This window comes from Amblyomma maculatum, chromosome 3 (genome assembly GCF_055883805.1).
Source record: "Amblyomma maculatum isolate TAMU_Amacu chromosome 3, ASM5588380v1, whole genome shotgun sequence".
Classification (NCBI taxonomy): Eukaryota; Metazoa; Arthropoda; class Arachnida; order Ixodida; family Ixodidae; genus Amblyomma; species Amblyomma maculatum.
The window spans coordinates 145,363,002-145,435,090 of NC_139346.1; the positions used below are offsets into that span (position 1 = coordinate 145,363,002).

General features: G+C 45.4%; 1 long non-coding RNA gene across 1 annotated transcript; it reads left to right on the top strand.

The window, feature by feature from the left end:
• The first annotated feature begins 20,531 nt into the window (after window positions 1–20,531).
• LOC146196251 (uncharacterized) lies at window positions 20,532–44,149 on the top strand. The gene is made up of 2 exons (XR_014705634.1): window positions 20,532–20,737; window positions 43,923–44,149. It is a non-coding gene; the product is annotated as an uncharacterized LOC146196251 (long non-coding RNA).
• Window positions 44,150–72,089: the final 27,940 nt, after the last annotated feature.

A 72,089-nucleotide genomic window follows, 5' to 3' on the forward strand; every position in this document is an offset into this window, starting at 1 on the left:
GCGTAAGTAATGAAAAGAAGCACGTCATCCCAGTTCTTGTGCCGCGAGTCAACATACATCACAAGCATGTTCGTCAGTGTCCGGTTTGTACGTTCGACGAGGCCATTTTTCTGAGGATGGTACGGCGTAGAGTGGCGCAGCTGGCAAGTACAATAGCGCAGAAGCTGCTCCACAACATCTGCCGTAAACTGGCGGTCTCGGTCACTGATAATTACACGAGGAGGCCCATGACGGAGGACGACAGCGTGAAGAAGAAAGAACGAGACGTCAGCGGCGGTGGCGGAAGGGATGGCGGCAGTTTCACAGTAACGCGTGAGATGATCAACGCACACGATGACCCAGCGTTTGCCTTTGGACGAGCGGGGAAACGGGCCTATGAGGTCAACACCCACTTGCTCATGTGGTGTGGTCGGTGGTGTCACCGGATGTAAGTGGCCCGGCGGAGAAGTCGTGGGGAGCTTGAACCGCTGGCACTGCACGCAGGAGTTCCCGTAACGCTGAGTCGTTCGACGCATATTTGGCCAGTAGAAACGTTCCTTAATGCGTGTAAGAGTCCTGGCAAACCCCAAGTGCTCAGCTCTAACGTCATCGTGCATAGAGTGTAGAACAGAGGAGTAAAGGGTAGCCGGAACGACTAGCAGAAAGCGTGCACCGCCAGACGAGTACTTTTTTCGACACAGCAAACCATCGCGAATGCAGAAAGGGTTCGCAGATGCCGGATCACGAGCTTTTTCAAAACGTGATACCAAATCTTGATCTTTTCGTTGTTCTCGCTGGAAAGTGGCAAGATCCGGAAATTGTACGGAAACGGCGTTAAGATATTCGTCAAAGTTGTCATCGCAAGGGTGGTTGCGAGAGGCAGCCGCGAGAGGCAGTCAGCGTCAGCGTGTTGGCGGCCACTTTTGTACGACACTGTAAAGTTGAACTCCTGAAGGCGTAATGCCCAGCGGGCCAACCGACCGCAGGGGTCGCGTAGATTCACCAGCCAGCAAAGCGAATGATGATCGGTGATGACTGCAAAGGAACGTCCATAAAAGTACGAGCGAAACCGCTGTACGCCAAAAACGACGGCAAGGCACTCTTGCTCCGTCGCGGTATAGTTGCGTTCAGACTTGTTAAGGGTGCGACTTGCGTAAGCGACAACGTGTTGGTTTCCGTCATGCCGTTGTATGAGCACAGTACCCACGCCGATGCCACTTGCGTCAGTGTGGAGTTCAGTGGGAGCTGTTGGGCTGAAATGACGCAGTATGGGCCGCGAGGTAAGAAGAAACTTGAGCTGGCGAAACGCAGAATCACATTCAGGAGTCCATTTGAAAGAAATATCTTTCTGCAAGAGGCATGTGAGGGGGTAGGCTATGTCAGCAAACTTAGGGATGAAGCGTCGAAAGTAAGAGCAAAGTCCCAGGAAGCTCCTGAGTTCTTTCACAACTTGGGCTCTTTGACGCAGCTGACAGCTTCAATCTTCTGTAGGTCAGGCCTAACACCGTCTTTGTCAACCAAATGCCCAAGCACAACGATCTGGCGTTCACCGAAGCGGCACTTCTTAGAGTTCAGCACGAGACCCGCTTTCTCCATGCAGTTAAGGACCACAGCTAAACGGCTGTTATGCTCGGCGAAGGTCCTCCCGAAAATCACTACGTCATCTAGGTAACACATGCAAATTTGCCGCTTCAGTCCATGCAAAAGAGTGTCCATAAATCTTTCAAAGGTAGCCGGAACATTGCATAGGCCGAAAGGCATCACGTTAAATTCATATAACCCATCGGGAGTCACGAATGCCGTCTTCTCCTTGTCTTTCGGATGCATCGGTATCTGCCAGTATCCGGACCGTAAATCAACAGATGAAAAGTAGGAAGCTGAATGGAGGCAGTCAATGGCATCATCAACACGCGGGAGCGGGTAAACATCCTTCTTGGTGACAGTATTGAGGCGGTGATAGTCGACACAAAATCGCCAGGTGCCGTCTTTTTTTTTCACGAGAATCACAGGGGCGGCCCATGGGCTAGATGATTCCTGAATGATTCCTCTTTGCATCATATCACGGACCTGTTCGTCAATTATCTTACGTTCTGAAGTTGAAACACGGTATGCTGTCTGTCTAATCGGGTGTGCAGATCCAGTGTCGATCATGTAATGGGTGCGGGAAGGCGGAATCGGTGGTGGCTGATCTCGAGCAAAGTCGAACACGTCCGCATGTTTCATAAGAACCTCCATCAATATTCGGCGGTCGTTTGTGGGTAGCGATTCATTTATCATAGACTGAAACTGGGAATCAGCATGATCGGGACGTCTAGTTGAACGAGCACTGCCGTCACTGAACGCGGCGATGTGCATAGAAAGGCGTTCTTCAAAGTCGGTGAGTTTCAAACCACGCGGCAATACGGCAGGTTCATTGGTATGGTTGACAGTCCAAAGCGTGGCACGGCCCTCGTTCACTCGAACAGCGCTGCGGGGCACCAACACACTCTTTTTGGCACCGGAAAGGGAAGCGGGTTCCATCAGAGCGTCGAAGGCATCGGGAACCGCACCCGAAGACACAACTGGGACGAAGATGGCGGACATCGCCGGAACGACGGTATCCTCGAAGACAGAAAACACTTGGACCGCCCGCGGCGATTCTTCTATGAGGGCCGAGCGAAGGCTGGGGCTTATTGATATCTCGCCACTGTTGAAGTCGAGAGTTGCGCCACACTGCTGCAAAAAGTCAACTCCTAGAATAACGTCGTGCGTAGAGCGAGGGAGCACCGTAAATTCAGTTCTAAACTCGTGTCCAGCCATCGCTACATTTACATAACAAATACCAAGCGGAAGCAACGATTCTCCCCCTACACCTCGAAATATGACAGTTATATCCCAGCCAAACATAATTTTGAGGCCGAGACGGTTCTTAAAACCTAAGCTCATCATGGAAACTGTAGCACCCGTATCCACTAAGGCCATAACACAAACACCATCCACTAACACTTCCAAGCGGTTCTTCAGCATAACGACCGGTAGAGGAATTGGCAATATCGATGACCTGGCGACCGCACCTTCATCGGCCGCACACGCTAGTTTCCCGGTGGCGGAGAAGAACGACGGGGAGAAGGCGATTGTCGGGAGCGGCGGACAGGAGGAGTCAGGCTGCGATCAGAAACTGGTGAGTCGTTGCGTGGTGGTACGTAGCGGTAGGAGCCTGAAGGAGGGAGATAGGTCGGGTCACGGACTTCTGGACTCACGGTAGAACGGCGATTCCACCATTGGCGCTGGTAGCGTGGTGCCGGGTTCCGGCGGCGGCAGAATCTGGATATGTGGCCAAGCATACCACAGCGGTAACAGACGGGTGGTTCACGAGCACGGCCCAAATAATAGTCCTCGGTAACAGAATCGAAGCGATCAGCAAAGTCCAGCTGCTGGGGTTGTTGCGGAGGAGGTGGCGCCCTGTAGTGGGTACGAGCTGGAGGAGCAGGGCCATATGAGTCGTTTCGGTGGTCACGGACGGGAGGAGGAGCGGTAGAACGCCAAGAAGAGCGCTGGATGGGAGCTGCCTGCAGGGAGCAGCTATCACAGGGGATTGCACTGCGGTTCACATCTTGATGGCGGGAGAGCTCATCACGGACAATTTGGAGAATCATGTCGGCCAAATGCGGAGGCTCATGTGAATGCTCGTGAGAATCTACGCTTGCAACAGTGGTCACGTTAGGCAGACGGCCGAATTTCGGGGTTATGCGACGCAGCTTTAAAGTTTCGAACGTACGGCAGTGCTTCATCACGGCCGTGGGAGAATCTAAGTTTTCTTTTGTAATTAAAAAGTTATATACGTCCACCGCGATGCCCTTTAAGAGGTGGCCAACTCTGTCCTCATCAGACATGCTCGGATTCACCGCTTTGCAGAGTTTTAGGACCTCTTCTATGTACATTGTGCATGTTTCACCAGGCCCTCGGGCTTGCTGGAATAAAGTCTGCTCAGCGCATTTCCGTTTTGCCGTGGTATCCCCGAAACAGTTTCGAATCTCTTCAAAACGATCCCAGCTCGTTAAGGACGCTTCATGGTTGTCAAACCCTGTCAGGGCTGTGGAGTCCAAGAAAAAAAACATTTGCCAGCATTACAGTGGCGTCCAGCGATTGCACTTGCTCACCCGCTGGTAATTGGTGAGCCAGTCGTCCACGTCTTCGCCAGTCTTGCCAGAAAAGGTCCGCGGGTCACGGTAATGCTGCCATGCGGGTGCCGCTGGACCTGGCTGCCGTGCATCGCCGTCTTGGATCATTGTGGGTGTCAAAGGGGGGAGCCCAGCGAGTCGTCAGCTCGAACGAGGTAGAGAGGAATCCGTGGTGATCTTTGCAGCACCTTCCACCACACTGTTAAGGTTTATTTACAAAGCGGTTCTGCCCTTAGCCTGACATGCTAACCAAGATATAGTGAGCTTCCTCTTCTTCCACTTCAATTCCGGAGAGCCTCTTTTTGCACTTCCTTGCTCTTTTCTGTTCGCATGCCTGACAATATATTACTAGAAAAAAATAATACTAAAATATAATAAAGCCAAAATATAATACTGCATGGTTCATTTTATTTTTATATTTTTGTTCGGATCTGCATAGGATCTGCACAGCTGGGATGACTGTTTTTTACTTTGCCCGAAAATTAGCTATTTTTCCCGCATATGCTAGCCAGTGTAGCTCTATTTACACCTATATAAATCTTTTGCTGATTCTCATTGTTGCTAAAATATTTTATTGCTTGTTTGTAACCGAAGTGTTTAAAGAGTGTGTCATTTTCATCGCTGAAGATTAGTGGGGAAATTTATATATTTCATTAAAATGTGGCAGTTAATTGTCAAATTTGTATATATTGCTGCTCATAAATTTTTGCTTACCTTTTCTTAACGCTTTATGCACTTCTGGACAAGATCTCTTTGCAATAATAAAGGGTTTTTGCTTTTTTAACTTTTCCCACAATGCCGTATAGCGAGATTATGAAGCGAAGGACACCAGTCGGTTTTAGGGGTCCGTAAAAACTCTCTTCCATGTCGGGCACAATACAAGCGCTCATTGTTCTTGAGGACAATTTCAAACAGCTGAAAGAATACTGTCAGCTGTTTGAAATTCCCGCACGTTTCCATGTGGCTGTGACAGCTGTGACGTCATAGCTGTGCCGACAAACAAGGATTTCTTCTTCACGGCCACCTACAGCGACGCCGATGAAAGCAACAACGGCTTTTCTGCCATACTGGAACCTTGCGATATTGCCTAATATAAAAAGCCGAGAACTGCAAATTGTTGCCGCCATGGCCAGCCGTGTTGCAAGAAAACTATTATATTGCACAACAATTCTCCGACTGAATCAATCTGTGCAAAATCATCATTATTTTCAAAACTGTGATAACATCTGCCTCTGGACCTTCACGTCACGAGTTTTAATCTAGTTGCACAACGGGAAAGAGCGGAGGAATTTCATAATCTGTTTTCTGCATCAAAGGCATATTTTACTGCATTGCGGAGAACGAAATAGGAAAGAATAATAAAAAGAATTTATTACGAGACGTATACTTGGAATCAATTTCAAATAATCTCCCTTTATCTTTCAATCCTTTAATTATCTAGACCGTCTGCACGCTGCAGATAACACCTTTATATAAGGAGCGTGAAACTTTCTTAGTAACGATACGGCTGCGCTCGGATGGATGATAATGGGTTATTACTAACTTAATACAAATATACCCAACCTCGAGGGATTCCCGTAAACATTCCACGAATATCGTTTCCACTTCGAGTTATGAATGAATACGCATTCCTCCTAATAATTGCATGCCCGTCATTCGAATTCAATTGGTAGAATGATTCCCTCGGACAGGACCTTGCGGTCCTCGGTTCGACCTCGATACATGGACGAATGTTTCATTAAGTACAAAGTTTCTGATGTGTGGCTACATTATAGCGGATGATAGTGAGTAATTATTCCCTTACTACAAGTCTACTGCAACCTGATTGATTCCTCTAAACATATGGACCAAAGACAATAGAAGAATTCTGATATCACATTTCTGATCGTCTAGTTATGTATCTACGACTAGCTGATATATGCAGGAATGGAGAAGGAGAATCCCGCATAAATGCGATGAAATTCTGAACTTTGCTGTGCACACTATAGAAAGAAGGTTTGAAGTGCAGGAAAACATATTGCTTTGAAAACAAAATGTCCGGCGGCACATAATGAAAGCTACAATGTAGGGCAGCGGAACACAATTTCCTTCTCTCAATACACAACTAGTGTCCGTAATTATCCGTTATGCAACACCGCTATTAGATAGATAAAACAATGAATCGTGTGCAGAGATTCTGCGAAGAGAGCATGCCCACAAGGCGGACTTCATTAGCCGTTTTACTCGTTCGATGATTGTGTAAAAGCTAATTGTTTTCGATTCATACAGCGGTCTAAAATAGCAGCCCTAAACAATATTGTTACGCTAATGACGACGATGAAGGATGGTGATGGTGGGACAGAAGAGGAAGAAGAAGCGTTGGTGCCTAGGGCTAGTAGGCTTCACCTTATCCCACTGCCATATCACTGTAAATAAACACCCCTCTGCTATTTCATCGTAACAACTTGGTGGAGGTGCTCCGTTCGATCCCCAAGTACGGCGCAACAAGAACAACTCGAGTTTCGACGTAGTCGCCGCCTTGCTGGACTGCCACCGCTTCCTAACATCATGGACCACACCGATTCTAACCGTGCCAGCCGCGACGCTTCAAGCCAAGCTGGTGACAGGCCTGCCCCTCCAGCTCTATTCCCTGCCAGCCTTACCGGGAACCACGGCCGTTTGCAGGAGAGGAAGGTGAGGACGTTGAGAAGTGGCTACTTCATTATGAACGAGTTAGTCGGTACAACCGGTGGGACCCTATCACCATGCTCACAAATGTCGTCTTCTTTCTAACTCACACGGCGATGACATGGTTCGAGAATAACAAGGACAATTTGACAACTTGGGAACGGTTTGCCACCGAGATCAAACAGCGTTTTGGTGACTCTGTACCGAGCAAAAAGCGGGCTGAGCAGACCCTTGCCCAAAGAGCTCAATTGCCGGATAAAACTTGTACCACTTATACAGAAGAGATCCTCAGATTGTGCAGATGTGTCAATTCCAACATGCCCGAAGAAGACAGAGTCGGCCACATTTTGAAGGGTATCGCGGCTGATGTGTACAACTTTTTAATCGCCAAAGACAGCCTTGAAACCGTCTCCGATGTCATTAAACACATCCGCGCTTTTCAAGCTCTGAAAACGCGTCGTATTGTGCCAAAATTTGGGCGGCTGGCCAACGTGCCTACTGTGGCCAGCCTTGATGACCACGCCCAACTAGATCTTCCGTCGACGATCCGGCAAATCGCGCAGGAAGAACTACTGCGGCTCAACCCACTTCCCCTGCACGAATCTGCTGAGGTCTTTGTCCAAAGGGTATCTAGACGGCCGGCTTCACCACCACAAGCGATTACCGTTCAGCCTTTCCCACAAGCTCCTGAAGTTGCAGCTTCCATTGACTATCCTCCTATGCATTTCGCCAACCGGAATGCGTCGGTGCCTGACGCCCCAAGGTATGACGTCGCCTCAAGTGCACATAGATCTTCCATTCGATCTACCAGGATTCCTGAGCAGTATGAGCATTCAGCCAGACCTACGATGCAACCACCTGTTCCCTGCTCTTATTCGCAACAGCATTTTCTACCTTCCCCGCCGATATGCTACCGCTGCGGCGTCGAAGGTCACATCGCCAGATACTGCCGCAGTAGGTTCCCACCTCGCTGTAACCGTCCTGCGCTTCCAACAGTACCCAACAATCGGCAATACAATCCCGTTTTTCAACAATCAAATACTCAGCGTGGGTATTACCGCAACATCCATAACCAGAATATCCGCGACCACTCCCCTGCATCTGATAGAAGTGTTACTCCACCACCCGCCTTCCGTGCGCGTCGTTCTCCATCACCACGACGGCGCCCCATGTCGCCTCAGCATCCTCAGCAGGAAAACTGACCAGCGCGACCAATGGGGGTGAGGCCGCTGGAAATGTGCTGTGTGCCAACATCCCTCCAACTATAATGCTCAAAAACAAAATTCGTGTGTTTATTGATGGTGTGCATACATTAGCTTTGGTGGATACGGGTGCGACTGTGTCTGTGATGAGTAATCAGTTTAGGCGCTTGTTGGAACGCAAAGTGATGTTTGAATATGACCGTGCTTCAACGTTTTGTGGTGTGAGTGGAGAGGCGTTGCGGCCACTGGGTGTGTGTAGTGCGCAAGTGTCTGTGGGTGGTGCAATTTTTCAAGCCGAATTCGTAGTCTTACCCCACTCTACGCATGACATCATTTTAGGAATGGACTTCTTGAAGTTTTCTGGCGCTACCGTAGACTGCCGAAGTCAAGAGGTTCAGTTTGACGGCTCGCATCTGCAGATTCTTTTTGAAAGTGGCCGTGATGACGAAACAGTTTTTAGTATAACCGAAGACACAGTAGTTCCACCCTTGTCTGCCATGTTCGTCCCCGTGTCCGTTCCACTTCTTGAGAAGGTTTCATTCCAGGCCATGGTGCACCCAGTTCACTCAGCATGCCTGAAGAAAAATGTAATTATCCCTCACTGTATGATATCCGTGCATCACGGTAGTGCCTCGTTATGGACCATCAATCCATCGTCCGAGCCCGCAGTTTTACCAACGGGATTGAAGCTTGCCTCCTGTGGACCCGATGCGCCCCACGTCATTGCTTTGGTCACAGATGCTACGAGTGCCACCGTACCTCTGCCTGCTGATGAAACTTCGATCATCCGCATGAGCAGCGCCGATCTCAGCTCACCTCAACGCCGTACTCTTGTGGAAATTCTTCTACCTTTTTCGCCTATTATTGATTTTGCTGAAACAGATGGACCAACCTCTCGCCCTGCACATCGGGCCTATCATAGCATCGACACTGGTTCGGCTCGTCCCATTCGTCAAAAGCCATATCGCGTGTCCCCATCTGAGCGCAAAGTCATTCATGAGCAAGTAGAGGACATGCTACAGAAGAAGGTGATACAGGAGTCATCTAGCCCCTGGGCTGCCCCTGTTAATCTTGTACGCAAGAAAGACGGTTCGTGGCGATTCTGCGTCGATTATCGGCGTCTAAATTCTGTTACGAAAAAGGACGTCTATCCTCTTCCTCGCATAGACGATGCCCTCGACTGCCTCTCTGGTGCGTCCTATTTTTCTTGTCTTGATCTCAGATCTGGCTACTGGCAAATTCCAATGGACCCTGCGGATAAGAAAAAAACAGCCTTCGTAACGCCAGATGGCCTTTATGAGTTTAATGTTATGCCATTCGGGCTGTGTAATGCGCCAGCTACATTTGAACGCTTTATGGACACAGTTTTGCGCGGCTTAAAATGGGACATTTGTCTTTGCTATCTGGACGATGTCGTCATATTTGGGAAATCCTTCCAAGAACACAATGACCGTCTAGTACGTGTCTTGAGTTGTCTGCAAAACGCCGCCCTAATTTTGAACTCCAAAAAGTGCCGCTTTGGAGAGCGCCAAGCGCTGGTGCTAGGACACCTTGTCAATGGTGATGGTGTAATGCCGGATCCCCAGAAAACTGCCGGTGTTGAGTCTTTTAAACCCCCGCAGACAGTGAAGGAGTTGCGCAGTTTTCTAGGGTTGTGCTCGTATTTTAGACGCTTTATACATCGCTTTGCTGACGTTGCTTACCCACTGACGTGCCTTCTCCACAAAAACTCTACTTTTAACTGGACACCAGACTGCGACGCGTCATTTCGTCAACTGAAGTTTCTTTTAATATCGAAACCCATCCTACGTCACTTCGATCCTGCTGCAATGACAGAAGTACGCACGGACGCTAGTGGAATTGGTCTCGGTGCAGTCCTTGTCCAACGGCACGATGAACGAGAGCATGTTATCGCGTACGCAAGTCGTACCCTGAGCAAGCCGGAGCGAAACTACACAGTCACCGAACAGGAATGCCTAGCTGTAGTTTTCGCTGTGCAGCGTTTCCGTTCATATTTGTACGGACGTTCGTTTACTATCGTAACTGACCATCATTCACTCTGTTGGTTGCGGAACCTTCGAGACCCATGTGGTCGCCTCGCACGCTGGGCCCTCTGGTTACAGGAATATGACTTTGCCGTGGTTTACAAAAGCGGGGGGCATCATGCAGACGCAGATTGTCTTTCTAGGATGCCAATGGCCACGACTGGACCTGAAAGCGACGATTTCGACAATTATATATCGACCCTCGAGCCAGCGTTCCCCGACACGAATGTTTTCAAAACGGAACAGCAAAATGATACCAGTCTGCAGCCTCTCTTTGCCCAAGCAAACGTATCTACAAGCCGTTTTTGTGTGCATGATGGCCTCTTATGGAAAAAGAGTTATTCGCCTGTCAGCCAGCGATACCTACTCGTAGTTCCCAAGACGTTGTGCACGGACGTATTGCGTGTTATGCATGATGATCCAACTTCTGGGCATTTGGGATCGGTTCGAGCACTCCACCGTGCTCAAGAACGATTTTACTGGCCCAGAATGCGCTCGACGGTTGAACAATACGTTGCCAGTTGCAAGCAATGTCAACGCCACAAACGTCCAACTGCAACTCCGTCTGGCTTGCTGCACCCTGTGAAGACCCCGACAGCACCGTTTGATCAAGTAGGAGTTGACCTCGTAGGTCCGTTTCCGAAGTCCGTGGATGGCAATCGCTGGATTGTAATCTGCGTGGACTATCTCACACGTTACTGTGAAACCGCCGCTCTTCCATCTGCTACGGCGCATCAGGTGTCGCTTTTCTTGCTGCACTCAGTCATCTTACGACACGGGCCGCCACGAATTGTCATCACTGACCGGGGCCGACAATTCACTGCTGATGTTGTTGAAGAGCTCATGCGTTTATGCGCCGTAACTTTCCGACACTCGACGCCATACCATCCCCAGACAAATGGCTTGACTGAGCGCGTCAACAGAACGCTTATCAACATGCTAGCCATGTATGTGGACGCAGGGCATAAGAACTGGGACACCATACTGCCCTTCATCACGTATGCGTTTAATACCGCCACGCATGAGACGACTGGGTACAGTCCATTTTTTCTGCTCTATGCCAGACCGCCACGCTACTCTCTGGATACTATCCTGCCCTTCACAAGCTGTGAAGTCCCCTGCCTGGCTGAGACCCTCTGTCTCGCCGAAGGAGCTCGGAGAATCGCCCGATTACGGCCTGGTGCTTCACAAGTACGTTCTAAAGTGCGATATGATGCCAGTCACCGACGGGTCACGTACTCTGTAGGGGATTTAGTCTGGCTATGGCGTCCAATTCGGCGCCGTGGCCTACATCAAAAACTATTGGCCCATTATGACGGCCCATATGTGGTTATCAAACGCCTTAGTGATTTAACTTATGGAATAGCCCGCCTGACAGCATCGGGTCGCCGGTCTGCCAAAACCGAACTGTGTCATGTTGCCCGCTTGAAGCCGTGTCAGCCTCGCACGACTCACGAACACGCCCAGAGGGCTTCGTCTGAGTAGGGGGGAAATGTTACGCTAATGACGACGATGAAGGATGGTGATGGTGGGACAGAAGAGGAAGAAGAAGCGTTGGTGCCTAGGGCTAGTAGGCTTCACCTTATCCCACTGCCATATCACTGTAAATAAACACCCCTCTGCTATTTCATCGTAACAATATTTTGAAGCGAAAGCTTCACTACTCCAGGTAGTTTGAGCCGTCGGGTATGCACGCTTTTCGCCGCTTTTCACAACACTGCCCGAGATAGAGGAGGACGAACGCCTTGCACGTCGGAACGCGAAGAAGGCACGTCGGAATGAGGTCCTGAAAATTGGCGTGCCGAACAGACCAATGAAGAACTAACTTTATGTTTGAAGATACACACCATGTGTTCATTCCAAGCTTGGCAATGAGCGGTTCCACGTACATGAAGCTTCCGCTTCCCTCCATTGTTAACCAAAGTAAACCAAACCAAACCAAACCAAACCAATGTTAAGTATGCTAGTGCGTTTACAGTACAATACAGCGCAGTAGTAATAAGGACAAGAGACACGGACTCAAACATAGGTGCTTTGTTTGCATTCGTCTCTATTTTCCTTGTTACTACTGTCCTGTATTCCTCAATTATGAAACAACAAGCCAGCTAGTACATAAAAAGAGAGAGAACACTTTAATGAAAAACAGATAATTTAGCCGGTGTTTAGAATTTCCTGACATGATTTGCTCTATAGGAAGGAAAATAATAGACAAAAAAGCGGAACGAGAAGGGTATGGAAAATAAAAGAATCGAAATTTTGAAGAAATATATAATGCAATGCGGCAAATCAAAACAATTGTGTGCATACGATTCAGGCTTTAGCCGGAATATACCTCTGAACTCTCTCCAAAGCACCACACATAAAAGCTCAGCTAACGTATAACAGCTATGTCCTCCCTTCACCCCCTTCACCTAACGCATGCTCTCACCTGAGCTAATACAGCTCAGATGGTTACATGGAGTTATAAAACCATTATTTTTAAATAGGTAGATTCTTTGTCAATACCTGCTCAAGATATATTACACATCGGGAAAAGCGCCGTTTTCGTAGTAGTTTGCAGCTAGAGGAAGTGCTTTTAAGTGCAGAATTTTGCCGCGAAAGCGGATTTTGCGGCTATTATTGGATGAACGCTTTAGAGATGCGTGTAAACGCTGGTAACTTATTTGCTCTGCATTTTGTATTTCGATTTTTATGCAGTTGTAATCCAACCAGCGGCTTCTGAACTGGGTGCGGTGACCGGCTTCATCGCAGACATTTTCAATGGTATTATAGGCATTGTCGACGGTGCCATCAAGGCAGGGCTCAGTTTGTTTCACATATGAAAGCCAACTCCTGTGACTCCCACTCAAGAAATTGCTGCTGCTTTAAGAAGCAAGAAACACCATGCGAAGACAGTACTGCCTTCCGTATGCGTCATACGTGGCCTCCATCGCCACGTGCTGTTGTTAAGCTTCACTGATGAAACTTCTTCAGTCTTCAGAATGTCGCCCCAAAGCCAATATGATTGTAATAGGCAAAATGTTGTTTTCACCACATGCTGAGATTTCAACAAACGACAAAATTATGAAATCAGCGGCCTACGTGGACTGTAAACAGTACGGTAGAGCACGCTTTTAAATACAGGTGTCCTCCCCCCGTTCCGTGGGCATTAAACACACGGATGTAAATTTGTGCGTTATGTCTGCGCGCTTGTCCATCGTTTCGTTCCTCCCACACTCTGGCCTTCATTGTTACTGCACTGTCCACCTCTCTGGTATTTTGAAAGGCCTTTTGCAAAAACTGTATAAACGTCCTGAAAAGGCAGTTAAAGCGGCAAGTGTAAACTGGCCCCAGAGCCCACCTGCCACTTATCCACCATGCCGCCGCCTGACCTCTACGGAAGCGGGCACAACATGATATGCCACAACAGGGGAACAATAGAGCACTCGCCTTTTTTCATTTCTTTTAACGCTACGCACTGCTTTAGGCACAACCAGCCACTCTCTTTTGCATGCCACTCAGCGCACTCGTACATCCACAACGCCTCCTTGCGTTACGACGTTTACCTTTTTCCTTGCATCTTCGGCCAGTGCCCTCTTGCGGATCCAAAGCAATGCTGAGCGGCATACAAGAGGCGGGAAAACGCGAACTGCTTCTGCCAATGTTGGAAAATAAAAGAATATGGCTCCTCACTGATTTCCGGCTCACGTTCTTGTAGAGAAACATTCGCTGCGGTTAATCCATCTTTGATGGGTACGCCCGTAGACAACACGCTCACCACCCCGTCCACGCTCACAACGGTAAATTTTCAAAGCGTTTAGAACAACCTTGTCGCGTCACGTTCACCCGTCATTCGCATGCGCATATGTCGAACATAACCAAGCATTAAGTGTTGCCATCCTCTGTTTAACTAACGTGCCTTTTAGTAAATACTCGTACCAGAAATAAATGATAGCGCCGAGGATTTAGGAAACCAATCCACATAGCCAATCGAAGTTCACCGCCAACCCAACCTGAAAGATTCAATCAGGAGACGACTTGGAAACCTCATTGGATCCGGCTCGCTTCTCCTAGCTCATCTTTCAACGTATGCTGCTCACATCGCACAAGATGCACCTCATGCAATGCACCTGCGGTTGCTAGCTCTCTGGGAGATTTGAAAAGTCGCGTGGATGAAACTCCCCGCCACTTTACCGCCATCTTTACATGTTATCTCTTTATCGACGAAAGGCTGCAGGTAAACAGCCCAACTCTGAAGTTGTCTCTTGATGTCCTCACACAAACGCTCCACAGAGCAGAGGCTTTACGGCGACGGCAAGAAACCTCATCGCTGCCACTGAGCTCAGTAGTTAAAAGAAACTATCACACATACCCAGGTGCCAATTTACCAGTTGTGTACTTGAAGCAACAATTGTTACTTTCCGCTTATTGCACTTTTGTATCGAACGAAAAGAGTGCTCAAACTCCACCTACCCTGAACTTGCGAAAGCGCTCCAAAGCTCATTCCTTTGGCTACATGCACAGTGATTCATTCGTTCTATACTGGCCAGCCGGCTATTAATGCGGGTTATGCACCCTACACAGCCTGATACCTACCGACTAAAGTGTTGTGTTAATGCTAATGGCCAGTCTACCATGTGCCAATTACAAGGTTATATTTTGTGTTTAGTGAAGACAACTATGATTATTCTAAGCGAAACTAAAAGGCGTCCGTGTGGCACGCGATATGATCGTATGTTAAAGTACAGGTTATCGGGATTATTCCGCAGCCCTTCACTATGCTTCTTTTATCTCTCTTTTTTTTCTTTAAGTCCCACTTTCAAGGGCGAAAGTTTGCTCCATGTGCTTCATTCTGCTTTAAACTGCTTTCCCTACCCCCAAAAGTGCTCCTAACTGGCGGTCGATGTTTCGCCAACAGATGTGGCAAAACTTGGTGTTTGCCTCATTTTAACTCTATTGAGCCATTAGTTGTACTTGTTACAAAAATTCGAATCGATGAAATACGAATAAGCAATGGTGAGAAACACAGCAGGCCACTCCAACCTGGTATAAGGGTTTCAATAGTTAAGACGACCGCAACGCACGTACTTCAGATTCATATTGCGTCTCGGTCTGGGCCCAGCTAATACACATAAAATTTTCGTAAAGTAGAAAATCATGAAGAACAATAAATGTTTGATCACAAGTTATTGTAAAATTAGCCACAAGTGACTGGAGGAATGTAATTGCGAGAACCATGCTCTGTGCACATGATGCTGGTAAGGGTATTGGGACTAGCGAGCGAAACGGACCCCACAAACTACTACCAACTGTTGAGAACATTGTTCGGTCACAAAGAATTACACAAGTTCTAGCGGTTATTCTGCGAAAACAAGCATGCACTTATCAATCATGTCTGTCAATAACACGCCTGTCAAGCCTACAGCAGAAAAAAGCATACTTAGAATATCTCCTTGGACTGTGCGCGTAGTATCGGCGATTTTTCGAGCCCTTCCCGCGCATCGCCGAACTGTTGACGCAGCTTACAAAGGGTGACGTAATTCTAATATAGGAAGCGCCGTAAGTAGAAGCCTTCGACGTACTTAAGAGCTGGCTACAGTTCTTCCTGTCCTAGGCAACACTGATAAAATTGCCGTGACAGACATATACACCAACGCAAGCAGTACGAGCCGGGCACTGTACTTATTCAGAAGAGTGTGGACAGGAGGAAGTTATTGCGTACGCTAGCAGGTCCTTCTCAATCCTTTTCACAACCGAGAAGGAGTGCTTTGCAATCATCTGGTCCACTTACATGTTCCGCCCAAACCTCTACGGTCGTGCTACAAGATGGTAAGCTATCACCACGCGCTCCGCTGGCTGGGCAGCTTGAAAAACTTCTTCCGGCTGCATGTTCAGTGGAGCCTTCGTCTTCAAGAATTTGATATCTTTATAGTCTGCAAGTCTGGCCGCAAGCATTCCGACGCAAGACTGCCTATTCCGAGCCCCCGTCGATGCTCCCTAAAAGAAGACTATGACGGCGCCTTCTTGGGACCAGTTAGCGCCAGCAAATTCGCACAACAGCAGCTATCAGACCTTGATTTGAAAACCCTAGCCAATTACTTGGAAGCCAAGACAGGTTTCCCTCCTGCTGTGTTCAGGCGTCATTTGGCACCACTCGCCTTCGCTCCCACAGGACCGTGTGGCTTCTTGTTGTGCCTAAATGACTCAGGCTGCAAATTATTCATACGCTGCACAAGGAGCCGACAACATGATGTCTCGGGTTCATGTGCAGACTACAGCGAATCCAGAAGTACCACTGGCCGCGATTGCCTGCCGACGTGGTGGTGGTGGTGAAAAACTTTATATTTGGGAGCCTTAAGGGATTACATGCTAATGACGGGTCGGCTCTTGGCTGCGTGTTGTGGCCGGAAGCTGGTGCTTCCCAGCGACACCCAAAGCCCAGTCCGTCAGCCGCTTTTGAACGGCCGGGTCAGAGCTGGACACCGCAGCCTCCCATCGCTCGAGGTCGGAGAGTTGCCAAGTGGCTGGAGGGTGGAATTCCGAGCATTTGATCATAATATGCTCAAAATCAGCTTTAGGTGCCCCACACAGGGTGCACTGCGGCGAGAACAGTCCTGGATGGATCAAAGATAAGAAAGCAGGGGATGGGAATGTACGGGACTGAAGCTGGCGCCACGTCACTTGTTGTAGCTTAGTCATAGATTTATGAGGAGGAGGGTAGATGGTTCGTTGATCACGGTAATGGAGAGATATTTCGTGATAGGATACCATGCGCTCGCGAGCATCTCCCCAGGCAGTGGCAGTCCCTGCTCGGCTGACGTATCCTCGAGCAAAAGAGTGAGCTGCTTCGTTGCCTGGGTGACCCGTGTGAGCGGGCACCCATATTAGTTGAATAGGGTGTTCGGGTGGGGAGAGGGAGGCGAGGAACCGGAAGGCTGGGGTAGAGATCCGACCGCAGGCGAAGTTCCATACGGCGGATTTAGAATCACTAAAGATGGTTGTGGCTCGGGTGGTAGCTATGGCGAGGGCAACCGCCGCCTCCTCCGCCTCCAGGGAAGTGGAGGCAAAAGTTGTACCGGCCGCGACCAGTTGCAAGGAGTTGGAAACAGCGCTGATGGCGAACGCTGGGCGGGAGGGGTATGAGGCAGCGTCTACGTAAACGGTCTCTGGCTGGAAGCCATAGTGCTTGCGAAGAGCTTCTGCGCGTGCCTTGCGGCGAGTGACATTGCTCATTGCGTGAAAATGCGGCATGAAGCGTCAGCGATGCAAGACGCCGCTAATAAGTCCAGCTTCGCTATTGAGCCCGATACCTTCTTCCACCATGCCCTTCCAACAAATTCTGGATGGATCTCATGGGTACCTTATTACCTTCATCTAAGAATGGCAAGTTGATCTTCGTGACCGCTGACTACCTTACCTGCTACACCGAAACGAGCGCGCATACTAATCGTCCTGCCGCAGAAGCCGCCAAGTGTTTTTGCCCAATCCATTTTCTTGCAGCACGGTGTCCCAGCAGTGACAATAACGGACAGCGGAAGAGCATTTACAGCGTAGTTCATACAAGCCGTCTTGGACTACATGCCTTGCGAGTCAGCGACGAAAAACAAGGTACAATCCGCTGGCTAACGGGCTCACTTAGCATTTGGACAAAACTATCGTTGACGTGCTTAACATGTGCAGCCTAAGTTAAAAGTGTAGAATCCAAGGGATATGCTTCTGAGCCATGTATACATAGGGGCGCTTATTTAGTATTACTCGAGGTCCTTCCCATTGGAGAGGGTAGGACAAACGATCTTACCATCAAAAGATTGTGAACACTGGAAATGCGTTAGAAGACACACGGAGTGGCTCAGAAGCAGGCCCTCTGGAACGCCGAATATGACATGGGATGAAATCCTGCAAACAATTGATATTCGCCTATAAAACCGCCGTCCAGGAGACAAGGTCGACACCGTTTCAACTTGTGTATGACAGGGAGCCTACCGATGCTACCGCTCGTGAGGGTAACATCGACGCGGCCGCCTACCTTCCCGTGCAGAGGAGGCCCAACAACTCGCCAGGCTGCGCATTGAAGATCTGCAAAAAACAGACGACCGATGTTACAATTAGCGTCGACGCGACGCTGAGTACAAGCTGGAAAACCAAGTCTAGGAAGGCCAAGTCTGGAAGACCTTCGACGCTTTGGGCAACTGGCATACGAAGTCATCCCCGACGGCACGACAACATCACAGCGGCGTAGGGCGCGCCCTGTAATTGTGCATGTTGCGCGCCTTACGCCTTACTACGCGTACTAAAGGCACTTGGTGTTTTATTTCTAATGTTCACATTTACCTTCTTCTGTTCTTTTAGAAAGCGTCGAGGCGATGCTTTTTGAGGGGGAAGTAATGCCGCGAACTTCCGAAATCTTCATGCTGCTGTTTTCAACAGTTTCCAGCATGCGGAATGATTTTCTCTGTTTTTTTTTTCATTCTTGATGTCGCGAAATGCGGCTTCATCATTTTCTTGGTAGCGTGAGATGCCCCGAGATTAACCAGATTAGCCTCGCAGGATTGCAGGTAAGCACAACTGTTTCTGTATTATACAAGAGTTCTACAGTATCACTTATCTGCTTTAGCTCGACGTTCTGAGCCGAATTCACATTGATAAATGCCAAATGGAATGGTCATTCTCTGTTCGATGTCCTGCGAAGAATTGTTGCGGCTACCACCACCGCCGAGATGCTTTGTTCTTTTCCAGGCGCACGTCAGCTCAATAAAAATTCTTGTGCTACACTTATGGGTTCGTTTGTCCTCTACCGCACAGCCACCACCCCATCACGCATTCGTCTAAACAAAATCACCAAATGTTGAATAAAAGTAATCAATTTGAAGTTTTTGTATGTTGGCGAGAGAAAATGATAAATATTTAAAGCGCTTGACCATATAAACATGATCTAAAATATAATCTGGACGCTCTAAAGTTATCGTTTTATTGCTCCAATGTTTCTCGAAATTCTTATTACCACTGCCTCCAGAGCTGCTTCTATCCCTGCTCTTTGGGCCCATCCTTCACGGTGCGACTGAAATGGGCACCAAGAAATGTGACAGATACTAAAATATGTCTAAATTGTTTTACAAGGAAAGAAAGGTGCAGTGTTTTTCACTCTTCTCAATGGACAGAGGGAAGGGATGACATTGGGAGTGAAAGACGAAAGTGTGAAATAGGTGCGCATATTAGGGCAAGTGGTCGCAGCAGATCCGCCCCACGGAAAGAAATTTATGGGGGAATCAGGCTGGGAAGAAGTGCATTTGACATTACTCCCAGAGAATGAGGTCGAGAACCTGTTCTCAAGAAGAAAAGTGTAAAACAGCTGGGCCCTACCGGGGCACACCAATGAAGCTAACGAAAAAGTTTGTATTTAAGTGCAGGACAACGCAGAGAGGCATACTGGAGCATTAACGTACAGGAAGCATGCGGAGCGGCGTTTGCAAACAAATGTGATTTAATGAAATCCTATCGAAAGTGAACAAGAAATGTGCATAGACAGGACCTATAATGCGAAGTCAGGCAAACCAATGGTCGCTAACGGTGACAAACCGGATTCCAAGGAAAGACCTGCATTATAGGGGACAACAGAATATTAAATGTCCAGGTGGGATAATGAAGTTTGAGAGGTGAAGTGAATGCAGCTCGTACAGGACCGGGTTAATTGGGGGGAAATTGGAGAGGCCTTTACCCTGCAATGGGTGAAGGCCTCTGACGATCATGACGATCATGATGTAGTTTCGAGTGGCGCTCTAATAGAACTAGCCTAATTTGTTGCTTTCTAAGCGATAAACTACCATGGCTGTTACGCAGCATCGGCGTCTTCAACATGCCATTTGGTATCTTGCAATTATGATACCGGCCGTTATTGCCCAAGCGAAGCCATGCCGAGCAATGGAAAGAGGAGCTGCGTAGGAAGTAACCAATACATCTAAGTCCAGAGAGGCGTAATTCGCAATTAGCGGCAGTCTATATCGGGTAATTCATGCGATGGCGTCTATATCAGGCTGTCTTAAACACTGCCCATCGGTTTCTCATTTTTTAAAGGCCAAGCGATGTCAGGTTGCCTAAGTTTTCTGCTAGGTAAATCTGTAATTTTTAGCTGAAATTGGCTGATCATAATGTCGAATCATCCTGGGTAGGTAGAGGATTTACCGCCTCCGTGCCTGTGCGATACTCCATTCGTGGAAAGCGGGCGAGAGGAGACCAGCTTCATATATTATGCACATGTACTCATGCGTACGTTTAACGATGACGTTTATAATCTGAACCAAGGCAACGAGCACTTTGTCTTGCACACGCTGGTATTTTTATTTTTTATAGGGAACAAAATAAACAATATGCCATGCAGCGTGCACAGCGACCGAGAAAGGCGACTGCCCTATCTTCTCCTGCAGCTGGTGGGCTTGTCTACGCACTTGTGGGCAATGTCTGCGTAGCCGAGTTTGTGGACTGATTTCCACCGAGCGCTGCAAGGAATTAGTCATCGGCATATGTTTCGTTCACTGGCAGACCTGCTGCAACGCTCGACGAAATCTGCGCCTGTTTAGCATTCTGCGGCTGCTCGTGGAAACTGGTGTGGCGACTACCACGTACAATTTGGGCGCCAATTTTCTCACATTCCTTCCAGAAATGTCTTCCTGCAGAATCCAGCTCTTCCTTTTCTGTGTTCTTTTATCTGGTGAGTTAAAATTACTGCTCATAATTGATAACATTGCGAGGACTTGGCATAGTTGGCAGTTTGTAATATCATAATTTATCTTTCAGGACGCTTTATATCTGAGTGTATACTCTCTTCTGGGAAGGGTCGTGAGCCGTACAATTAGCCAGCAAAATACCACACAATCTGTTTCCTGTTGAAAATATTAGTGTATTACAGTTTATTTAACGATCACAGCGAGTTCGGGCTAATACAAAATTTGAATGAAATGGGAGAAACGTTTCCACCTAATTCATGTTCACTTTTGACATTGCTTAGACGTTATACATGGGAATAACGTACTTGTTTTTCACGCACATATAAAAGTTGCACCACGTTTATTCTTTTTTGCTGCTTCCTATGACTGAGGCGGAAAGAACTTTACTGTGAATCAAGGTGGAGGCTTGAGGCGGATGATCTAGCGTTCGGTAGACCATTTAGGTCATTGCTCTAGCTTGTCCCAATATCTTTCCGGTAGTTAGGCAAAAGTTCTGCTTCCTCTTATCCCTGCTTCCCGACCAGGAGTAAAGATTATCTAAAATGCACAAATGCATTTTACTCTGTGATAAATCAATTTTCAGTTTTGAGGCTTACTGTGAAAATAAGAAAATGTAGTAAGTATGGAGGATGTGGTAGCCTCTTTCAATGAAACTGCACTCAAATAACAAACTTACTGAAATAGAGATACGCGTCCACATCGAATGCATAGAGTTGATATGGGAATCATCTCGGTTGAGAAAGAGGTTGTGTCCCGGTAACACTGCTTCTCCACTGGCACTGATTCCAGCACAAGTGACAAGGAAGCGCATACTGCATGTGACGCGGCATGGTGCCCCCGCGTTATTAGACAATGTTTGTATTTGAAATGCGCATGAACCAAACATCAAACCCCTGCATTTTCTGTGGAGCCATTGAGATAAATTCTTGATGCTATGAAAAAAAAAACACATATATATATATATATATATATATATATATAAACAAAGCCAATTGACAGCAATTATTTCTGTGCAAAGCGCTATTGTTATAACTGCCACAAGAATTTATGCGCAGATAACACGCTCCTGATTTCACCTAATTTCGATTTTGCATCCGCACTTCGAGAGCTTGAGCAGAATACCCTTAAACTGTAATATTGGTTCCTGATCTAACCTAATGAAACCAGCCCCCCAGAATACTTAGCTAGTTTACTTTAGAACCCTGCACGAAGTGTGGCTCAATATTCGAGCCTCTCTTATTTTGCCCAGTTCCAGATGCAGCTTGCTTCTTTACCTATGTTGAGATTGTAAGGTATCTTGGTACATACATACAAAGAGACCGATTTATTTTGGAATACACACATGTCGTAACTGAGCAAGAAGCGTATAGGTGTCGCATGCATGTCGTATTCTCTGAACGCTTACCTGCCTTTTGCCGTCAGAACGTCTGATAGCGCAGTATTCGGGATATGCCACGCTTAGGTATGACATGTGTTGTTCCGTTATTAATTTGTTTTTAATGCAATACTAAATACATTTTTATATTCCGCATCTAACCATTCACAGAACTTATTACTGTCCACGAATTTGTCTTCCTTTGATACATTATTTTGTTTTAATCATTGTAGAACGATATTTCTCCAGGAGTGATTTTTAGCTGGCTAATGGTGAAGCAGTTGCATTACAAAGATCCTTCGATACATTTCTTTTTTTTACGTGTGAACTCATTTTGGGAGCATAAGGTCACACTATGGCGCAACATATATCTAATAAGCTACCTGACGGTGTTTGTATTGAAACGCTCGAAGTAAACTGCGCGATGGCATGGCTAAGCTGCAAAACTATCATGCTTAGTTTTGCGCGCGAACTACTACCACCAATTCTGAAAGAAGGAGGGGTTATTACTTCTGCCAACCGATGCCCTATACGCCCAGCCGTATCTTTAGCGTCCGCAGTCTATATCACGTGTCCTGATGTGAGGAAGTACTGTTATTATTATTATTATTTTACGTTCGCAAAGGTCACGCACAGTAGCATACTGATGACACTTCTACGTATGTCGCAGCTATCAGCATACAGGTTTTTAAAAGAACGCAGAGAATTAGGCAGCACCAGGCTTCCAGAAGTAAGTATGGTACGGCATAATTTGTATGGTACTGGTGTGATGGTATAGTATAGTATAGTATAATATAGTATAGTATAGTATAGCATAGCATAGCATAGCATAGCATAGCATAGCATAGCATAGTATAGTATAGTATAGTATAGTATAGTATAGATAGTATAGTATAGTATAGTATAGTATAGTATAGTATAGTATAGTATAGTATAGTACAGTTTAGCATAGCATAGTATAGTATAGTATAGCATGGCATGGCATGACATGTTATGGCACGATATAAGCATGTCGTTGCCGCGAGGTGGATGGCATGATGTGGCATGCGTTTGTACGGAACAGCGTGGATATCATACATTGAATTGTATGGCATGGTACTATAGGACATTGTTTGGAATGGTTTAGTAATATATGTATATATATATATATATATATATATATATATATATATATATATATATATATATATATATATATATATATATATATATACATATATATATATATGCTGTGGAAGAAGGCCAGGACGAGACGACAAGGTCGAGAGGGCAAGGCAAAGGATGCCGGTGACACGGGATAATGACAATGGTATGTACACGCGAAAGAAGAACATCCTTGGAGGGCTCACACAATTTTCCCAGGGGGTCGGAAGCGGCCAGCATGGCCGCTCCTAAGCAACTGCTGCATCGCGGCGCACAAGTGGCTCCAAACGACACACATGAACTATCTCATTGCTACGGTGACGTCGATCGGCTAGTGGAGGAATAGGGGTTACTTTGTAGTTCACTGGGGAAGTTTAGGCGATTACCGTGTATGAACCAAGGTAGCGGTGGTGAAATTTATCACTAATTCCAGAGGTGCGGAGAGGTGTGTAAAGTAGTACTTCGTCACCATAAAGGAAAGAGACCCCACCACGAGTAGAATCGTAGCGACTCTTGCGATCTTCCTGGCAGGCTTCTGTGTTGAGGCGAGCAAGGTGATGGCATCTGGCCACACGGGATACGAACTGGGCGGTACTGATGTGGAGGAAAAGTTGGACGTAGAGAAGAAAGAACTGCCGAGAATAGTGGTGGGAGGGCGACCATAAACGAGGAAACATGGAGAGTAACCGGTAGTCTGCTGTACTGCTGTATTATAGGCGAATGTGACGAATGGTAAAATAGTGTCCCAATTTCGATTATCCGGTGTGATGTACATGGATATCATATCCGATAAAGCGCGATGAAATCGTTCAGTCAGATCGTTAGTCTGAGGATGGTAGCTTGAAGTGTGCTTATGAAGGGTGGATGATGCCTGGAGAATTGCGGCAACGACTGTCGATAAGAAGGTCGTCCCGCGGTCACTGTGGAGCACCCGGCGAGCGCCATACCGCAATACAATATATCGCAAAAAGAAATTTGCAACCTCTTAAGCCGAGCCAGTGGGCACGGGTGCTGTCACCGCGTAGCGCGTAAGGTGATCCGCAGCCGCGATGATCCAATAGTTGCCCCGATCAGAGAGATGCAGGGGACCATATAAGTCGATGCCGACTACTTAGATTGATGTGGCGGGACAGGGAAGGGGTTGTAGGAGGCCAGCAGGTGGTGAAGTCAGTCATTTGCGACGTTGGCACAGAGGGCAGGAAGCGACGTATTTAGCGGCACTGGAGGACAGCCCAGGTCAGAAGAACCGTCTCTTCACGCGGTCGTAGGTTTTGTGAAAACCTAGGTGAACTGCCGTAGCGTCATCGTGTGGAGCCGCTAGGATACTTGGGCGAAGCACACGCGGGACGACTGGGATCCAGCGGGTTCCCTCAGAGCAATACACGTAGCGGAGTAAGATGTTGTATTCGATCTTGAAGTTGCGTTACTGTCGACGGAGCCTTGTATTGGGTGGATTCAAAGCGCCATTAAGGCGGTCGATCATGGGACGGTGATAGGCGTCGGCTAGTTGCTGCGAGCGGAGAGCGTGTTTGTTGTCAGGGGCGTCAAACAAAACTGCTGTGATATGCGTCGGAGGCAGAGAGAGTCGGCTCTGGTCAGAGGAGGAAATAGATTGCGTATAAAAACTTCAGGTTGATGGCGAAAGTGGGCAGCGAGAAAGCGCTCCGGCATCTTGGTGGTGGCGACCCGATTTATAAACGATGTCGAACTGGTACTCTTGTAGGCGTAGAATGCAACGACTAAGTCGACCTGCAAAATTGTTCGACCAAGACAGCCAGCAAAGAGCATGGTGATCGGTCATAACTGTGAATTAGCGACCATATAGATAAGGACGAAATTTCTGAACCGTCCTGACGACGGCAAGACATTCCTGCTCGTGCTCGGTAAAGCTATAATTTTGCTCAGCTGGAGTCATGGTCCGGTTGGCAAAGGCAATCACTTTCTCACGGGAAGTTGCGTCGCGCTGTAAAAGTACAGCGTCGAGACTTGGACCACTTGCATCAGTGTACAGGATGGTTGGAGCGGTTTCGCTGAAGTGATGTGATGTCAGGCCGTGCTTGAGGTTCTTGAATGCATTTTCGCACTGGGCAGTCAACACGAAAGCGCTGCGCGCTTCAAGTAGTTCATGAAGGCGATCAGCAATAGTTGCTAAATGTCTAATAAAACGGCGGAAGTAGGAGGCCAGGCCGAGAAAACTTCGCAAATCTGCAGTCAATCTGCAGTCCGTTGAGGACGAGCAAAATGCAGGACCGCCATAATTTTTTCAGGGTCTGGACGAATGCCGTGATGACTAACCAGATGTCCCAATATTTTAATTTCATTCTCTGCAATGTGGCACTTCTTGGTGTTGAGTTGAAGACCTGCTTAAGCGAGACAGGCGAGAACTTCATTCAGGCGCGTATGATGGTCGCTAAAAGTTGACAAAAAGATAACAATGTCGTCCAAGTAACATTTTAGGCCACGAAGTACAGTATCGATCAATCTTTCAAATGTCGCCGGTGCGTTAAAAAGGCCGAAAAGCATAGCATTAAATACGTAAATTCCATCGGGAGTTGCGAAAGCAGCTTTTTCTTTGTCATTTTCGTGCATATGTATTTGCCAATAACCAGAACGGAGGTCCAAGGTCGTAAAATATTCACCGCCTTGGAGAGAGTCAAGGGCGCCATTAATACGCGGCGTCAGGTATACATCTTTGCGGGTAATTTTGTTGAGTACACGGTAGTCAACACAAAACCGTACCGACCCATCCTTTTGTTTAACTAATACTACTCGAGAAGAGCATGGGCTTGTTGAAGGACGAATAATATTGCGACGAAGCATGTCATTTACATTTTCCTAAATAACTTTTCTTTCAGAAAGAGAAACCCAATAAGGTCGTCGGCAGGCAATAAAGTTACCTTCAGTAAAGATGCTGTGGTGTGCAACACTAGTCCGTCCCAGTGGTGGGGAAGTGGCATTAAAAATGGCTTGGTGGTGTCGAAGCAATGTCAGCAGTTCTTGGCGTTGGTTAGGCGTGAGGTTCGGATTAATAGTCTTTGAGAGAACAGGAAGAGAGACGTATGTCGATACAGAGGCAGAGGGGCGGTGAGCACCATCAGAGACAAAGTTTGAACATCCATCATGCAAGGCACAGAAGTTTCTTTTGGGAACGCGAGGAATCCACGTGAAGTGTAAGTGACCGCTACTGTCGATGAGCCGTTGCGGAACCGGACAAGACTTGACGGGAAGGCGATTCCCCGTGCAAGGTGACGATGAGAAGGTGCGATGAGTACGTCCCCGTCAGGGATGTGGTCAGAAACAACGGTAAGTAGTGTTTCGCACTGAGGCAGCAAAACAGTATCAACTGCGGTAGTGAGAGGATAATGTTGTGCAGAGAAGTAATATGAATGACACGGTCGCCGTACGAAATTAACGCTGACGCAGTTGACAAAAAAAATCCCATCCAAAAATCATCAGATGCGCGCAAGGTAAGAGCACAGCAAATTGCACATGGTGGCGGACGCCATAAATTACAACTCGCACAGTGCACGTCATTGGCTCCACGCAGTTCAGGTCCATCATATGGTGCCATCACTTTTCGTAAGCGGTAACACAAATGACCGTAAATTACAAAAATTGGAGCCCCTGTAATAATCAAAGTTTCGACCAATAATCCTTCAGCGAAAACAGAAATCATAATGTACGGGCGATCAGGAGGACTTTTAGTAAGTTCGCAGAGTGCAGTTTGACCTCCGACAACTGCAGAGTTGTTGCGGGACGGAGAGGGGAAACTGAGCAGCGGTATGGGGTGGGGAGCGGAGTCGAGATACATGGGCTCCACTAGGCTCAGACGAGGACATTGGAGGCGGAGAGGACCGACGAGGTGGGCTGGGAATAGACCGGCGTTGATAATATGAAGTTGAAGGCAGATCATGTTTCGAAGGTGTCGTAACCACGGCGCTCGTTGTGAAGGCAGCGGCGACAGAAGCGGGATATATGTCCTCTAATGCCACAGTAGTAGCGGACTGGTCGGGAGGATTGCCAAGGGGCGTAATAGGGTGATGCAGGTTGAGCCGTATATATATATATATATATATATATATATATATATATATATATATATATATATATATATATATATATATATATATATATATATATATATATATATATATATATATGGTACAAATGGCACGGTATGCTACGTGCTTTATGACACGATGTGTTTTATTACTGTACGTTGGGCCCCAAAGCTGCACTTTGGCAATGGGAGACGCCATGCTAGAGCAATCCAAAATAACTTCTAATACCTTAGGTTGATTAGTGTGTACAGCGGACATCTCACAAAATGCGAGGCTTGTTTCGCCTACGTCCCGATCCAGCCGCAACCGCCCACAGCTAAAATATTGGGTCAATGTTTGCTCAGGCGTTGAACGCCTCAAACGCTAGTCCCCCGTGCTGATTAAATCAGTTTGCCAACACTGCATTCTGTCTCCACAGTGGTGAGGTGTGACTATTTCATAGAAAATATGCGCTAAAAGACACCTTAAATGACAATGAACATATTAAAGTGGTTATATTATTGATAACACTGCGCAATTAAGAAATTCGACAGAGAATTGTACAGTGTCAAGGGAGTGCACATCGGGTCAATCACTGAAGGGTAAATAAAGAAAGGCTCGCAGGCAATGCAAGTAAAGGCAGCTGCGGAACCCTTCAAGAGCACTGGGACGTTGTGCTATAAGAACTTGCCTGCCCGTATATGCACTGCCGCCGGCCATGCAGCCTACCGGAAGTTTGAATGAAAGGTAAAAGAAACTTTTTCTCAGAGCAAGAAGACGTCATTTACTCAAAAATTTACATTCTAATCAGATGATTTTCAGTCAGCTCCAAAATTGCTACTAAGTCATCGCTCCCTTGAAGAAACGTTAAGCCAGTCAATTAAACGACCATGGAGGCCTTCAGAAAGGACCTTGCACGCTCTGGTAAGCTGGAGAACAGAAGTGCTACGTGGAGGGCAAAGCGTTGGCGCCATAACTCATTTCCGCTCGAGCCCCCGCGTGGGCATGTCTTCCAGCTTGCTTGTGGTGACGTAAGAACGTGCACAGTGCGCTGTGATACTTAGATTGTAGACCATGTTGATAGCATGGTCAAGCGATATAAATAGAAATAAACAATGCCTATCCTTACCTGCCTTCACAGATTACGCGAGAGCATATGCCTCTGTCGAAACTTTTACTGCTAAATAGACATCGTGTATGTAGGCCATATATACTGCATATATGCAAACAAATCATGTGTGGGCATTATATACTGACACATATGTATAGGAAATGCAAAGGACCATATTACTTGAATGAAAAGAGAAAAACAAACTAAATTATGAAGTGTGAAACTATTCAAGGCACGTGCGCAAAAGGTATTCACTGAGTGTTTTGAAACGACAGTGCGCAAATTCAGCAGACAATACTCTAAGCACCTTTGATTTGCTGACTTCATTGCCCTGCGATGTAACTCAGAGGACGAACTGGACACGTGGACTGGGGAAGTAAAATAGAACGGCATGTCTGGAGAATATTAAAAAATAAAAGAAGAAATGTTCAGTAGTCTTATGAGAAGAATAATGGAAGAACTTAGAAGAAGGCAGTTTGGAACGCGTGGCAGAGCATCGATCGGGAGCGTGCAGGAAAACGTCTAAGCATGACAGGTAGGGGCTGCAGATCTGGTCAACAAATGTAATATAACGAGAATAAGAGTGTATGCCAGGCACTTTCATATCATTAACATGAAATAACGAGTACTCGTTAAAATTAAAGTGTACTATACTTGTAGCTTGTCAGTACTCACTACGGGGTACACCTTTGGATGTAAATGATAGTGCAAGAAATCAGATCGATTGTAGACGGCTACCTATAAGACATGAATGTGTGTAACTTTAAGATACCGGAGAGCCTAGCAGCTGAAGGAAAAGACTCGGGCAATTATATCCGTGCTGAAATCAGTAGCAATTGGTCATAAGCAAGGTGTGAAATGTGATGGCGAGATATTTTTGGTGGTCCGTAGGATAAGGGAGTGTATTTCAAGCTTAAGCGAAGGTCCCAGATGTCAGAATTTCAGATGGCTAGGTAAGATTCAGTAGATAGCAGAGACAAATATACGGTGGCCCGAGCACTTTTAAACTTGGGTTAACGAAGATGAGTTGGCAATTCCTTTGACCTGAAGTGTATGAAGTTAAGCTGATATTGCTGATATAGGACAGGACGACAATTTGATTAGGAATGGCAACGTTTTTTTATTATTTAAGGTGATATCCCCGGTTCACGTGTTTACACCTCAATTCTTACTAGAAAGCAGTACGACGGGCAAAGACTTTTCCTCTCTCCTGGTTTTGTTGTTGTGGTGGCTGTAGGAAGAAGGAAAAGAAAATGCACGGGCCTGCTACTGGCTCCGTAGCTGAGCCACCTCCGCTGCCTCGTGCGGACAGAGGAGAAAATAGAGAAGAAAGGGAAAACAAGAGTGAGAGAGAGAGACGCGCGCCGCAACAGCCGTCGTCCACCACCGAAGGGAAGCGGGTGCAATGACGGCCTGCAACAGATAAAATTCGGCGGCTGGCTAGCCCCCGCCGCAAGCGGCGTTGACCTACCGTCCCAGCCCCGTAGGACCAGGAGCTGCCACCCTTCACCACCTCCTGTCCCCTCCTGGTTTTCCCCTTTTCATGGTAGAAGTCTTGCGGTGAGACTTGAGCATCAAGAAGGATCAGTTCGAAAAGGCCGTTTCGCCCTTTTCTGTGGAGACAAAAGAGAGCAGCATTTTCAGATATCGCAGGGTGGCACAATGGGAAAAAAACAGTTTGCGCGCGGCCATAGCACTATTAGCATGGGGGTGATCGAGTAAAACTCGAATAGCAATGCTTTAAAGTGAAATATATGATGCGCTATAGAGATATATAGAAGCGCTCTTATACAGCGAAGTGCCACTAAGTAAACATCCGGCTCTGATTAGGTTTAGGTTGTATAATAATTAAGATTGAATCACAAATATAGCGGCGGTTATTTCACTTCGGGGGGGGGGGGGGGCGAATACGTGATATAAAACAGGTACAAGCAAAGGTAGTGAGACTGTGCTGCCTGTAATGCATATTTTTTCGATAACAAGGAAACTATCATGCAGTGTTGAGAGCGTAATTTTTTTAATGAGCTGCCATTAATACTGTGACCATACAGGTTTCATGGAAGATAAGCTTCACATCTGTGTCAACATGTCGGACAGAGCACTTCTACGCGGAGAGGAAAGTGCTGAGAACATGTGTAATTTCCGCTCAAGCCACCTGCGTGGGCATGGTTTCCGGCGTGGTTATGGTGTTGCGAGTACGAGCAGAGGAAACTGTCATAAAATTCAGTGTCACAAACGCACCGTAAACCAGGTTCTGCACACCTGTCGTAATTCTGTGGCCCTAGCATCAGCTTTAGGTAATGCTTTTAGAGGTTTCAGACGTAGTGTATATTCAGCCCATAGCAAACATGTCAAGTAATAATATGGAACAACCGCCTGCACATCGCTATACTGCGTGTTTCTTAGAAGTCACAAATTGTCGTAAAAAGCTTACTCGAATTTATTTCAGCCTTGCGGCTGTATTGGAGTCTATGGCTGACACCAGATCGGATAAAAAATGCTTGAGTTAGCGAATTAACTGAATTAGTTAACTGACTCTCTTTATTTACGGGGTATGTTGTATTTGCATAATTTTAGGTTTTCCTCCAAATAATAAACGCAAGAAAAAGTTTATTGAGAAAAACTTTAGCTTTGATTACAGACTCCGCAGATATCAGTCTGATAGGTGGTTCCACACCGTAACGCAGCGCCTCAGCGCGTCCGTGTAGGTCGTTCCGCATCGGCTTTTTGAGGCGGGAATGCGAGCGACATGACTCAGCGCATTCGCTACCCACGTGACGGCTATTAGGAGCGGCCATGGTTGATGCAGAATTGACAACGTACCGCCACCCATCCGTATGGCTCTCATGTGATGCCAGCGAAGTGGTGAAATCTACACCACACACGCTGGCTGCCGCTGTATCAATGTAATGCCGCCTATCCGACTGATATCTGAGTGTGTGGTAACACGCGCTAGAGCTTATTGTATGAAACTTTTACTTGCCATGCAATTAAAGGACATGGTCCAATTCAGCGAAAACAACACGCCTCTAAAATAAATAATAAATGTTTTGCAGCATCCAAACCAGGAGGGCAGGCTTCCACCACATGCCTGTCCGCGCAGCGCGAAGCGTATAATGCAGTCAGTTCTGCAGCTGTGCAGAATCGAACACCTAGAGGTCTGTTAGACGTGACTACATAGTGGAATCAGCTACATATGGGTGCGCGCTTCAGATGACGGCGAGACAGAATGTGACAGGTGCAACCTTCAAGTCTAGATAATTCGAGGAATGAGGAGATATAAGCCTAAAATACTTAAAACGAATCATGGCGTAGCTAAAGATGTCTATTTACCTGTTACATATCCGAGAAATCTACGCGCATTGAGAGTGCCTTCAGTGCCAGGACCACCTGTAATACGTGCCCACTAATGGGGATACCTGAAAGTGCTCAGTCCACAACCATGTGGCATTCTTCATCTCAATAACTTTTCGCAGTTCAAAGGCGTATATGCTCAACGTTAGTAATTGTAGTAAAAATTTGACTTAAGACGAAACTGCGTTTTCTCAAGGCTCTGCAGGGCTTTCATGTTTTGCGCTTTAGAAACCAACGACCCTGTTTGAAAAGATTTGCTACATTGAAAACTTGGAATTAATGTGCTAACTCTAAATTTTAAACGCTACGTTAGACCTCATTTCTGAAGGTCTTCAATTTCCCAATGTAATCATGCATTGTAAAACGACAGGTAGAAAGATAATTCAATTGCGCTAAGTATTCTTTCTTTCATTAGACTCTATCACGCCTAGAACGTGCACCTCGCAGTAAAATCAACCAGTGCATCCTATACTGATGTATGTACAGAAGAGTTTACAAGATCTCCGCAGAAGAAATTGAATCGTGCTGTAAGTTGACATCTTTAACTGAAAATGGAAGAATCGTGTAAGGGATACCTTCAGAAATTAAAGCGAACATAACATTTAAAATCGTGGGGTTAGCATACCAATTCCACGCTTCGAATGTCGAAAAGCAATTTTTGAAAAATCGTCATTGGCTTTTAAGACGGAAATCATATGCCTCTATGAGCAGCGGAACCCGGATTAGGTGTTTAACAGCAGAATTGGTTTACAATTGCTATATTGGTCAAGCAGGTCTCTGAAGTCATTACAAGCCAATCAGCCATATAAGCTAGATTGGAAAGGCCTCTTGGCCCAAGTGATGTCTCATGTGGTCGCAGTGGTTCAGCAGATAGCTTATGAGTTTGTGAGGTCTATAGGAAAATCATGACTATTTAGAAAGATTGCGTCAGTTTGAGGGTGCATAATGTTGAAATTGTGGTTTCTTTGAACTCAGATAAATTATTTTGGGTTGTAGTGATTTAGTCGTAGGCGTGATGGTGAAAATACATTCGGCCATCTTTAACAGCACGCTGGTTAGGGTATGGTCAAGGATAAGGGGGCTGGTACATTCTGCTAGACTGTGGTGCAATAAAAAAGGATTATGTTAGATTATGTTGAAATATGGTGGAGTTGCGTGCATTTAAGTGGATACAGCTTGATAATGATGGATTATGGTTTAATAAGGGTGAAGTTTGATAGATAATGTTGAATGAGCCATCTGACTCACTAATCAACCTGCAACAACCGCATTCATATGTCTTTCACTACTCTGAAAGCAAAACTTTGCATTATAATAATAGAAACGTTTAGTATAAGCCACCAAGAGAGACGAGTGTGTGTTCCCTAAAGTTTATTGCTTTCAGTTTCGCAAAGAAGTGTTAAAGAAAACACGCACTTTTTCACCGAGACGCGCTTATTATCGAGGTTTCGGTAGAAGGCCTCAAAGGGTCAGCTACCTCCCGATGCCTCAGTGCACATACATAGTGTGTGTGCGTGTGTATTGGTGATGCCTCGAACGCAGCAATCACTATCGCTGCCTCGCCGTCCTTGTAAATAAAGAATAAAAACATCGCCCTCTGCATCTGGGGTATTTCCGATGCTTACCTTTAAAGCCCTGAACGCTCGGCCACACCGAACGCCACGAATTCGAAATGCACGAACAGACCAGCTGGAGCTAAATTATTCTCAGTAGTCCTGTCGGAGTACTTTCCTAACCTTCCGTTTCAAACAACACACAATGCACTCATTCCATTCAGCTGCAGAGGGGTGCATGCTGGATGGTAATAATGCAATAATAGCAGCTGGCAGCTGTCCTCATCTAGCCGCTCCCAGGCTTCGTGTCGAGCTAAACAATTTATAAATAAAAGTGAAATGTAGTTTCTGCGAGCGCATTTTCATAGAGCTACGTTTGAGGAAGCTGTCTGTGAAAGTGCGCAGATTTGTCATGTATGGAGTGGGCTATTTCGACCAGTAGGCATAGCGCTCGACGGACTGAACAGTCTCGCAGGCAGGCTGAAGAGGAGAAAAAAGGCATCCCCCTAAAACTATACTATACTAGTTGCGGCAGTCTTCTCCACACAAACTTCGTAATCTCAGCTATCAGCTGACCCTCTGATAGCACCTACTGCACCTGCCTTTTTTTAGAGAATCAGCCAGAAGGCCATCGGTTTCCTTCTTTTCATTTGCATGTCCGTTAAAAACTCATTTCTCTTTTTTTATTTTCACTTCAGTATCGATTAAAAACGTCCCTTCCCTAATTCACAGTCTTACCTTCCTAGATTTTAACGTTACGCCTTTTATGCTTCTTTAGATAGCCGGATTTACCTAACTGAAGCTCAAATCTTGTTACCGTCCAAGGTTGTGCCATGCATCGTTCAGTGGCAGTAATATGCAGATAATTTATAACTTCCTATGAAATTATAGTGGCAAACTGCTTTTTTTACCTGAATTTCCTGCCAAATGCACTCCACCCTTTTCCTTAATTGTCCTACCTATTGCACTGCTTCAACCTGAGCTGCAGTTGGCACATGCCTAAAACAGATGCATTTTCACACCGATTTCATCCCGTTGCCTTTCCTGAGACCTTTACTGACAGGTATTTGGTCTCATTTTCTGTCAAGGACAAAGTTCGATGCGCACATTATGTATGTATTTGCGGAACACTTACATACACTTCCTGTACGTTCTCATAACTCAATGCTTTGTTGTTTGCTGAGCTTTCAACTTAGTCAGATGCTTTCTCGTAATTTGTGAAGGCTACATATAAAGTCCAGTTCCGCCACTTCTTCTGTCGCCTTATTCACCGTGTGGATATGGCCCATTACATGGTAACCTTCCGGAAGCCAGCCTTCTACTCAAGTTGACTAAAGGCTAAGTTCACTGAACTGAATTATTCATTTTTAAAGTGTGTACTGTTGAGTTCTTCGCAAAGCTTCGGAAACGAAGTAGGCCGAGCAGCAGTCCGAGATAAACGAGCTCAGCCAAGAGCGTGCGCTAGGTGATAGCCATGCGGCTAGAGCTTAGGCTGGACTTCTTACAGCGGTCTTCTTTAGTGGCTCCCGGCCAGAAGTAGAGTCATCCGGACGATGTATGGGGCAGAGAAGTCCTCGCGGTCATCGTAAGGCTTGAGGCATTGGACATATTATGCTCTTGCGGTTGTGGCAATGGAGATCGGGCGAAAGCATGTGTGGCAAAATAAAATAATTCACAGCAGATGCGGACTTCAATATAAAAAAACACCTTGGTATCTGCTGAGAAATTTCCTAGAGAAGCCCGATGTTCTGAAATGTACTCATAGCCAGACTAGAGAGCCAGGGGCGTAATTCGTGGCATATTAACTTTCTTCGTGGCAGGTTTTGCGGAGTCTGGTTAGTTGTCGTGAGGTGCCAGACAATCTAGCGGCAATCTTCGGCGTGCTTAGCAGCTTTTGAAACAGTGGTGCACTAGGATATTTCAGGTTTTAGTGCAGAGGGATGTATGCCGGACGTAAAGAAGGAAGAAAGTACAAAACTTTGTAGTAGATTGTGATCAGTATTGTACGCGAACATATATACATAGGCGATATTCAGGCCCCCATTCTTGTGGTTTGAGCCAAAGTAGTACGTACCCAGTATGTTACCCTAGGTGCGGATAAAGCTTTCAGTTAGCCCCTTGTTCTGGGGGTGGTAAGCAGTGCAAATTCGATGAATCAAGTTGCACAGATAAGAAAACGCGGCCTCGGTCACTGAGCAGCTCACAATGCGTACTGTGTCTAAGGACGAACCGCCGCAGAAGAAAGGGTGCCAAGGCCTGGGCTGTAGAAGCAGGGAATGCGGCGGTTTCAGTACATCGCGTCAGGAATCAACGGCAACAATAACCCATTATTTGCCGGACACAGTGTAAGGTAGGGGCCGGAAAAAATCATTGCCAATATGGTCGAAAAGGTGAAGCGGACAATGTCGGTTCAGTTTCTCTTCAGGTGTATAGTGAGCGGGTGTCTTACAGCGTTGGCGGTCCAGAGACGTGCGCACTTACTTGAAAACAAATTTCTGCATGCCAAACCAGTAGCATCGGATACGACAGGACATATACGTCGTAAAAGGATTCGCGTGATCGCAGTGCTAGTCAGCGGAAAAACATGAGCAGACGAAGGCCGTAGATGTCGGAGAATGACGAAGGACCACTTTTGTGCTTCAGATTGCGCCCATACGTGTCTCCACCACCAAACGACAAGTCAATGAGAAAATGATGGACCGAAAGCTTGAAAGCGGAGTTATTCAGTCCCGCAATAGCCCATGGATCTCACCTGTTGACTTTGTGAAAAATAAGCATGACTCTGCATGATTTTGCATTGATTACCGCGCAATAATAAAATCACGATACAAAGACGAGCAACCTTCATCGCGCACCTTCACCAAATGGAAGGTGGAGGGGGATTAATTGCAAAACTTTGGGTACTGAAGCTGGCCAAATAACAAATCTAGATCAGCGAGCCCAGCCAGGAGCGTGCGCTAGGTGATACCAATATGGCACGAGCGTAAACCTGTATTCTTTACAATTTATCTACTCTTTACTCACACCTGCAATTTGAAATTAGGGGGGGGGGGGGGGGGGGTGCGGAGGGTAGGTAAATATATAACATGACATAGGTGCAGGTAAATCGCAAAAAAAAAAAGAGCACGATGATCGACAAAATAACAGTAATTATAAAAATCTCCAAATCAGTGCATGTGTTCATGGGTACGCAATGATACATAAAATTTCAAATATGTATCTCACGCAAGTATATACTGCGCACAGAGGAGAACAAAGCGGGATGCCAAAAACACATGAAACACGATGGATTGCAGGCACACACAGATAACAGCCCCTAATCTAACGGTGAAATGACGTGACCCGGTTCAAAGCAAAATAGAACGCTTCGTTTGATGAGATAGCCCGAACAGCTGGCAAATGGTTCTATTGACAGGTGGTTTTTAGAAAAAAAAAAACACGTTTTCTCTTTTTTAGTCTTGCATTTATATTCACATACGTTTTGGTCATGGATAAGGCATGCGGATACTTAATATGGTCTAAAGATGTGTATTTCTGCGCTGAATAGCAATGTGACAGGGACATATGAACTGGAAACGTTTGATCCTTAGCTTGGGTTTGCGGTGGTCAAACAATTCCTAGGTTAGAGCCTTAGCTATTAGAGAGTCAGCTATTGTTGCACTGACGTTATTATGTTTAGGTGCCTTCCAAGTACTCATCGAGCTGCCATGGACTGCATTTTCTCAATTTTATCTTTGTGAGCTGAAGTAGGTGGATCCCACACCATGCTAGCAAACTCTAGTACTGACCGTACATATACTTTGTAAATATATTCGCGGTTGACACCAGGAAAACTGTATAATTGGCATGTATTTTGCGGTTACCTTATTAATATCGTGTTAACAACTACCGAAAATGATATATCTGCAATTTTTAAACTCCTTAACGTCGCCTTGTTGGGCAGAAGGTGATAAAGCTCTTCTAATATTCCGGCATGCCGAAGGTCATGATTGGTTTGGTTTAGTGCACGAGGTTTAAAGGTCTCAAATCTCTCAGGTTATGAAAGACGCCCTAGTGGAGGGCTTCAAAAATTTAGTCCGTCTGGGATTCTTTTTTGTGCGCTGCCATTGCGCAATACATGAGAACCATGCTTTTTGCCTCCACCGAGAAGCCGTTGCACCGGCCGCGATTCCAACCCGCGCCCTTGTATGCAGCAGTCGAGCGCGCTATCCACTGCGTCACCGCGGCGGGCCGCCAGAGGTAATGAGGTTGACTGAATGCAGGGCAGCGAGTTCCATTAGCAACAGTCCCCGTCCCCCTCTACAGATGTCTTGTTAGCCAAAACAAAAATCGAACCACGAACTTGAGTAATCTTAAATGTTCATTAACTTCCTAAGATATCTATTACCTCAATCTTAACATAAAATTTTATTTTGCCGCAGATAAGTTAGCGAGAACAGATTTACTTTGCTTATTCCAAAATAAATATATTGCTGATTCCCACTGTTGCCAAAAAGCTTTTACTGCTTGTTTCAAACCATTCCGTTTCAATATATGGGCATTTCAATCTTTGAACATTGGTCGAGTACTTTTACATTCCATTAAAATGCGTCAGTCAATTGTCCAATTTCGCATACCTTTCAGCTCATAATTTTTCATTCGCGTCCGGTATTTGACGCACAGTCCTACTTAAAAAATAGCTCTCAATCCTTGTGCCTTAGCCATCATCGTTATCGTTTTCTTCCCATCGCAAGAAGTGTACCTCAAGCACGTATTCTCGGTCCTCTATTGTTCAGCGTTTATATCAATGATATTGAGGATACTGATACATGGTGATGATAGTTCTGTGTTGCTATCAACTGCTTTTCTACAAAATGACGCAGCGTGCTGTGAAAGTTATCTTCCCAGTATCAAGCCAATCAAATTGCCATATATGCAAAAAATATGCAGATAATAATTTTAGACATAAACATAAACATCTTAATCTACAAACTAGTCTTGCATTTGAAGGCTCGACTACTACTGTACCCAAGGATGCGGGGTCGAATCCCGTCAGCGACGGCCGCTTTTCGATGGAGGCGAAAAGCAAGCCACCCGACGGCTGCGCGACGCCAGTGCACGTTAAAAAATCCCAAGTGGTTGAAATTTTCAAAGCTCTCCACTTCGGCGTCTCTCATATCCAGAGTAGCTTTGAGATGTTAAACCCCACACACCGACCCAGACGTTCACATCTCAGAATAAAATGAACTATTAGGCGTAACCTTTTCGTCAAACTTTACTTAGAAGCGCCGCATCAGTCTGGTATGTAACAAAACTTTCCTTTGTCATTAGAGCATGATCAAGATCTACATCCTTTCTTGCCGTGCAAATTAAGCTTCAAATTTACCTTGCATTGTTTTCGTCATGCCTCAGTTATTGTATCCTGTTCTGGATTACAACAACTAAACATATTTTTCCTAGATAAACTCCTTCGCAAAAAAAAATAGTCGGCATAGTTGCGAGCATTCCATATCTTGCGTCGACACGTGGCTAATTTAAAAAAAAAGCAGTGAAACGGTAAAAGTCGAATACCAATGCAAATATCGCACTATATCATTTTTTAGTTCTTCCTCTATAGCCCGGAGAGAGTTTTCAATGTTAAGGTGATCTCTCAAAGACACCAACAATGATGCACGTACACGCAGTACACACCAATGAATTGTTTCTCATATCCGCACTAATTTCAAGTTATAAACCTTCCCCATACTCTCTTTGCCATTCTTAAAAGGCATATATATAGAACAATCTTTTAAAACAGTACGGCAGTCTTTTGTAAATATTCAAGGCACAATATCTCTAATATTTTCTGCCGTTTCTTAACTATGTAATGTCGGGCTGACTGCCATATAAGTCATTTTATTTCTTTGTACCAGATGAATCTTGCCTTGTTAGACAATTCTTTTCCTCGTACATTTTAGTGTAATATATAGTATCGTCATTTATGCTGCGTTTTACATACGTTTTGCATCGAGTCTGTATTTTACTTCTCTTTTTTGTTCATCCAAAATTATGCACCCAATTGTAATATATATAAAATTACCACAAGATGTGCTCAGTTTGTTTTTATTTGTTTGTGTCATGCCTATATTATTTTATCCATATTGGTTTGCCATCTGTTTAATAGGTTTAGCTCAGACAGCTTTCCACATTTACTGTCAATAAACTAAATTGAATTGATTTGAATGGAAATACTCGCTGCCTGGTGGGTTGTACAATTTCTCCTATTAGATTTATTTTGTTTTCGGGAAAGTTAGACTATTAGTTGCTGCCTTTCATTTCTGTCCGTTCGTTCTCGCGTATCTGCTATTTTACATTGTTTTTCATAATCTTAAGAATTCGCTTTTGTCCTTATAGCGCCACATATACTTCAGTGTGATCCTCATTGTTCTTTTTTACTATGAAATATATGTCCACGGATTGCACGTATATATAACTGAGCATTGCGTTCGTGCGACTTATTTCCTCGATACTTTTGAACCTTTTTGCAAAACCTACTACTATGCGTTATGCTTTTGTGACTTCAAGGCCCACAGAAACCAAGTCTTCCTATGGAATTTCACTTATAGATTTGCCGTGGTACCCTAGCGCAGGACGGCTCACTGGTTTCTTTCTAGACTCAAGTGGATAATTTTTCACTCACACTCGTGTATTACCGAACGTATAGCCCCGCGATTATCATACCGCGCTCTCCATATTCGGTGATGTCACATTTTCCAGATCTCGCCATTGATAGTTTGTTCCTTTATGGCTACATTCATGATGTCTTTATTAAAGAAATTATGCAGGAGTGCCTAGACAGTTCTTAGCATCATTCACCAGATGTTCAGAGTACCATCAGTGCATCAAAATACGGGTTTTCATGGAAGCGAAACGAAAGGCACTTGAACGTTGAGCTATATGAGCGCGCACGTTAAACAACCCCGTGTAGTCTAAATTATCCTGACGCTTCCAGTATGGCTTCCCTAAAAGTCTTAGTCGCTTTAACACGCTAAACACCATAAACTGAAACATGCCTACACTACGGTTGCACCCTTCGTAGAAATAGCTCAAAACTTTACAGCGGCATGGTCTTCAACCTCATCGCTTCCTTTGGTTCCAGCGTTTTGCGCGCATGGAGTGAATGCTCTTTTCCTTTTTAACCGCAGTCGTGGACGGGGGTAGTTGGGTCCCACCAGCATCAATTTATTCGTGGACACTGGCGGCAAAGCTGCGGATAATGTCCGTTGAGAGAGATGGTGCAGAGAGAACTCGTTCATGTGAATAGCAGTGATGGGTTATAATTGTCGCGCCTTCCGCTGCCCGCTCCCTACCGGCAATCGCCTTCGTTGTATCCAACAACTATAATACCCATCGTAAAAGTGAAGACTGCACTCTTCGTTCAAGCGAATGAGCAGTGAATCATGGCTGCTCAATTACAACCGTATTTCAACTTATTTTTTACTTAACCACATTGACAAAACAGAGATGCCGCCTGAATTTGCGAACATCGTCAGGACAAAAGCTATATGATTATAAAGAAACAAATGACAAAGAAACCTAATCCTCCGAAGAGCGTCAGCCTAACGTATATGTGCGTAATCACTTTGCTTGTGGGACATCATATGTCAGTTTCATAACATTTTTTTTTCTTTTTGCGCAGCCATTTTACAACTTTTAAGCTGGAGGAAAATTATGTTGCCTAAAGAACCAATCGTCTTTTAGGCAACAGTAAACTCCACCCACGTTCTGCTCATTCAACGTAGTCACCGCAGAATCCTCTCTCTTCATTGCGGCTTTTTATGCAGAAAAAAAGGTCTTTTTTTTGTGTGTGTGTAAATGTTGGCACTGAATTCACGCTTTGAAGTTTTACAAAAAATCAAAGATTCCCATATTAAAAGTGGCAAATATAAACTCGATGAACAGACACTATTCTGTAAAAGTTCGCAGTTAAATGACCGCTGATGACTTATTTAGAGCTTGATAAAGGACGATGTTTTTCCTTAAACAAAGGGTACTGCGCCCATACAGACAATGACGTGAAAGGTATACAACTGCGCTTGTCCCTTCTCGAAATTGTTTGTATCTGTGCAATCCAGAGTTTCACCTTTATTTACCGACTCGTGTAACAATGAACACTCCTAAACTACATTTTCTCTTTGTCCGAAATTGTCTAGAAAAAGTCAGGGGTGCTCAATAGAAGTTTCCAGAGTGGTCCAATAAAACTTCGGGGCGGAAGAGATCCAAAGAAGCCCTCAGAAACAAATATTTTCCCTTCCTCGAGATACAGGGCTGCATAACACGAACAGCACCAAGCTTCTGCTTCTTGGCTGTTTTTGTCTAACTTCCCGTAGCATATAATGTTCTTGCGGCCAGGGCCAGTTTAGGAAAATTGGGCGTTTCTGCTTTCCAGCTCTTTCCAGACTGCGAGATAAAAAGATTAGGAAGCAAAGGCGGGCACTAGTGTCAGTTTTTACGGGCTCGTGCTGTTTGCCTTTCCATGTAATGCATAATACAAGCACTCATTATACGTGATCAAACCCGATTCATGAAGCCCTGTCGCGCGTTTCAAATTTCCACGCCTGTTCATGCGGTTGTGACAACTGTGACGTCTTAGCTCTGCAGGCCAGGTAGGATTTATCGCTCATGGCCAACTAATGCGATGTAGACAACGGCAAGAACAACTGCTTTTCTGATATACGGAACCCTTACGCCATCGTTTATTACAATAAAACGACCGAAAACGGGAAATTGGCCTCGCCATGAATGGTGTTTTCGCAAGAAAACTATTGTGCGTAATGACAGTTATTCTTGTGAATCACTCTGAAATGGCTAAATAGTCACTATCTTCCAACATTTGATTACGCATCCTGCTGGGCCTTCATGACAAAAGTTTTAATGAAGTTTAAGCATGGGAAAGGGACGGGGGGTGGGGGCTGAAATTTTATAATTTCTATCAACGGCATCTTTTACTGCCGGAAAAGACCTAAATAGCAAAAAAAAAAACAGAATACATCATTAGGAAGGCCAAAACTTCAATGTAGTTGTCACCACTCTTCCTTCAGCGTCGCATTCATATATATGTACATTATGCAGACCATCCGAAGCTCTGCTTTATAAGACGTATGAAGCTTTCTTTTCTAGACATACGCCTGTGTTCGGGTGGATGTAAATGAGTAATTGGTTGCTTGTTACAAATCTACCCCTCCTTGGCGGATTCACCTAAATATTCGATCAATACCGCGCCCACTCCGAGTTATAGATCAATTCGCTCACGCCCAACCGTCTGACCTGCTGACCATCCTGGTTAGGTCAGCTGGTAAAGTGACCGTCCCGGAAACGCGATGGTCCCGGATTCGATCCTTGGACCACGACAAACTGATCGTTTACTACGACGTTTCTGAGCAAGCTGTACAGCTTTCCTTCGTAGCCGTTTGGCTGCACCGTGTGGATGCCAATGAGTAATTACTCCCTAATAACAAATCTACTCCACCTTGAGGGATTCTCCTGAATATTCGACCAGCACAATGCCCACTTCGAGTTATTTCTAGATTTGCTCTCACCGTACTATCTGAGTTCTCGCCGTTTTTATTAGCTCGGTAGGTGAGACAACTGCCGAGAGAGGTGGTGGTTCAGGATTCGAACGCTGAGCCAGGACCAATCCGTTAAAAACGAAGTTTTTGTACAAGCTGCCCAACGTTTTTTTTTTCTTTTTTTTTTTGAGCCGCATGGCTGCGCTCGCGATTGGACTAATGACCGTCCCAGAATTCCCACATCAAAAGTTTGATCATGTCGTAGTTTTTTTACACACTTGGATTTCTGCATTAAATTGATAGGTGTAGGAATGTAGAAGTGGAGTCTGTCAAATATACGATGAAATTCTGAACACCGTCGTGAGCACTTCAGAAGTGTGGCTTGAAGAGCGAGAGAAATGCTGCTTTGAAAACAACAATTTCTGGAGCATAGGATGCAAGCGAAAGGTGCGGCTCGGGACAGAAGTTTTTCTAAATACACTATTGCACCCACTATTCTGTATATAAAGAAATCAATTTCAGAGATTTCAAGAAGAAAGCAACTCCCAAAGGCGGGCTTTATTAACCGTGCTACTTGATAAAAATTAAGTAAATGCCCATTTTTCAAATTTATGCCGTTTCTAAACTCGCAACCTTAAAAGAAATTCGTTCATATCGTTATGTGTTTCAGCCGAAAAAGCCTTCTGAACTCTGTCCCATAGCTCCACACACGGAAGACCAGCTAACCGATAACAGCCTTGCCCCCACCCTCCCCGCGTACCGTATGAGTTCATCTGAGCTAATTCAACTCAGACCATTACTTGGAATTGTAAATTTATGTGCATTGCCTTTAAAGAGGTGAGATATTAGTGAATAACTGCTCAGTACATATTAAACATGAGAAAGGAGCGAAGCAAGCAGAGTTACCGTTCTCCAGAAGTGACGGTTGATTAAAAAGTTAGATGGGTGTTTTTAAGCCGCAGGTGTTTGGCTCGAAAGTTGATTTTGTTCTACTTTTACACCAAAACCTTCAAAGCTGCATGCAAAACTGGTAACTTATTTGCTCTTCTTTTTGCTTTTTGCGCAGTTGCCATCCAAACAGCTGCCTCGGAACTGGGCGCGGTGACCGGTTTCATCTCAAAGACTTTCAACGATATTATAGGCGTTGTTGATGATGCCATCAAAGAAGGTGGCAATTTGTTTCGCATAAGCAAGCCATCTCCTACAACTGCCGATGAATAAATTTCTGCTGTTTGAATAAGCAAGCAGCACCATTCGGTAGATACCACTGCCATCAGCGTACTTCACATGTGGCATCCATCCCCACATGCTGTTTCCAAGTTTCATTGATTTAAACATTTCCTAATTTGAAATTTCCTACCGTAGCTCCTTTGCTTATGGTAAGCCGAAATGTTGATTATGTCACAAGCTGGGATCACACTACACACCAAGATCATAAACTCGGCACCTGAGATCAATTGAAATGCAGGTGCGTCCCTAGGGCAATAACAGAAGGAAATTTATGCTTTATAAGAGTATGCTCTTACTCAATTATTTTGCTCCTCCCAACGGACAACCTGCCTGCCAGACGACCGCATGGCCACAGCTAGCTTCAGTAAGGTGTGTGTGGACGTTACGCCGAGTCATGCAGCCTCAATAAGCCATTTTTAACCTAATAAATATCACATTGCCTGTAATAACATATTATATTATAGTGAACAGACCTTCATAAGAAACATTGTCAAATGCTTTCCCAAGGTCCAACTGTAACATTGCAACTTCGCCCCCGAAAGTATCACAGCATTCTATTACGCTTCTAGCAGTGCTACCATTCCAGCAGATGTTGCGACGTTGAATGCCACATGTTTTATGTGGTCCTACGGATCCTTTATTGCACCTTTTAAAGTCTTTGCCATGACATTCATAAAGACCTTTGAGTCAAAGTTGGTAAGGTTTATTTGTTTAATAAGGCCCCATAGGCTGTAATTTGACAGGGTCCCAACTTTTTGGAATCAGTACAACATGGGCACTGGAAACGAAAGGGGGGAGGGGGGCAATACCTTTTCTTCATACGCTTCTATCCAAACTGTATGCAAACCTTGGCTAATATCTGGTTTGAATACCTCGTAGCATGTAGCACCTAATCCGTTGGGCCCAGGAGACTTGCCTGCGCTCAGCTTACTGACTGCGTTTTCTATTTCTAGCACGCTATTTGTGTTGTAAGTCTAGCTTTTTTGTGTTCTAACTTACGCATATGCTGCGAGAAATTAGTATGAAAACCCTTTTCTTTTAGTTTGTTGTGCTCCAGTAGTTCGCGATAGCGATTCGTGAAGGTTTCTTCCAGGTATGATGTAAATTCATTATCGCAATGTATATTTCCTATGGCGGTTTTTTCGCGTAGCTCTTTTCGCCGCTCAGCGCCCGTTTCTTTGGCGCTTCGCTCATCCGTAGTTTCTCTGCACGCGCAAGTACTATAGCCCCCTATATCTTTCTTCATCGCTAAGTTACAGCTCCTTCTTGACGTCCCTTGTCTGTTCCGTAAGTGAACCAGGCTTTTCACTTCCTATGCTCAGCAGTGGTTCGAGTTCACGTTTAAGCGATGATTGCGTAAGTAATACTACGCCAGGTTTCAGCCCATCGCGTAAACCCGGCCGGTAGCCACGCCGCGCCGCAGATGGCACGTCGTTTCCATAGCAACAAGAGCAACCGCAAATGATTCCCCTCTTCAATCCGTCGAGCAGACCCGGTCGGTAGCCACGCCACGCCGCAGCTTTGCGTCGGCTTTGTTTATGCAACCTACCGGGTTTAACTAAAGCTAAACTCCTGCTAATTATTTTTTTCGTTCTAGTTTTCTGCAGATGCGACACAGACTCTTTTTCTAGTGCCTTCATCTTACGCTCAGCCTTGGAATAGTCCCAACCCTCTGCCCAGCGATCGCAAAGCGACCGTTTACCCGACCCTCTTCAAGCTGTCGTTTAAACGCGGCGGGTAGCAACGCCGCGCTGCAGATGGTACGTCGTTTCCATAGCAACAAGAGCAACCGCAAATGATTCCCCTCTTCAATCCGTCGAGCAGACCCGGTCGGTAGCCACGCCACGTTGCAGAAGAAGAAGAAATAACAGAAAGAGGAAGCTACGTCGGCTTTGTTTACGCAACCAACCGGGTTTAACTAAACCTAAACTCCTGCTAATTTTTTTCGTTCTAGTTTTCTGCAGATGCATCACAGACTCTTTTTCTAGTGCCTTAATGTTACGCTCAGCCTTGGAATAGTCCCAGCCCTCTGCCCAGTTTCCTGGGCTAGTCTCAATTAGTTTCTTCAAGAAGTCATTTACTTTGCTAACATAAGCGTTGCTATCTAGTAGTTTTACACTGAACTTTCAAACTTCCCAGTTAAACTTTACCTTCTTTTTCATCCTGCCAAAACAGATAATCACTTAAATGTGGTTCGTTGAAGATACATGTGGCAAAAGCAAAAGTGGCAAAAACTCCAGAAAAATTTATGCGCAGTCAAGTTTTAAATGGTTTACTCTTTTGAAGTGGGTGTACTGCACTTGTTTACCAGATGTTAAAGTGCCCTATATGTCCCAAATTGTATTCTGCAGCCAATGTGCTCAGTACCTATGTGCTCTGATTTATTACACTTTGCCTCATGGCGCGATCTTCAGACATGCACACGCCATTGAAATTGCTAAAAAATAATGATTTCCTCACAATTATATACAGCTCTATATGACGAAAATATCCTGAGGTCCCTTTCCTTGTTGGGCGCATAGACACATACGATCACCACTTCACGTTTTAAACGAAAACTCCACTGCCACCAATTTTCCAGATGGAAGCACCATGACTCTCTTCACTATGCCTAGGTTATTTCTTGTTAACACAGTACAACCCGCCGAGGTACCAACAGTATGGCAAACACATATACTGTACAGCGATCGAAATGACTGTCTATGCTTTCCGTGTTGTCCATTCATTCTAGCATTCCTAGTTTTGTTTCCTGTATCTTATAGCTACCACACGTAACTTGTTTTTAAGCAAACGACGGCTAGATTGCTATTGTCTTCATCTATCTGCCAATCCCCGGACGTTTAATGTGCTACCCTTAGCTCTGATTGTAGGTTTAACGCCACTGAAAAAGCAAAACAAGCGGACCACACGGGGCTCATCTCGGCGGTTGAAAACCTGGTTTCTATGCACCCATGCAGCATCTGGCGCCCGTGAAGTGACCGTTTATTTTATACGAAGCCATATTGAGTTGCTAGTTATTTTCTTTTCCGCGCGGAGGCGGTTCTTTGGCCGCTTTCCGGCTGGTGGAGTCATTGGGCTTCGGTTTGAAGCTGGAAGGGCGTGGTATCAGTGTGTTCGAAGGAGCCCCGTCGCTGACCTCCATGCTCAGACTGTCTTGTGTTCTTGCACTGTCGCCGTGCGTCTTAACCATTGCATACCCATTATTTCCATCAGCTCCGGCTAAGATCCGTCGCTTCGTGCTTCTGCGACGGTTTCGTCCCTGCCTTTGGCTGTTTTTAAAACCGAAAGCTTTTACTACTTTCATTCGTAGCTCTTTCGTCATGTGCGTCGTGTGCGCGTGTTTGTCCTTGAACCGAGGAGAAACCACGGGGGAGCTAGGATGTAACTCAGAGCCGCCGCCAAAACCGAGCTAAAAGCGCGCTCCCCTCTGCCTAGTCATGCGACAACTATGACGTTACCAAACTACAGCTACGCTGGAGCCATGGCGCTAGCTATTTCTAGATAGCCTTCGCTGTCTTTTAGCTGGTACCAATAGATCGCAACAGCTCTCGGCAATTCACCGGCAGTAATCATCATGGTGGATCCAGGCGGCACGCCTCATGAACTGTCTGCGTCTCAAGACTGCGAAGACGACAGGCCGAATACGATCATCTCGTAGACGTCGCTCGCCGAGAGGCTGCCCCATACAAACAAAAAAAGGCGGACCGAGAGAAACGTGCCCCCTCCCCCCTCCCTTTCGCTGTGGTTACCAATAGGTTTAGCAGTGTCAAATATTTGCGTAATTTATGCACTCGCCTAGTTAAATTAACGTGATCTTAGAGGGCGTCGGTCGAAGAGCGCAGAGCTTTTTTACCCACTCATACGGCAACACGTTGCTGTAAGCAGATTTCTTGACTAAGGCGGTTTATTGAAGGTTGACATGGACCTAGCGAAGTTGGAAAGAAGGCAGACCAGAGGCGGCCGACTCGCTCCTCTTTCCCCTTTTTCGCGACAAAACCTCCGGTCTAATGCATGTGCACCGGATTCTGAGTCACATTCTAAAGAGAATTCAGAAGACGGCTTCTTATATACAATAAGAGCATTTTAGCAGAAATCAAACTAAAATAAATAAAAATACTCAAGAAAACAATGCCAGCGCGCAGCTGAACCCGCACGTGCCGTGGTGCCATTCCCCTTGTTTTTGAGCATTTGTCCGAGCGGCGCATCTAAGAACGGCCCTTAACCACACCATTTCTCAGAATCTGAAGTGGTCGTGAGACTGAGTCGGAGTAAGGCTTCGACTCAGTCAAAGCCTTGCTCCGACTGAGCCGCACATATGGACAAAAAACAAACAAAAATTAATACTCTGCCATTGCAGTATGTCCCGCCGGACGTGAACAAAAAGCGGACACAGGCACCACGCTATGTCGGAGGGAAGGAGGGGGGGTGGGGACTAGCCGGCATCGTGGCCTCCTAACCTAACACGCCTTGTCGGTGACGTCTTGCTTTATTTCTTCCCCTCGTCTATCCTGAGAGTTGGTCTCACCTGAATTTTCAGATGCGGTCTCTGGGGAAGCGAGGGCAACTTTTCGCCTTTTTTAATTGATTGCTTCCTCGGCGTCGGCTTCGTGCATGATGGCATCTGAAGCATTCTGCAACCTTCATGGCTCTATGATGCTTGCGTATGTCTTGACGCAAACTGATTCATCGTGTTCAAAGCGTTTACAATTTCCAGAGCGAGACACACGACGCTCGCGCCAGATGTGGCCCGTAGACAACAGCAAATGCATAACGGTGCTCTTCATGGCGCGACAAGCAGACCCATATCACCGGCAATGCGCAGTTGGTGTGCCCAATCGTCGATACAACTCACCGCCTTCAGCTTGAGTATAATGGGCCTTCTCGTCTATGCCTTATCCAACACTCCGTGCACGCGCCACATGTACTTCTTACTGCCCGTCACTTTTAAATCGAAAGCTGTAGTGTCCTATCGGGAGCAAAGGTTATCGGAGGGCCAGATTTGAACTTCAAGCGGAGTGGAGGTTCAGGTGTTCACTGAGGAAATGCAGAGACACTGCGCCTTTATGTTCATGCAAATGACATTGCAATGTCTGCGCAGGCTAGCAATTCACCTTTAAGGACCTACAAAAGAAAATGCGACCATAATATATTACGCCTTTCATTCCTCAAAACACCTGGCCATTTGACCTTCAAGACGCTAGTCTGACATAGACTTGATTAAGTGTAAGCGTCCACCATTTCATGGTGCGCGCCCAAAACCATATTGCTCTTTCATTTCCCCAAAACCTAAACAAAAATATGAAAACGTGATCTTGAACTGATTAGGTGTTAACTTCCCAAAATGTGATGTGACCTTCACCTGATAAAGTGTAGGTGTCCACAATATCCTGCTGTTCACTCAATAGTATGATGCGTCTTCCTTTTCCTAGCAGCTAACTTGACGGAAAAGTTAAAAATAGTTTATTGAAATGACGGTATTACCGGGATTGCAGTGGCTACTTCCACAACTTTCACTCGTAATATTAGGTTTAACCCCTGCTTAAACAAAGAGGTTTAAGCAATGCTTAAACCCACAAAATTTTTTTCATAAGGCACTAAGGCCGTACAGATGCATTCGTAAAGCATGCTGTAGAGTAGCCAATGCATATTTAGCCTTAGGTCGCGATTAGATGGGTGGATAATCAGGCATCGTCTCGTTTTTGCGGTCTGTTCACACGCGGCCAGCATTTTCTGCCTTTCTTCTCTGTCCTTGAAGATGAGCCCCTTTCGTGATTCAGCTCATCATCGTCATCATCATCATCATCCTCAGCCTCACTATACCCACTGCAGGGCGAACGCCTTTCCCATATTCCTCCAATTAACCCAGTCCTGTGCTAGCTGCATCCACTTGACCCCTGCGAACTTCTTTACCTCATCCGCCCACCTAACTTTCTGCCGCCCCCTGCTACGCTTTCCTTTCCTTGGAATCCAGCTTTTTGCCTTAAGCGACCATCGGTTATCCTTTCTTCGCGCTACATGTCCTGCCCATGCCCGTTTCTTCTTGATTTTCATTAGAATGTCAGTGACTTGAGTTATTTCTCTGACCCACTCTGCACGTTTCTTATCTCTTAACGTTATCCCTACCATTTTTCTTTCCATAGCCCTCTGCTTTGTCCTCAACTTAAGTAGAACCCTCTTTGTTAGCTTCCACGTTCAAACCCTCTAGTTCCTTTAACAGTACAGCTAAACTAGCTTCACTAGCTATTGTTATAGCGTTAAAAGTTGCCAGAGTCAGTTTCCAATGGCGGCCTGTTCAGCGGAGCCAGAGATTCTAAGCACCCCCCGCTGCGTCACAGGTATGACCGCCGTTGGTGACTGAGGGCCGGGGTTTTGTAGGACTAATCATGGGAGGTTGTGGCCAATTACTGCACCAGGGTGGCCAATTCCTGTTGTGGTGAGGGAGTGCGTTGCCGGAGGTGTCCACTGGTATCAGGTCGCACCCCAAACCCTTCAGCTCAAACCCTCATCATGATTCGAAAGGCCTAGGCAAGGCCGCCGCGCCCCGCGGCTCCAAAATCGCGGAGCTCCCAAATCCAGCAAAACACCAGCAGCAGGCGGCAGGAACCCGCCGGGGAGACTGCAGGAGTAACGCGTACCTGTGTTTGGTAGGCCGCATCCAGAAGCCCGGCCCGATGCTGACGGGTGCAGGCAATGGCCGCAGGTGTTGGCCGCGATTAAGCTCATACGCCCCTACACCAATAACCTCGAGGAGAATATTAAGACTTAACCAACGCATCACTGAAGTCCTCAACGTTATACAGCCGAATTTTCACATCGGTATGCAAGAAATTACCATTAAAACAACACAAAATTATGCCAGCGGTGGCAAATTGACGTCATAATCCTGATCCGCAGAACCTAAAAACCAGTTTACGGGGTCCGCGGTTGCACGTTCTACTCCGTAGCCGAAAGTGGAAACTGAGCTACGGCGTGTGCTTTTAATCTTCCATTTTGTTATGTGCTCATGTTACGTGTTTCCTATCCTTGAAAGTGTTCGCTAGCACCACCCTCGCTAGCAGAAACGGACGTGAACCATCCTATGTTACGGCGAGTCCCAAATATAGCGTGTTCTAATGGGCAGGGTGGAAGATGTGTGAAGGCCGTCTTGAGCTGCCTATATAACATCAAGGGTGCCGTATTCCGAGATCGTCTTTAGCCATCTACCTGCGTGATTATACAATTGTTTCACGTTGATCAACATCAAAAATACGCCTTATGTTTCATTGATATGAGTGGGTTTTGGTTAACGTGCCTAAAATCCAGTTTTGTCCCTGACGCTTACATTTGTGGGTAATCCCCCTACCGGGTGTAAGCGTTTCTATAAGGGCACAATAACAGACCTGCCCACGTTCAGGGTTTCCAGCTGTCACACGGGCTTCCTCGTTGCCATGCTAGCCTGTGGTCTCTGTTTGCGCCCTTTCCCTAAAGTGAGTCGTAACATTGGTATAGGAGCAGTGTGCGAATCTCATGTAGCCCACCCTTAATTCAATGAAAGTCGAGCCCAGCGTTATGTCCGGGCAACCTGAACTTTTGGGCTCAACAGCAGTCTTTGTGAGCCTCGTTAATAAGTTCAAACGCCAGAATTCGGACTGTTGCCCGAGTAGCCTCAAATACACAACGACCCGATAATGTGACAGCGTCACGGATCATCTACGTTGGTATAACCCATAAAAAGACTTACGTCTTATTCTATGGCGATGACCTGGACAAAGTTGAAGAATGGGTTCAGGATGATCCAAAATATAAAGCGGTTGCTCGCCACAACGGGTAAATACGAGCCCAATGCCTGCAGAAGGTCTACTGTCTGGATTCAACGGCGACATGCTGCTTTGGGAATGACGAAGCCTCCCTGATATCTTGGGAGGCCTTCAAGTGCTAACTGGGGCGCACGTACTTAAAACAGTAAAACATCATCGGCTACACTGTGGTGTAGGAGATCTGCTCCAAGCTATTATTCGATTCCCAGCCAGCAGCAACAAAAGCTTATTCGATGCTATGCAACACCTAAGTACTCGCATCGATCCAGGGGCTACTCAGGAGCACAAGATGCGCGCGCTGATGTGGGGTGTCAAACGTCTTTGGTGCGTATATGCAATCCGCCGACTGCAATAGCCCGCTCCTTTGCTTAAGCTACTAACATATAGAAAGCATTGCCCACAATAACAAATCAGTACCTGTGATCGTGCAGCTTCCCCGAGGTCTCAACCGTTGCCTCGTATGACCTAGGCATGTGACAGTCTCGCCGATGTCCGCCAAATCAACGGCGAAGTCGTGCGAGAAAAGCTCAAGAGCGTTTTCCAATCTTCTGACCAGCATTCGCCAGTTTCCATCGTTAGATTCTTTCGGGAAGAAATGCGACTCGCTTGTGAGAGAAGCCGTCCAAAATTTGTCTAGAGACGCACACTGGCTGTTGGTCATGCTTTGGCTGTCCGTCTGCCGCTTCTTGTCGGTTACTGATACCAACGGGTTGACAATTCTCTCCCTCGACGCCGCGAACTTTCTAGGAAGCCTGACTCATACTTGGGCCACTCAAACGTCCTAAAACCGACGTCTAGAGTATTATGGAGAGGCGAGCATTGAATATCTGCTGGGGTAAGCCCGATCAATTTTGTCGCCGTAGCCCAATGCCGAGACATCAGCCTACAAGGGTTTATCAAGGGAGAACCGCGCCCTTATTACGAGTACAGCGACTGAGTAGCGCACCCTTAGGATGGTGTTTCCTGATTGGGACAAAGCAAAGAGCTCCTATTTACGTTACAATTTTGGTTTCACGAAAGATAATATAGGTCCTGGTCGTATATTCGGTGATTCTTCTCATTATTTTACCAACACCGTTCTCACTTCAAATCGCGCTTGCCCTACCATCTGATCTGCTGACTGTCCTGGTTATCTCATTTGGTAGAGCGATCACCCCCGAAAGGCGCTGATCCCGGATTCAATCTCCGGACCGGGGCTAATTCTTCTTTAACTATGAAGTTTCTAAGAAAGCTGTATAGCTTTCCTTTGTAACCGTATGGCTCCGCTTGGGAGGATGTCAATGAACGTTTACATATTCGGAAATGTAATCCATAATGCAGTCTCTAGCAAGTTCAACATTGTTAACTAAGGCCACGACTGCACTGCGCTCGTTGACACTGGAGCACATTACTCGGTATCCAGCGGAAAATTACCTGCCCGAACTTGTAGGTTGGCCACTCAGTTTTATGGCTCTCCAGTACAAACCATGGGAGATCACTTCGTGAAGAATATTTGAAAGGTTATCACCCATTACAAAATTTCCACTGACACCAATCCCACCAAATTTTCAACGATAGAACAATGCCGTAATCACGTTATTCCAGCACTTTTGGATATTGAGTTAGACACGCTGGTACGCACGCACGTACGGATTGTTTGCAGCTAGGTTTTCTGTCTGCGTCGAGTGCTCTTTCATGTAATATGGTACTATACCTTGAATGCTAATGTGCACGTATGTGTAGGACAATAGGGGCAGAAATTAAGTGATTAATGATGAGACGAGTAGCCAACCGCCAACTATGATCCATAAGGATATCCGGATAACGGGAGCCATTATATTAGTACCATTAAAGCCATTGGTTACTGTTCCCATCTTTTTCATTGGTTTCGGAAATATCAACCAACTTTGTTTGTTTTTTTAACCAGTGCTATCATCGCACGGAACACGGGCGAATGGCGAAAGCAGGACGTGGTTGTACTCTTTGATGTTTGTGGAAGTTAATGGACCTCAGGTGGTCGAAATTGGCGACGACCTGCAATACGGCGTTTCAGACCGCCAGGCTCCAAATGGGTATATTAACCATATTTGTTTATTTCATCATTCCATCACAGCTAAAACCCGAATTTCACAACGTTGCAAATGCATATTGAATACAAAACGAAATATGAGTGGGAAACTACACATGTGGAAAGTAATAGCAATATTTACGAAGTCATAATATTAAAACAACACTGAAATAACTTAAGGGTACCTTAAAAGCATGCGAAAAATGGTTCTAAATTTTATTAGTCAGCGATGTGGCATAATATTAGCAGCCAATAATACTTTGCGGTAGGTTCGGTTGAAACACACACATAGCCTGAGCAACAAAAGTGCACGATAAAACAATGCCGTGCAAACATTCAAAAACGCGGCTAGTCTAAATGTTCTGTTCCGCCGAGGATTCTTCAGTCACAAGCCTCTTAGACGAGCAGTCCTCACAGTTCCTGGTTCATGCCTCCCCACCTCCGTAGTCTTGCCACACGGGCGCTACGGTGTTGCCACCGGTTCCCCTGGAGGCGAATACGGAGGCCTCGCGAGACCTACAATGCCCAAGGTGTTGCTAGCAGCGTTGACAAATGTGTTGAGGACATTATTCGCTAAGTCGCTAAAGAAACCGACGATGGTACCCGCGCGTTCCTCCTCCACGTCTGTCGGATACGCCGTGGCCGCTGTTAGAGAGAAATGCACAAAAGTAAACGTTACACCAGTGGTTTGTCTTTAATCAAAATTATTGCAGAAAGCCTTTCGGTGAAGTATTTTATATATCAATGTTCTTCTATCATAATTTGAGGCTCTGCTATGCACTGCGTTGTCATATAACAAAACGAAAGTAATGTAAATATCACAGGAATTTGCACACTACTCGACTGTCAGTCACAGGACCCATCTGGAATTCAGAAAATGAATGCGAATCATGTTAAGTATATGAAATAACAAGAATGATAAAACATCTTCCATTTTTGAAAATAGGGTTTAAGCCCAGAACAAAGGGACACAAGGAAAAGAGTAGACAGACAAGGAAGCGCCTTGTCCTATATCTACTCTGTTCCTTGTGTCCCGTTGCTCCGTGCCTAAAACCAATTTTCAGAAATACACCAACACCTGCAATAACATCCTTGCAAGTTTTTAAATTACATTTTTTAATTCTGCCATCGCTTTTAAACTATTATCAATCACTGAATTTTGATTTATTTAGCTGTTCCACTGTTAAACTCAGAGACATGTTTGCTGTTTGACTAAGCTGATCAACTTTTCTGGTGTTTGTTTTATCTAGCATTTCTTTTCTTCTGCATAGAACAAGTGTCTTGCTATGCTTATCGCTTGTTTACTTTTTGTGCTGACGGTGTTTGTTTTACCTGGCTCAGGAACTTTTCTTTTATTCCGCATTGATTAAGTCTTTGTTTGTTTATCGCGTGTTGATTCTCTGGTGTTGCCTAGACGCTGCCTTATATATGGGGCTGCGGACTCGTCAAGCCGCCAAGTGGCAGCTTTTTTTCCGTAGCCCTCCATCTGTATAGCACCTGATGGAAATAAAGGTTTATTATTATTATTATTATTATTATTATTATTATTATTATTATTATTATTATTATTATTATTATTATTATTATTATTATTATTATTACTATTATTATTATTATTATTATTATTATTATTATTATTATTATTATTGGTGGCAAACAAGTAGACTTTGCCGAGCCTACAAGTGAAATGAAGACCGTAAAGAATATCGGGCTTAGAAATTGAGAGAGCGGTGTTCTGATAACATCATCGGCACAAGTCTGTAACCGCTAGATGTTGACAGCATGCGCCATCGACCTTGCTGCGCACCCCTCTGCCTCGAAACGTTCTCTGCAATGCTACTGCTGCCTGGGTCGTAGGCATAGAGGAACCACTTAGCAATTCCAGCTTTCGCTGGCGCGTTTTCTTTCAAATCCGCATGAAACGAGGCTACGGTGCGGTGGAGACAGGCAATCTGGTGCTCTTGTTCGAGCAAAATTCTCTTCGCGCTATGCTGGCTGATTACAGTACTAAACCTATAATATAGGTTGTGTAACCAGCTGCATGTGTTCATTCGTAGTTTCGAGGAAAAATGTCCTTTATGCTAGTGTTTCCTCAGTTTCAAAAGCCGAAACAGTAAGTTAGTGAAGAAAAAGTGATTGGGTATATGGAAAAATCACTGTTCACTTATAGCTTTTGTAAATTTACTGAAAGCAGCAATTTACTCCTAAGACAAAACAATAGACGAAAACGGCTGTAAATGTCATGTAAACTATGAAATTCTGCGCGGTTGCGATGCCAGCGTACTCTAAAAAGCGCTAAATCAGAGCATTTCATGCTAAGTCTGCACCAGAAGAACAGCGCTCGCTTGAGAAGTACAAGTGCACGATCAGGTAAATTAAAAGCAAGCCAGTCGATCAGCAGATGGAGGTCAATGAGTTTTCGCTGAGATCTATACCTAATGACGAAGATCGAAGCGAGACTCAGATACCATCTTCTGTATCACATTTTAGTTCATGGCTTTTATGTTTTATGAAATCTCTAACGCAACAAATCATTTCCGCGGCGAGTATAAAGCGATACCCAGCGAGGCACGAACAGTAAAGTTTAGGGGCATTCACTGACCGAAACTAAAGCAACCCACGCACGGCTGGTGGAAAACGCCAAGCTAAAGGGCTCTTGCGCCTAGATGCGCTTGAACTCTCTATTCTTGTTGCGGTTTCATGTCCTATCACACCTGAACTTGGTCGCACGTAAGGCTGTCCTGGAACTCCACTTAGTTGGACAGTCGCTGTGATACTGACTACATTTCTGCACATTGTGATATTTGAATATTCCTACTTTTTTTAACATCATCCCCACAGTGAAAGCATTTTCAGCGCCTTCATGCTTTAATACTCTGTCTCCTAATACTACATCAAATTATGAGTGCAAAAATATTACATGCATCGGAAGCAGAGGCGCGAAATCTGTAATACCCAGAAGATGCCTAGAGGGCGCTTTTCAGATCCTCTTTCGCTGTGCCCCATGGGCAGTAGGAGACGCCTTTGGGCTACAGCGACCGCTACGAATAGATTTGACGCCGATGTCGATGTCTGGTGATTCCACATCATCTGTCACTGCCATGAGCACTCAGAGCTACACAGAAAACTTAGAAAACTTCCAGAGCTGTATTGCTGTCCCCTGCGCCACGACAGGATGCTTTCAAGATGATGGCTATTATGTTTAACCACTTCCCCCTTGCCCTCAGGCCGCGTGTTACAGCCCCTCGGCGTGGGGATGTTTTCAGTTCCGCCACCCTTCCCATATCACATCACGTTCTCTCACGTCACTGCTTCCTCCTGAAAGGAACCACATTACTAAACCTGAGCCAATGATGAATGCTCTGCCAGACGAAGGCACTTCCTATTGTCAAACTTTTGGGTGGTGCATTCAAGCTTCCATTTGAATATTGTTTATTTTAGTTGATGGTCTTCAAGAATTTCATCTTCCTGTCCTCTCTGTAAAATGTTTTATGTCTCAGCTTAATAAAAACAAAATGAGCTTCTTGAATTTTGGTTCAAGAACCTAAGTTTTGTCTAGTATTTTATCGGCATGTTCATACGAAGCCATCTTCAAATTCTGAAGCCTAAGCTTTACATCTGGAGTGTAAGTGAATCATCATTGCTCCAGATCATGTTTCAAAAGCTATATTGTCTTCTAAAATGAAAGACGCGCGCGTCGTATCACAATTCAGGAATAACATTAAGCTTCACGTTTCTACTACGAGCATGAACTCAGTGTCCCTGTACTTCCTAGAGGTTACGACATACTGAGTGCTCCTGCTAAATGTAACCAAGGCTATAAAACATGTAATGAGTGTTAGCCCAGGTAAATCAGGTAAATCAGACAGCGTCTCTTGGCCTAGCATGCAGTAGTGTTTTCGTTTGCAAAAGTTAAGTTTTAATAAAAAAAAATTATCTGTCTTTTTAATTATTGGTATGAAGAAAAGAGCGCCAATCTAAATGCAGTAGATGTTCTTGCAGAACGGTTAGCTACACCGTTTCCATCAAACGGGCATTTACCTTGTGTATATATGTACATTTACGTTGTGTACAGGCCACAAAAATACCTAGCGCCATAAAAACAAGGTTCCGCGTGGCAGCATCGCCATTTAAAAGTCCGGAGTAGAGTTTCAAATATAAGAAACCACTTTTTAGTGTAGTTATGTCGCCACTGAGGCAGTGAAAAATTAAGCAGCTGGACATATTAAGCTTTCTTTGCATGTCAAAGAATAAAGTTACTTAAGTCGTAGCATTTTGGAGATAATATAAGTAGCCTTTTGTCGAGGTGGTCTACAACTTCTACATTGAGAGCTTGTTTCTCAAGTAAATAATTTAAAAAAATGACTAGTTAGCCGTCGCGAAATAGTAGACTATTGCAAATGAACAAAGCACTGAATGGAAGCATGGACGACGAAAGTTGTCACTGGTGTCGCTGGGGCTAGGACTCATCGTATGTTTCAAACATTGAGTACATTTAGCTCAGACAACTTGTATATATATATATATGAGAAGCGAAAGCTTAGTTGCTACAGCGTAACTGAACTGAGACGCTGTGGCTTGGCAACGCCTCTCGGTGACCGGAGGAAAGAAATCGGTCGAGTATTTGGAGTATTTTGTACAGTATGAACGTGCCAATTACATAACTTAAGGTGGATAGAGGTTTAGTCATGGCCTCTCAAAAATGATTATATATGCTTTCTTAAAACCTCTAATATTAAACGTTTCGTTTCATAATAAAATAAAAATCGCATGCGGCGATTCACTCACATACTCAACTAAACTAAAGCTCAAAAATGAAGCCTTCTACTTTAAGCGAATAGTTTGGTCACCACCATTTGGGCAAAATAAATTCCTCAGCTCAGTGCGTGCGAGATTTCAAATGATTCTTGAGTCGAAAATGGTGAGCCCAAGTGAGCGAATGAGTCCTTGTCACCACGAGTTGAGATGAGTGAGTGAGCCTGAATAGTAATGAGTTCAATTATGTCGCGAAACAAAATTAGTGAATAGATATTTTTGAGTCAAGGTGAGTAAATAAGTCCAAATTAATTGTAAGCTGAATTGGGTCGCGAGTAGAAATGAGTGAGTCCGGGCGAGTTGTGAGTCCAAACGAGCGGCCTCAGATGAGTCGCGAGTCAAAGTGAGCCTTCAGTCGCAGCAAGCTGCTCAGTCTGAACGAGTCGTGTGTCGCAGTATGTCCGAGTGAGTTGTTAGTATACATCAGTGTGAATTTGTGAGGTTGGTGAACGAGAGCGTTTGTGAGGACTAGTTTGAGGGAGCGGGCAGTTTGACCAAACTTTAGTGTCTGGGCCTGAGTGAAATCGCGTAATTTATGCCGTGTTATATCGGTTTCTTATATAAAGGAAGAATCATTTATTCCTTTAAATAACACTAAATCTGCAATACCAAGATAAGCATGCCGTCAATGGCACTGTGCTTTAGTCATCATGTAGAAAAACGGTACAAGTTAAAAGCGCGCGGTCTTTACATTTGTCCACAGCTTCCCGTGCACGGCAGGTAGCATACGTTTTCGCGCATTGGACCAAAGGCGAGTAAGTAACAATTTTCATGTGCTGAAAAATTACTTGAAAAGCGTCTGTTTCTAGCCACGTGCTTTTTGGGGGCTGGAATTTACTTTCACCACATTACTCCCAGCCTAATAGCAACCAAGGAAACGTCAATGTCAGTGCATTTATCAACATCTTCAGATCATGGATTCCCCTGTGTGTCCATAACAACAGAATGGGTGCTGAAGTTCCAAACATTTTATCGATGGTATAAACTAACAGTTTCGGATGGAAAACACAGTAATGCAGCAACCGGATGGTAGACTACCGTTATTTTGCACTGCACCACATTGAAAAGCTCTGACAAAGCCCTGCGTAATAAAAGTCATATTAGGAGCAATTAGATAAATAAGTCGCATTTTAGTGTTTACGTGTGGGCTGTCTGGTTGAAGGGATATCATCACAGATCGAGCGTATAAGGAAAAGCAGGCGCAACAGATAAGGACGTGGTGAAAAAGGTAATCCCACATAAGATGAATTGCGTTTTTCATTGTCATTTTCTTACGAGCTCATTTTCCTTAGGTACGACTACGCCGAGCAGTCCTGACAGATCATCGTTGACTGACAAAAACGGATGGAGATATCACTTTACTCTCGCATAAAAGGATACAGCTTTATCCTTATTTCCTGCGGAAGTGCGCGCAGCTAGGGGATTACATTGCTCCAATTTCAACAGATTCCCCTCTGGCAGTTATTTCACATATTTTCTACTATCGCATCTCGCTCATTCACTCTCTATATTTTACACGCTAAACGAACCTAAATAGCAATAATGCTGGTTAGTGGTGCAGTGGAACAAAGTACCACGCCCGATTAGTAGTCGCAGACTGAGGTAGCCGGCTTCTTAGCCAAAATATTACATCATTTGATCAATCAGGAATCGTCTAGAAGCTTGCGCTAATGTCCGGCTTTAGACTATCTAGGCAAGGAAGCTGTGGACAATTGAAACGACTGAGATAATCTTATGGAGTCACTAGGACACCGCGGCTTCTAAGGCGGCGCAGGATCAAGTCAGCTGAATCCGCTTAGTGAAATTCCAAAAAAGCACGTTTACCACTTTCAGCTACTTAGTAGAGCAGGCTGAACGTGGACACTGTGAGCCTTTAGCAAATAGTTTTACACATGCCATTCATCTACCATGATAAGGACGTTTGCGGTTAAAGCAGTAGTGTCGAAAATTTCTTTAAGGAAGCATTTTGGTAAAGAAAAACGAGATCGACTTCTGCTTTGTTACTTACTTTCGACGAGTGTGACCAAACTAAATATTTGTCCTGTGATTCGTTAGTTACAATTACAAACTCCGCATACAACCTTCCTTTCATTTCATTTCATTTTATTACCTTAAAGACCCCTCGCGGGGTATTACATAAGGGGTGGGATGAGCAGAAAAGGTACAAGGCAATGCAATATATGTGATCATATACAAAAAATGTTGTTTAGATTGCTAGCAAATGATAAAGGGCAGGTGGTGTCGACGATATGCTGGGGAAGGCAGTTCTGAACATAACGATGACTCTCTCCATACTTTACTCTGAAATCTAAAGGCTGAAAAGAAACCACTCAAAACAAGTTAACATCAACGATATTTTTTTCCAATCTTTTGTAACCAATCAGAGGCTTGCACAGCTCATGATATATTGATAGGAGTTTAGTTTAAAATCAAGTATCCCTTTAATAGGAAGCTCTCCGTTAATTACTCAGGCCTTATCTCTTAAACGTTCGTCTGTCCGTCTGTTTTTCTTTCACATAGAAGCTAGACAAAGAAAGCAGGATTGTGCGTGCGACCTAGAGTTCAGGTTACGAATGTCAGAGGTACCAATATCTTGCAAGATTGATGCAATGAGGCTCGGTGTTGCTCATAATAGAAATTGAAACAAGATTATTTCACTTCCTTGAGCAGGCAACACGACTGCATACCTTGTGAACCTTCTTTCAAATCAGTAACTTCGCACTTAGCCAACTTTAGATTGCACGTACTGGATAGTACTCACCGGCTACAAGTACACATGCAACCCCGATGTAATGGACCAGGGGATTCATGTTCAGCTTAGTTGACGACCCACAGCGATGATGAGACACACTCTATCTGACACGTGGAGTATGTCACGAGCGAACTTTCCCAGAGAAGGTTATCAGAATGGTGCCGCTTAATACGAGAGCGTGTCACCCCTGAGTCAGAAGATCCGCCCAGCAAAACTTGCACCATGTGGAATTAAGGAAAACCATTCATATATATAAAGACACGGGTACGTGAGATCCGAAAGTGTGCGGGAACATCGATACACGTACCGCAATATCCGGTCTTGGGGGCTCACACACCTGCGAGTACCGGTTTTCAGAACACTGAGCTGAGGTGAACAGAAATATATTTTTGTCCTCTTCTGAGCGGAACGTAGCCAGGCTTAAAAAACAAAAAAAAACATAATTTCCGGAGCGCAAAACAATTTCAAGCCAGGTGTCCTAAGCAGCAGTAACCACCTCATCTAGATCAGTCGACGTCAAAAGGATGTAGGTTGATAGCCTGGTGACCTCGACATACGCAGCCGCAGGTAACGTCAGAGCGATGCCTACTGATTCGCCGAATGCGTTCCGCCTACAAAATAAGGTATTTGTTCGGTGGTAAGAGGACCCGGGAACGTCCCTAGAGCAAATCAATTTCAGAAACTACGGCACTATGAACAATTGCGAGCGCTTCCTGCCATAACCACGCTACATTCGAAGCCCCAACCTAGAGGCCATCGCGAGAGTTCCGAACTTGTTTTTCGCATAGGCACTTTGCTTTATCGACAGCCTCTAATTCATGGTTCAGGAAAACAATAAAACTGTTGTGAGCTGTGCACAAGCTTAATGAAAAATACAGAGATTCATTCTGGATTTGTTTTCCGGTGGTGACAGGAAATGGATCAAGAGGTTACGAGGCCAAAGTATTGCAGCTGAACATGCCAAGGCTTCTTGAATTGAATGCATATTGACACGTGCATTAGAGGTAGAAGACGAAGGAGCGCAATCGGACGAAGTAGACGACGTTGAAGTGTGGGCCCCGTTCCTGGTGCCCTCGTGAGTTGGTTGCGGGAATGAAGCTTAGCTTCCGCTTTCTCCCGGCGGTCTGCGTTGGGGAATGTAGAGAGGAGATTTCGGCGAAATGTCTCCCAAGTGTACAGATTGCTCTCGTCGTTCTCGAACCATGTCCTAGCGGAGTCTTCAAGCGCAAGAAACACGTTATTGAGCTTACGGTCGTCGCTCCAGTCGTTGTAGCGGGCGACCCACTCAAAGGTGACCAGCCAGTCCTCCGCATCTTCATTTACGTCGCCGTTGAAAGATGGCGGTGTTCGTGGCGTGTGGTAGAGGATGGGCGCCGGGGATTTACTATCTGTGGCCATTTCCAGTGGGACCGTCGGTCGAGGCTGCGTCGTCCTCGTCGGGGTGGTGAGAGGTCCGAATTCAAGTGACTGGCCGCGGAGGCGGCGGCTAGGGCGCTCATGTACCGGTTATCTCGTAGGCGTACGCAGGTCGGGAAGCGTATACCCAGCACCTCCATCATATGTATAACAGTTGTTACACAAAAAGGCTACTGTGGCCGCTGAGCGAGTGCACCGAGACAGCTGAACCAGCGATCGAGGGCACCAGGACCAGGGCCCACACTTCAACGTCGTCTCCTTCGTCCGATTGCACTCCTTCTTCTTCTACCTCTAATGCACGTGTCAATATTGATCGCCTTTCCATTTGAGACGACGGCACTCATTTTGTTATGGTGATCTCAAAGTTAAGGCTCAGCCCAGTAACAACTGCGAATATGTCTACAACCGATGTGTGCATGCACGCAGAGGTTGTTGTACAATTGTAGCATATTCTCTTTCGAGGCATTCATGATCAGACCGCACAAAGCCAAAATGTGTACCTATCTGTGTGTATGCTCCTACTCTCATTACACCCATGCGCGACGCCTTTAAGGAGATGCGCGACATTTTGACGTAAATTCTGATACACCCTCTACACATCCCTGTGGCCGTGCGTAAATATTCCTACAATCAACACGATGACGAAGTGAGGCATTGCCGAAAGGGAGATTGGGGGTGTATAGCTCACGCCAGACTTATTTTACGTTAAAACCGGTCTCATTTTGCTATGATGCAGTTCTCTTCTTCTGTTTGCTCCCACGTTACATATTTCGCAGGAAAACCATTGTCCGCGCAACTTCATATATTACATTCTTTGATATGGGTTATCTATGACCAATCTTTGTGAGCCTTCTCTCAAAATTAAATGCATAGATCATTCTTTCCTTTAGTAGCGGAAGCTTTATTCTCTCCGTAGAAATTCCTCAGAGATCCCCTGCATCGACCAGGGCTTCCTCTGCCTATTCCGGTTTTCATCCCCTTCAGGGCAAGCGACAGAGGATAGGTCCTAAAACCAGTGCGCAATTCCTATTTACGACAGTGTAATGGATTCAGGTAGAGGCCTTTGCCAGAATAAAATGTCATTGTTATTAATTTTTTCTTTTTTTCCAAGTTGCTCTTCTATAGCAAAAACTAGCCAAACGCTTCCCTGTTTGGCCATAAATATGTATGTATCGGCAAAGTACTCCAGCCAATCCCTCCCTGCAGGTGCCTGCAATTGCGATTGGGGACATCATCACCATCTTCATTACCTTGGCAGATCTGCTGCCATTCATCTCCATTCTGTCCCTGGAGCACTAACGCCTTATGCTTGCATTGAGCGCCGGCGGAAGACACCTCGACTCTGTGTCAAGAGCCGCTCTCATGTTGACTACACATGACCGGACCGGCAGCATTCTTGCGCCCCGACTATGGCATGCAACCCACGGCACAACGACTAGGAGAAAACAGAGTATGATCAGATGTTCTCAAGCTCGCATAGGTAGACTCAAGCGACATTGACACGAATTAAGACGGGACTCACTCTCAATAAATCCTTGGGCACTCCGCAACGGCATATTTGAAGCAAATGTTTGTGCGTGTTGGGCCGCACCATGAGCTCCGAGCATCCGGTCGTAGGTATGCGTCGCATCGCCGTGCATTGGGAAAAAGGAATTCTGGTCACTGAGTTGATGCTGATCGTCTGCATATTTAAGGGGCCCCGACAGAAGCAGCAGCCCACTTTGGGCGCCGCTCCTTGTACACGCATCTCCGGGCTGCCCAGACCAAAATATATCTACAGTCGCCTTTTTCTACTGTTCCCTCAATCTTCACTTTCCTTTGCTCTTCTTCATAACTTCCTTGTCTTGTTTCTTAATTTTTATTTTTCCAGGGGCAGAGGTTGGCCTTTTCTGACTAAACACTCTGTGTTATGCCATATTAGATTAGAGGTATAGCATGCAGCTAGCGTGGCTGGAACTTGCACGCAATTTGCATTCCCGTTCCAGTGTTAGTCTTCGTTGGGGGGCTTCCTCTTTTTTACTGATCGCTCTGTTATAGAAAAAGAATGCACCGAATTTGCAGCATAGCTTTTGATAATATAACCAAATATGCCCCCCCCTCGTTGCTCGAAGCGAACAAACAAAAACAAACTAATAGGCTTGAGTTTCTATTGACGCCATACGAAAAGTATATCGAACAATTACCGAACGCTGATCTAATTTTGCAATCCTCTACAAGCACCTCCAGTAATTACCTCCTGTAACTTTGTTTGCAGCATTTCTACTATCCATTAGCCCATACAGCGTTCTGATTGGCGTTAAGTCAGTAATTTCAGACGCTGTTCTGCAATACCTGAGGAAAAACCACCGGAAGGACAGAACGAGAAAAAAGCAACAACTATGAACAGAATAAAAATTATGATAGACGACAAGGTAATGCAAACTAATCGCTTTTTTTCTAATATTTGCATAAAGAATACGTTCAGAATCTGTGTGCATCGGAAGGCACGTAAAATATCAAGCAAAATCGTATATCCAAACCCATGTCACAGATGCAAATGTCAGTTATGGACACAGCTCGCAGAGTTGTTGGGCCAACATACTTGTGCCAATGTACTTCACACGCTTAATCTTTTGACAAAATGTGAAATGTAACCTCACCTGAGCTAATGCGTGCACCATTTAAGCTTACTCCGGTTCTACACAGCTCAGAAGAAAGCAAACGAAATTGAAGCAAAAAGCACAATAGAGTGTAACATTCTTCAAAGTTCGCACAGAAAAGGAACTGTGACAATAAAAGCGACAAGTATAACATTTATCGAAACTTGCCCAGAAGAAAGAAAAAGAAATTGCGACAATAAAAGCTACATAGAGTATACCGTTCAGGGAAACCTGCAAGCGGTTATCGTAGTACAAATTCCAACGCACTTCTTGCATTGTGTTACAACGAGGTGTGGCATCAGCAATCGTCGGTATCTGTCTGGGGAACGTACAGTGACTCCAGGACATCCTTAATTCTCCGGTGGGAGTAGCTGCGGCTGCTACACCACTCCTCAAAAAGGATGCACGTGTCCCCAGGTCAGCGGGGCGAAAGGCCTTTCTAGATATACCGAGGCGTACTTCAGATCAACCCGTGCTTTGTGCACTGTCATCTAAAGTATCTGAAGAGGCGATGCCATGCACATGACCAGCCAGAATGTCCTGTGGCGTCGACAATGGAGAGACGGCGGAACTCCTTGGAGTTACTTAAAAGAAAAGAGGCTCCGAATCATGGGGTAAAAACCAACAACAATTTGATTTTACCTTAAGATACCTAGGAGAAGATGGCACTCATTTTAGGGGGGATTCTTTTTAATGTATATAAAGTACAGCTACTTACTTACTTGTCGTTTTATGTTCAAAATGAGCTAGCCTAGGTGAGATTATTATTCTGCAAACAAAGACACTTCTACGACAACAGAGAGTAGGCAAGCACCTTCTCAGGTGGCGCTTCCATCATAGTTGAAAGCGGAATTGCAGCTCGTGAACATACGATAACACGTTATACGCAATAGCTGCCACACTGCTAATACTCAAAACAATAACAGCATGCAGTGTTTATGTTGAACAATGCCTGAAAGCTGAACTATGCGGCCTTTTAACATGGCATCCAGAGCCATGGTGAAACTCGGAGATTCTAATGCCCAATGTTCTTTATGGGAGCGCAAAATGTGACACAGAGGACGATGCTTCTTATTATGTTAAAATACTTATCAGTATTAGTTTATTAAACCCCAGTAAACTGCGTAATTACTACCCAAGTTCGGAACAACAAGCTGTATATATGTTTGTACGAAAGTACTGAAGCACTCACCATCATCAGCCATGAATCTTGTCCGATTTCGCTTGTAACGTTTCTGAATGGCTAAGCTGCTTCTTGAGGTGGAGTCGCAGGTGCAATTCTGACTCATTCCGGTGTAGTGGCTGCAACAAGCCAGTCCCTCCGACTAGCCTTTCAAGTTCGTCAGCCAACACAGACAGTGATGGAGCGCATATGAATGACCCCTGACTTATATTGACTTCTTGCAGTTCTGTGCACTAAAGAAAACATGAAAATATTTGAACGGAACTATTCGGGTTCAGTAGGCGAGTGTCGTAACCACCCACCTCAGAGGTTGGTGCTGCCGCTCTTTATAACTCGGGTCAAGTGGAATTATTGCTCCGCCGTTTCATTCTTTACTTCACTCTCTCCGTTTTACAGTTTCCAATTAGATATCTTGTGCAACACGTCTGGAAGCGATAATTTACCTGTATTAATCAGCTTATTATTTACGCCATCAATCATTCCCAGTGGCCTACACCGCAGTATACTGCACGTGGCTTACTAGGTTACGTTTGCAAAAGGCCACTTATAAAATATTCTTCAGACATTTAGTGTCTATGAGTTAAATGAGCTGTTTATAGTTAGTACGCACACTCGCCAGCGCCTTGCCATTCCTCAGCCTTTGGGAGGGGTAAATCAAAATCGCGAAAATGGTGCGCACAAGAAGGGGGAGGGTGGAAAAAAGTAAACAAAACAAAGTATGGCGTGTTTTCGTAAATGTCCGATGGATAAGAACCTACTATATTTAAAACATACCTGAAAATACAGGCTTGGTATATCCGGCGTAGCGCCGAGAAGACGATCTGGCGCAATTACGCAGCCTTTATATACCTCAGACACACTCAAAGAAATATCACAGTTTCCTTCTGAAAGCACCAGACATGCAAACAAGTGTAGAGAAGGGGACGGATATACCCGTTATGAGTTCTCTGGTTTCCATTCCTTCGCAATACGCACAACCTTTCCTGAAATACAAAAGCGCAGGTGAGAACCGAAAGCTCGGAAACAAAACCAAAAGCGAAGTGTGCAATAGTTTAATTATTCTACAGGTAAAAAGATTCAAATCTGCTTGTAACACTGCATTGAGTTTTGATGAAATAAATAATAAAATGTTCGTCCCTTTATCAGACCATCTAAACCACCTTGAAAACACCATCCCAAAGTGCCGATACGTAAACGGTATATTGGTGTTTTACTTGATCTTGAGAAGGCATACGACGCTATCAGGAATTTCATGATCCTGCACAACCAGCCAACTTAGGCACCAGCGGAAAAAAGCTCCAAGTTCTGGTGGATTTTCTGTCTAACCGTAGCTTTCAATCAAATCTGGACGCAACCCTATCAAAACCTTACTTGGGAAAACTGTTCTTTGAAAGTGTATTTTAAGCCGAACGCTTTTTACCGTAAAAATTAATCGCATTGCCGAAACAATCCCAAATTCTCTTGCGTATGTGTTCTCCGTTGGCGACCTTCAGATAGTCTGTTCATCCTCCTGCATAGTAACGTGCTAGAGGTAAGTGCAGTTACCTATCCGTCAGAAACGTCTTATGTACAGTAAAAAATAAGTAAATAACGGCATAGGCAGACAAAAGGTATTCCAGTTTTCCGCATATAAGACAGTGGCCTTTCAGCTGTCCTCCAAGCGAGGATTGAAGGTTAATTTGGCGATGTATTATTGTGAATTCAAAATGCAGGAAATAAAAGAGCAAAAACTTACAGACATTTGACAGAAACCTTACAGCATTGTCTCACAACATCATTGAAAAATAAGGCTCTCATTCCGATTATAGTTCTTTCATGCACACGTTAAAGGTGCGATAAGTTCTTTTTTTGCAAATTTACCGCTCTTTTGTACTGCCTTGCTTAGATTAAGGGTGCTGGTTTACGGGTAGCCAAGACCATTATGTCTGAAATGAGTAGAACAAGAATATAACTTATAATTTTGAGTCTCTAAGCTGATGCCTGCAAACCTCCCTCACAAGTGGTCTATACGTCGAAGCAAATGGATCGATACCTCGAATGCGGGAGGGCAGTGCTTAAAACACAGTCCCTGCCAAACCATCTATACTATTTTATTCTTGCATTTATTATCTATTTTATTATCTCAAATAGAGGGACTCATTACTTCCTCTCTCAGTGACAACACTCGCTGTGTTAGTGTGCCAGTGTCAGTGTCCAGCATCGACGTGGAATTCGAGCGGCTTCGCGCGATCTGTCGGCGGGCTGAAAGGAAGTATAGAAGAACGAAATCCGCGCAAGATCTAGCACTTTCTCGCCGAGCTAAACGACAAATTATGCGCCACCTGGAGAGGTTAGGACGACAACGTTGGAGACAGTTCTGCTCATCACTGGATCCCCGTAAGCCCCTGTCGCGTATCTGGCATGTTGCGAGAAGTTTGCGCACACCTCCGCGAGAAAGGCACCCTTTTCGTGCCCTGGCCCTTTACCAACGCCGCAATGAAGTTGACGTAGCTGAACAGTTTTGTAAAATGGTTGTGGGCATAAACCAGGCACAGTTACCAATTTCAGAGGTTTTTGCACCACCTTCGCCGAATGATCAATACGACGTGCCCTTTAAAATAGCTGAATTAGACGCAGCTCTTGCTTCTTGTCGGCATTCATCTGCACCTGGTCCTGACAGGATTACTTATTCAACCTTATCAAACCTAGGCAAGGATGGTAGAACTGCACTACTTAATTATTTCAATGATATATGGGCTTCTAGTACTGTTCCTGAACACTGGAAAATTAGCCGCCTGGTTGCTCTTTTGAAGCCTGGAAAGCCTCCTCTCGAACTTACCTCATACCGGCCAGTTGCCCTAGCAAGCTGTGTTGGAAAAGTTATGGAGAGCATGGTGCTGGCAAGACTTGAGTGGTATCTAGAGAGTAATGATCTTTATTCGAATATGATGACTGGATTTCGCCGCGGACGCTCTTCCATTGACAGCGTCATCGACCTTGTGGCGACAGTAGAACACGAAAAGCGTCACCGTCGACTAGTAGCTGCTGCATTTTTAAATATAAAGGGAGCTTACGACAACGTCCTCCATGAAGCTATTCTTGATGGACTTGACGACGTGGGAGTTGGTGGCCGGCTGTACTTGTGGATTATAAGCTATCTCAGCGGCCGCTCTGTTTACATGACTACGCCTGAAGGAGATACTACCCGCTTTCAGGTCGGTCGTGGAGTTTCACAGGGAGGAGTTCTCAGCCCAACTTTATTTAACGTTGCGCTAATAGGCCTGGTAAGTGAACTGCCAACTAACATCCACATAAGTGCATATGCTGACGACATCTGCATCTGGGCCTCTGGTTCGACGCGCCCACAACTACGTGCGAGACTGCAGCGAGCTGTGTCATCAACACCGATGTACTTACGGCGTCAAGGTTTATTTTTAGCGGTAGAAAAGTGTGCAGCGATCGCGTTTACGGGAAAATGTGTCAGCCGCTACCCGATTACCCTTCATGGAGTCGTAATACCATACGTCTCCAGGCACAGATTCTTAGGAGTAATTATTGACCACCGACTATCTTGGTCGAAACATATTGCTATGGTGAAGAAAAGGCTAATTAATTTTTGCCATGTACTTCGTTAAATAGCTGGCATCAAATGGGGTCCAACTGAGCGCTCCTTAATACGGCTTTACGAGGCTCTGTTTGTTGGCTACATCCGGTACAGTCTCCCAGTACTCTCTAGTATGAGCATATCCTGCTTGCGGACTTTAGAGAGCGTGCAAGCGCAGGCACTGAAAATATGCCTTGGACTGCCCAGATGCACCTCTAACAAAGGCACAATTGAAGAGGCACACGCTCGCCCAATGTCCATATACTTGTCACACGAACCACTTCGTGTATATTTACGAGCACTTACAAGACACCGTTTTCACCCACTCAGCAAGATTCTGGATGAGAGGCTGGACTGCAGTTTTACAAGTGCACTCCGCTGCCATCAGTCGCAAGTACCGACAGGATATGCCCTCCCATATCGTCCCACCCAACCACCATGGACGATGGATAAACCTTTGGTGCACCTTCGTGTTCCAGGAATACTAAAGAAATCAATGGTACCAATTAGTGGACTCAAACAACTTACTCTGGCACACATCTGGTCAGAATATCCCAATTATATTCACGTATACACCGATGGATCTGTGTCAGCACAGGCATCCGCTGCAGCTGTGGTCATACCAGCTCAGAAAACGACTCTGCATTTCCTTTTGGGACATACCTCTACATCAACCGCTGCCGAACTTGTAGCCATTCGGGAATCTATTCGCTATATATGTGGGGAACCACCTCAAAAATGGTGTATATTCACGGACTCGAAGACTGCATTACAAATTTTTGAAAACTTCTTACGCCACACTGCCGATCAGTCCCTGGCACTAAACATTATGGAGCTCATCACATCTGCCCAGCTGCAAGGTCACATGATAATGTTTCAATGAATCCCTGCCCACTGCGGCCTCCATGAGAATGAGCAGGCCGATGTTGAAGCGAAAAGCGCACTCATCAATGGCTTCCAAACAGCTGTGCCTTTTTCAAGAGCGGATACGACGTGTCTTCTAAAGAGTTGTATGAATATTGCTACAGCAGCTTACTGGGCTCAACCAGACGCCCGACACATCCGTCTAAGAAGGCTTGATCGAACATTTAAATTTAATGTTCCGCGTGATATTCCGCGTCATCAGGCATGCTTGATACATAGACTTCGTCTAAACGTGGCTTTCACGCGCAAGTACTTACATTTAATTGGACAGATGGACTCACCGGAATGCTCAACTTGTGGCATCCCACAGACTGTGGACCATGTATTATTGGTGTGCCCAGATTATGCGAACGAAAGAAATGTGCTAGCTGCTTCACTGAAGCGTTTAGACAAGAGGCCTCTGTCGGAGGAACTGCTGCTGGGCGTTTGGCAGGACAAGGGGAAGGGCGTCCAGGCAGTGCGTGCTCTTTGCCGTTATTTGAGCGCCAGCGGACTTGATTCGCGCTTGTAAAGCAAGCTACTGTGTCTGTATATATATTTCATATGCCTTCTCCCACATCGTCACCCATCATGACCTTCTTTCTTCTCTCCTTCCCCTTCCCCAGTGCAGAGTAGCAGGCCAGATTTGAATTATTCGGGCCAACCTCCCCGCCTTTTCCTTTCAATAAATCCATCTATCTATTATTGCACCCAAAGCGTAGTTTTCAAATGTTTGATTTGATTTGGTTTGGTTTCGAGGTTTTTAACGCATCAAAGGGGTTCGCGTTATGAGGGACGCCGTCCTGGAAGGCGCCAGTAATCTGACCATCTAAGGTCCATTAACGAGCACTGACGTCGCGCAATGCACA